Raw genomic sequence first — 72,089 nt, 5'->3', positions numbered from 1 at the left:
ATAGATCGTTTCAAGAGCCTTTTAACCAAGAGGTTCACATCAATTAGAAAGTAATGAAGCAAACAATCTTTGAGATTGAGATTTCCTATAGCAAGTATATGTCTACTCTTTACAGTTTCACCTAACGCTAGTTGCTTACACATTTCTATTTATCATTTAGAGAATCTACACATAGAGTAGTAGAACTCGTTTCTATCATAGTTATCAGATTCACATGCAAGACCAAAGTCTTTTATGCTACCTTGATAAGGCATATTACAGCCTATTGAACTGAAGGTTTTAACATCTAAAACAATTTCTTTTCCTTTCACATTTGATGTTAAACGATTCTTCCTAAAGTTCAATTTGCAGTAAAATACTTTAACAAGTTCAGGATAATAGGCATTTGATTCTTCACAGAAATAAAAATGATCTTGTTGCCTAAGTAAAATAGGGAAATGGAAATCTTCAAACTCAAAGTTACTTACATTGCCATACTTAGGAGAAAATATGGAGCATCCAAGGAAATGTTCTCACAAAACTTTGCTTTATTCATCATTGGTGAGAAGACGTGCCAAATGTAGAGGGTTAGCTTCAAAATATGAAGTACCTTGCTTATTTTGAGACACATTGGTACGTTGCTTCTTAGCCCTTGATGATGAGGCCATTGATTGAGGTTTTTGAAAAGTTAGGTTTATGAGGTTTGAGAGTTTTGGGGATTTTTTATTTAGGCCAATAAACACGAAATCTATGGCATAGAAGTGTTTAGAATTGGAAAAGTGATATGAAATGACTCAAAAATCACGTAAAACGGATCAAAAACGAAGATTTTAGAGGAAAGCTAGGGTGAAAACGAAAAGAGGGGTTTGAGGAAGAAGAAGAAGTTTGTGAAAAATGAGGAGAGAAAGTTAAATACTGGTAAGAGTAATTAGTTACTCAAAGTGAGTAATCAGTTACTCAACAAAAAAATTCCCAGATTTCAAACAACAGCCTTAGGTAATCGATTACATATATGGGTAATCGGTTACTGAGATTTCCTACTCAATACCGTAATCGGTTACTCTCTAGAGTAATCGGTTACTGACCCCAAAATTTTGAATTTTCAGTCATAATGATGTCTGATAATCGATTATTTACCCAAAGTAATCAATTATATACCCTAGAAATGAAAATTTTGAACAACAATAAGCACTTTTAAGTGCAAGTAGGCATAAGATTAACATAATGAAGTAAACATATAATTGTATATAAGCATATAATATAAGTAAGTTTCGTTAAGAATGTCTAATTCTCATCTAATTTTATAAAAATGTTCTTTTGTCAAGGGTTTAGTGCATATATCTGCTAATTGGTCATGAGTATCAACAAATTCTACAAACACATCCTTCTTTTGGACATGATCCCTAAGGAAGTGATATCTAATATCTATGTGTTTGGTTCTAGAATGCATTACTGGATTCTTTGTAAGATTTATAGCACTAGTATAGTAACATTTTAGGGGAATGCAACCTAAGTCTAAGCTATAATCTCGTAATTGTTGTTTAAGCCACAATACTTGGGCACAATAACTACCTGCAACTATGTACTCTGCTTCAACAGTACTTAGGATAACACAAGCTTGTTTCTTGCATGACAATGAGACCAGTGCATTTTCTAATATATGACAAGTACCACTTGTACTTTTTCACTCAGCTTTGCATCCAGCAAAATCTGAATCTGAATATCCAATCAAATCACATATACTTCCTTTTGGATACCATAATCCAACATCGGTTGTGCCTTTGAGATATTTCATGATTCCGTTGACAACAACTAAATGTGATTCTTTTGGTTTTGATTAATAACGAGCTACAAACAGACAATAAACATTATATCAGGTCTACTGGTAGTTAAATAAAGTAGGGAACCAATCATACCTCAATACTTTGATATGTTAATGCATTTTCCAGCTTCATTTGTATCGATGTATGTGCTAGAATCCATTGGAGTGGCTATTGGCTTGCACTCATCCATTTCAAATCTTTTCAGTAAATCTCTACAGTATTTGGATTGACTTACAAAAGTATGATCATTAAGTTGTTTGATTTGCAATCCAAGGAAGTAATTTAACTTCCCCAGCATAGACATTTCAAACTCCCCTTGCATCATTTTTCCAAAATCACTACACAAGATCTCATTAGTAGAACCAAAAATAATATCACCAACATATATTTGAATAAGAAGAGTATGATGATTTATTTATTTTATAAAAAGTGTAGTGTCGACCTTTCCTTTGGTAAAATCCTTTTTCAAGTAGAAAGTTTGTTTGACGATCGTACCAAACACGAGGAGCTTACTTTAAGCCATAGAGAACTTTCTTTAGTTTATATACATGAGAAGGATGTTTTTAGTCTTCAAAACATGGAGGTTGTTCTAAAAATAGTTCTTCTTATATATAACCATTAAGAAATGCACTATTTACATCCATTTGATATAACTGAAAATTCAAAGAGCAACACTATGCAAGTAATAATCGAATAGCTTCAAGCCTAGCAACAGGAGCGAAGGTTTCATCAAAATCTATTCCTTCTTCCTGATTGTATCCTTGTGCTACCAGTCTAGCTTTATTTCTAACGATAATTCCATTTTCATCTGATTTATTACGGAATACCCAATGTGTAACACGTCAAAAATTACTCCAAAAATATTGCTCAAAATGGATAATTTTTTTTTTAAATAATGTAATATAAAATTATTTTCTTATATTCGTTTCATTTTCAGAACATCACTTTAAGTAACATATAATGTGGAAAATAAAAAACTGTTACCTAATGGTAACCAAAAATAACTCAACATATCTTTGAATAATACTTCATTAAAAAGAATGGGACACATTGGTACAAAATACAAGGCGAAATGAAATCTGCGCCTAAGCTGAGACATTCAACACATCAAAAGTATCCTACCCAGATACCCTACTCAAAAAGCAAAATAGAAATGGAAATGGCTTCTAGCGGCTAGATCTTGTGTCCGCGGATGCGCTAGAACACTTGCTCGGATCCTCCTCCATCTCGGAGTGGAAGGAGAGGTTTACTACCTTTATGGATTCCTAGATGCAGATTAACTCCACACAGTCCTCCTCTTTAGCTTCTGGCTCCTCCTCAGCCTCCATCTCCTCCTCTGGGTCATAGGACGAAAGTAGCGACCTAATCACTACCCTTGCATCCACATGGGGTTCGGGCATGGTCCGTCGAGCGGCTCTCCTCCATGGTGGGGAACTGATCACATTGTCCCAACTTTGTCGCCTCCTAGATGGCCCTGCAACAGCTGGTCCGTGAGGAGTCACAAACCAAGTAGACGGCATGGTAGGTGTCGGCCTTCGATCATGCAAGGTGAAGGAAGCCTCCAGCTCCGCATGATGGGATGGGAAGCACATCGTAGAGCCATCGCATACCATCTCCAGCTCCGAGGCACAAGGCCCTGTGTAGGTGTATCGATCTCCCTCAATACTCCATGCCCCTCCAGGGACATCGAGAAGTGATAACTCTGAATCCTCATAGAACGGTCCATCTAAACAAGAACGAGAAACGAAGACCAACATAAAGAAAATGGAGTAAGGCATCTAATGAATATTATTCATTGACGGCATGGAATTATACAAAATATCACATTCAGACGGACACACATAAGATACACAATATATATGTATGAATGCTATGTTTATTTCACAGAATATCACATCCATGAGGACCAATATCCACGAGGTCAATGTATGAATGTTATGTTTATTTCATCCATCCTTACACCAATATCTTCCCAATAAACTATTCGGAAATAACCGAGAGTACAGGTCCTATAACAAGCTGATTTGAATGCACCAAACTATTCCACACAAGGATATATGATCGATCTACTCTGAAAGAACTGTCCATTTCAGGACGGTGTCGTATCAAACACTTTTTGGGCATACCTCATCCCTCATTCCATGATTGCAAAGAGGGGTCGTCAGAGATCATCTAGTTTGTGTTGTGAGAACTGTCGGATCCAACAGCATACCTCATCCAGGAATACAACAGACTCGTCTCACCTAGACTATCCCTCAAGACTTTGCTAACGAACCACCGCCATCATCGTCCCTCTCAACATCTCGGGGCTCGTTCATCTCCCATAAATTTCCTCTTCACTACTTCATTATCCATAATGAGTGTGCACACTTATCGATGTTAGCCAATTAAATCTTTTAATCATTCTTTTAAATGATTGGCCCATCCTAAGACATCTCCCAAAGGAATGCTCCTTGTGGGACCTCATCTTACATAATCACGTAATAGAGGTATAACATCCTTACCACTACGAACAATCGCTGAATTACCCTCGACGGCCATATGGCCAACCCTCTTACGGTCAGACGACCTTGCTGCATGGTATCATGTAATCCTTTTTTGCCATTTCCCTAATCAAAACATCACCATTAGAAACCTTGCCCTAAATAGGCACAAGAAGAAATATACTTATATAAGTTTGTCGAGTTGGACACGAGACTCAATCATCTGAACCACGATCTTTCCCAAGTTTTAAATACACTTCACACTCAAGCTAGGGCTATTGCCTAAGCAATCAAACAATCAGAAACAATCAAAATTACTGCTTATCTCTCGCTCAAGCTAAATATTGTCGCTCAAGCGACAAATTCATCAAAACACACTCAATTCTCTGTCTGACGCTCTCCCAAGCGAGGGACTGCCACTCAAGCGAAAAATCCACCAAAAACTAGCCAAAATCCTTGTTTGGTCGCTCGGGCGAGGCATGCTCGCTCTAGCGCCCACCATGCTCGCTCAATCGAGAGTGGCTTGCCCAGGTGAGGTGGTCCAGTGGCCAAGACCACTCCCTCGCCCTTTTGGTCACAAGATCAAATACCTCCGTTGTTTTCGATCCCTACGCGTTTCAATCGTTCGAGTGGTATTCCTTCGTGGTTAACTACTATATTACTTGATATTTTAATCTATCCTAAGCATAAAACTTAAGAAACTATTTGTACTTACTCCAGGCATGCAAATATTTGATTAAGTATGGGTTTTCTTGGTACACAAATATAAATCCAAACTTTTGAGATAGTTTACGAGATTTGGGTATCATATTCGGATACCACTATGTCACGATGTATTCTCCCCCACTTTAGATTGTCGTGTGCTTGATTTCCTTTATGTGTGAGTGGGTTTGTTGTCCGACTTCGAAAGCTTCGAAACTAAACACACGAAAACAATTTAATGATTTGTGAATTAAATTTTTACATGATAACCCTAAGGTAAATACATTGTTTAACTCATTTATGAACTCAATCACTTTCATCCATCCGGTCCAAGATTCATATTTTTGAACCATCCTTTATCCTCAAAAGTATTGTTCCTGATTTCCAACGTTTTCAAGGTAAGTTTTTAATAAAGTTTACACTTTTATCATCGCATAGATTTATATTTTCATGGAGACTTTTTAAGCCATATGTGACCATTTTAAGGTAAGTTTCTTAATTAAACTCCACACTATTTAAATCAATATCTCCCAAGTTGATCTTACCACTTTAAAGCAAGTCACCTTAAGCAGATTCCATACTTTTTACAATAGTTTCCCATGGCCATTTCAACACATTCATGGTAGTGTTGATCTCATACTTAAACAACCTTTTAAATCAAAGTTCTTAAGTTAAACTCACCACATTAAAATAAACTTATCTTAACAACATCTATAACTAACCAACCATCCAAGAATTCATAACACTTTAAGTTTATAAAGTCAAGACTTTTATAAGTCATCTTTTATCCCAAATCATTACTTAAACTTGGAAGTCAAAGAATATCATTTACTAATTAAACATTTAACTCATAATATTTTAAAACAACACTTTTTTCACAACAAATCATCCATAAATATTTTGGATTTCAAAGTTAGAAACTAAATTTTTCCTAAACACATAAAGGCCATGATTTAGACCTAATGCCAAGGAAAGTTTTTATTTTTCAACTTATCATTAAACACCTTAAAGGTTTCTTTGATGACAAAATCAGCACCTTTCAAACACAATCAAACATCAACATCAAAAATATACTATTCTAAACTTGTCCAAGGCCATGGTTTTTTAAGCCAAAAACAAGTGGAAATATCCAAACTTTACATAGTTAGAAAGCTCCTTAAAGGTTCCTTTAATATACAAACCATCACCTCTAACCATATTCAAATACCAACATTTGTTTCTAGCATTAAATCCGAAAAACAACTATTTTACACTTGTTCAAGACAATGGTTTCTCAAGTCAAAAAGAAGTGAAAAGTTTCAAACTTTACATGGTTCAAAATTTTTTAAAGGTTCCTTTGATTTCAAAGTCACCACCTTTAACGAAAATCAACAAAATGCAAACTTTTAAACACTAAAAGCATCCCCATCAACACAAAGAGTTCATGGTTTCAAAAACAACTTTCTAAGTTCAAGAAAGCGCATATTTAGAGTTTGGAACATAAAAAGAGTTAGGAAGATTATTAGAGCATTTCAACGGTTGAAAATGCTCATAACATACATATAAATATCATACTAAAATTTCATAAACATCTAATTGTTAGATCTTAAGAGATGAAGAAATCAAAATGAAGAAAAATGAAGAACTACCTTGAAGTTCTTAGAAATTCACAAGTGAAGAAAGAGTGTGGAAATGCCAAGGGTTACTTCTAAGATAGGGTTGGCTATTTTAAATAAAAGAAATCAGATTTTAGAATGGGTAAAGACCAAAGTTTTTTTCCAAAAATTGGATTGTGTAAGAGGTAGATGAGTGATTTAAGGGATCTCATGTAAGAGGTTAGTACTTTTGCTTGTTTAACAAGCAGCCTTCACACATGAAAGTGATGTGACCATTTCGGTGAAAATTTTGTGATTTAAACTATGCTCGAGTATTGTCAGCTAATACTCGGTTGGATATTAAAAATCTTCTGACTTTGGTGTACGGTTAGAACTTCGAAACACGGAATTCAAAGTGAAAAATATTTAGAAATGCGTTTTGAACGAACTTGATGTCTATCTTGATTCGAAATAATATTTTGAAGCCAATAGCATAATCAGAATTCGATTCCAAGTTACGAAACTAAAATCACGTTTCTGGACCGAATTCGGGCGAATTTAGGCCCGACAGTAGCTCAAAAAAAATTCTGTCACATAAAATTACGAAAATTTACCAAACTATAGGAAATCACAAAACAAGACTAACACTCAATTATGGTTTAGCCTAAATCAATACCGGTTAATTTCTAAAATTAATCGTTGGTAAAATAAATAATTAATAAAACATACACAGAAAATTCACGGTTTTACACAACGAGTTCCTATTACATGCCTACTTTCCGTTCTAGGAACAAGCTCTCAAACTTCATTTCTCTCAAACTGGTTTAACTCTTCCTGCATACCAAGAATCCAGTGTTCATCCTTGATTGCATCATCAATCTTGGAAGATTCTATTTGAGAAACGAAGACCATGTTTAAACAAGCATCATTTAGCTTTAAACGGGTAGTGACACCCTTACTTACGTCGCCAATAATGTTGTCAATAGGTTGATCTCGATGAGTTTTCCATTCTTTGGGTAAATCATAATGAATATACTATTCTTGAGAAGATGTAGTATCATTCATTTTCAAATGCTTAGTATTGGTTGTTACATTGGTAAAAGACTCTTCTATTAAAGGGGAACTTGACAAGTCCTCTTCATCAAGAGTTAACTCATCCTTTAATACAGGATTGGTTTCATCAACAGACACATGAACATATTCTTCCATAGCTAGAGTTCTTTTATTAAAAATTGTATAAGTTTTACTCGTAATAGAGTAGCCTAGGAATAGTCCTTCATCGATTTTTGCATCAAACTTGCCTAAGTTGTCTTTACCATTATTTAAAACAAAAAATTTACAACCAAATACATGCAAATGAGAAATGTTTGTTTTTCTACCTTTAAAGAGTTCATAGGGGGTTTTCTTGAGTATTAGTCTTATAAGAACTCTGTTCGAAACATAACATGTTGTACTAAATGCATCAACCCAAAAATATTTTGGAAGATTACTTTCATTCAACATTGTAAGAGCAAGTTCTTCTAAGGGCCAATTCTTTCTCTCTACAACACCATTTTTTGTGGTGTTCTAAGAGTAGAAAAATTGTGCTTGATACCAAGATCGTCACAAAATTCTTCAAAGGAAGTATTTTGAAATTTGCCTCCATGATCACTTCTTATAGCAACAATTTTAAGTGATTTTTCATTTTGAACTCTATTAGCATATATGTTAAAGGTGTTGAATGCCTCATTCTTATTAACTAATAATAGAGTCCAATTATATCTTGAATAATCATTTACTATAACAAGAGCATAGTAGTTACCACCATAACTTTTGGTCCTTGAGGGGCCAAATAAGTCCATGTGTAGTAACTGCAATGGTCTATCGGAAGAAACAATATGCTTAGGTTTGGAAGAAGTTTTTGTTTGTTTACCCATTTGACAAGCACTACGTAGTCTGTCTTTAACAAACTTCATTTTGGCTAAACCAACAACTAGATCTTTCTTAATCAGTTTATTAAAATGATCAATATGTATATGAGAAATTCTCCTATGCCAAAGTCATGCATCATGATTATTATTAGCAACTAAACATTTTGTTAGTAAAGAAAAATTTATGTCAATCATATATATATTATTTATCCTCTTACCAATTAGTTTAAAAGTTATTAGAATCCTTACTTTCGATGATGCACTTGTCAGGGTAGAATGCCACATAAAATCCTTTGTCGCATAGTTCACTTATGCTCAACAAGTTGTGTTTGAGTCCTTCGACATACAACACTCCTTCTACAGTTGTCGAAGGTGGCTTACCAATTTCTACCAACTCTAAGTTTTTTTTCCTTTGTTGTTATCACCATATGTGACATAGCCTTTGTCCCTTGGAGTAAGGACAAATAAATTATCTTTGTTGCATGTCATGTGTTTTAAGCAGCCGCTATCCAGGTACCATAGATTGTAGATGACTCGCAAATTAACCTACAAAACAGGTTAAGTAGTATTAGGTACCCAATTTTATTTGGGTTCTATATGGTTAGCACCTTTCTATATTGACCTAAGGGCACATCATGTCTTCTAATCATGCAAGTGTTTGATGTATGTCCATGGCTCTTACAATAAGTGCATATGGGATGATGATTATGTATCCTAGATTTTTGTTGTTACAATTAAAAGCATGGACTCTTGGTTTCTGAAAACTTACTTTTATTGAGACATTCTGTTTCTTAGAAACCTGGCTGTTAGAATAGCCAAGACTTAATGTTGAAACTTTCTTTTCAAGAGTAATGTAGTTTTGACATGAAGAAGATGATGGTTTATTTCTGAGTACTTCTAACTCGGTTTTTTGTTTTAAAAGCAATCTAGTGAGTTTGACATATTCATCATGTAAACAATTAAATGCAAATTGCAATTCAGAAGAAGAAAATAGGTTAGTTTCATTTACCTCTTCATCATCAGAATGATTGGAGGCCATTAGTGAGAGATGTACTTGTACTTCATTTTCTGGTTCAGAGACAGAACTAGTATCATTGTCTTCCCGAGCTGTGTAGGCTCTTCGTTCAGTCCTCATTTCAGTCTTGACTTTGAAGGCATTCTTTTTCAGGTTTCGACAGACCATCTTCATATGACCAGACTTACCACATTCAAAATATGTGAAGTTTTGGTTTGAAGTGGAGGCATCATTATCCTTGGTGAATTTCTTCATTTGTCCACTTTTAGTGTCTTTGTTCCCTTAAGGAACTTGCTGAATTTCTTTACAAAAAGACTCATGTCTTCCATCTCTTCCTTTTCTGATTCATCTCCTGACGAGTCATATCTATTTGTCTTTGCTTTTAGAGAGATATTTTTCTTCTTCTTCTTCTCTTGCTCTTCATGTTGGTTAAGTTGGATGAGTTCCAATTCGTGTTCCTGTAATTTACCAAATAAAGCAGCCAATGACATTTTTGATAAACTTTTCTTTTCAGAAATGACTGTAACATTTGATTGTCATGTTTTGGTGAGTGATCTTAGAACTTTTAAGTTCAAGTCACTATTTCATAAAGATTTTCCAAGTGCAATAAGATAATTTGTAGGGTGAGTAAATCTCTTCTGTAAATCTAGTATTTTCTCTCCAGGCTTCACACAGAACATTTCATATTCATGGAAGAGTGTGTTGAGTCTCGACCTTTTGACTTCCTCGGTTCCTTCGTGTGTAGTCTCTAGAGTATCCCACATTTCTTTAGCAGATTTGTAGTTTGATACTCTAAGGAATTCTGATTTTCTAGAAGTCATAGCCTTCTCCAACAAAGTTTGAAGGGCAATTGATGTTGGAACCTTCTCCTAGAAATGATCTAGCGGTCATCTTAGATACACGATCAGTTTTAAGAATAATTTACTCAAAACAAGCTCCAGTGCCAATTGTAAGACTGAGATGGCAACTAAGATGGGGTGAATTAGTTGGCTTAAATCTTGGACAAATTTTTCTGCAAATATCGGAGTTAGTAGCAGTGGAAAAAGTTATGCAGAAAAATATCAAACAAATTTAAAAAGATAAGGGAGAAGAGAATACTCAGGGATTTTTAACCTGGTTCACCTTCTTGTCTATCAAAGGTTACTTCTAGTACTCTTGTACCACAATAGATTTCTTCACTAGATATTAAGAGTAGCAATTACAATTTAGATAGATATTACACTCTTTTTTTGTAGATATCCTTCAGTATGATATTTCTAAATTATTGTGATAACTATCTTCTTAATGCAAGTTAACTCCCATTTTTTACCCTTATATATCAATTAATTCATTAACAAAATATTTATCCATTATTTAAATCCAGAGTGATGACAAGTGTTTGTCAACCCACTTTCCTATTGTTTGTAATGTGTAGTTTAAATGATATAAATTTTATGTATAATAATTATTGTTAAATATTGTAATCTGCAATTAAATATATCTGATTGGAGCAATTGTTCAATCTTGTTTTTTAAAAATGATACATTCAAATAATTGAATCACTCGCAATTACTCTTGTATGTGAATTATATAATTAGGGCATAATAATTGATATATGTTGAATGGTAATCATAATATCCACACATCCACATATTTTTTGGTATGTGTTGTTTGAGATTTATGTTCCTATTAGACTAAAAAATGAACCTTGTGAATATGTAAAAGGAAAAAGTATGAAAATATGGAACACAAACATAAGCATATAAGTTATATAATTTTGAATTATGCATTCATCAATTTTAAATTATGTATTAATCAATTCAAAAGGGATTCTTTGCAATTAACTAATAAAACAACTAAAAGACATAAAAACTAACTAATTTAAAACAAATATGGTGGTTAATGAATAAATGAAGAACATGAAATGGCTATGTAAAGAGAATGGTGTTCATTTCTTTATTGCATTCATTCATGGAATAAGTTGTATTGTCATGAAGTGTTATAGACTTATAAAAAGTAGTAATCATTATTATTATTATGTTTATTATGAAGATAAATTGGAGGGGTGTTACTATTAATCCATAATTTGATTAAAAAGTTTAAGTCTCATTAATACATCATTATAAAAGCAAGAGAAAAGTAGAAGAAATAAAAGAGAAATATAAAGTTGGAAGAGAAAGAGGAAGTAGAATAAAATGGGAAAGGAAAAATATATGTAATGTAAACTGAAAGTAATAGTGAGGTTACTTCCAATATGAAATAATTTTCAAATATAAATTACAATATTTAACATAAATTATTATATTTGAAATTTATAACATTTAGATTATACACTACGTCAGAGTTGTAGTTCAACAGGACGTATTTTAGATGTATAATAGTGTTTTCTGTTTGACCGCAATAGTATATTGTCATGATTAATAGCGCTTCTCAAACGTTGTTGTATTGAATATATACCACAATGCTGCCATATAGTGCATAAATACAACAACATATTGTCCACATGTGCTGTCATCTATGTCTTACATAAACAATGCATTTTATAGGTATTATTAACCGCACTTGTTGTTGTGCTGTTGTGTTGCATATATATAACAACGCATTATCAGAAAAGCATTGTTGTATTATTGATAAATATTCTCAAATAACACCTTAATACAACAACACAACACACACGTACCGTTGTTGTATTAAGCATGTACAATAGCGTTGTCTATAAAAAGTGTTGTTGTATTAATCCTTTAAAACACCGCATGTTAGGGCTTCCTCTAGAATACGCTATTGATTTGTAAAAATTAATATCTGCATATACATTTATTAGCAGCATAAACATTCTCAGCAGCACACACATTTATACATTCTCAACAACACAGACACATTAATACATGCCAGAAGTTTGTTCTACTAACATTAATACAATACAAACTACAAACAATGAATATTATGCCAATTATGTTTTCATAGAGTACATAATTACAAATAAAAAAATTATTCAAATTACAAAGAAACAAAATTATACAAATTACAAACAATCAAAATTAAGCTATAATTATACAAATACTATTTGCATCTACTTTTTCCTTTTCTTTGATTGTTTTTGGCTTGTAAGGTCATCCTTGTTTGGAGGACCATATTGATTCACCCAAAGCCCTTCATCGTGATCATCTCTTGTATATAAATCATCATTTGTAGTTGGTTCGCTCTCACACGACTGATATGTCCCAAAAAAGGATCATCTTCATCAATATATTCATATTCTTGATCATCAATATTATTGACGATTATTTTGTTAGTTAAAAGAACAATGGACCATTTTATATCTGGTGGACCACTAACATAGAATATTTGTTGAGCTTGTGATGCTAAAATAAATGGCTCAACTTTATATCCTGACCTATTAAGATCCACCTGCATGAACCCTAACTCATCAACTCGGAAGCCATTATAGTTATCAACCCACATACAATAAAAAACTGGCATCCAAAACATTGTGCAATCAAATTCACATATTTGTTCAATCATCCCAATGTATGACATGTTCACATATATTGAGTTTCTATCTTTTGCACTTGACATGTGTAAATTTTGTGCAGCAAGAGTCACACCACTATTTTGCATTTTACTTTGATTATCTTGTTTTTCGTATAAAATGTGAACCCATTAATTAGACAACCAGTATAGGATAAGACATGAATACTTGGACCATTGGCTAACCATTTCAATCTTTCAGAAATCGAATGTCCATTTATATTCAACTCCTCATCAATGTTTTTTTAGCCACTTTATGAAACACCGATTATGCTATTTGGAAATCCAATTTTCATTCTTACATCGATAAGACTTTCTTAGCATCTCCTTGTGTATTTCAACATATGGCTCAACCACGTTGGCATTATGTAAATCATATAAGTGCGTTTGCTCCAATTCGGTTCTTGTTATAGTCAATATTTCATTCCTAGTAATACATTCACCAAATGCTTTTTTGCATATCGAGGCTGTGGAAGGCCCATGGAATCACCATTGGTAAGGTATCGGGTACAAAAAACAAGAGCTTCTTCAACAACATATCGCTGGACAATACACCCCTCTCGTCTTGATCGGTTCTCCACATACTCTTTTAATATCTTTATATAACTCTCAAAAGGGTACATCCATCTCATAAGGAAGGGCCACATAGTTATGTCTCTCGAACAAGATGGATGCTTATATGAACCATTATGTCAAAAAAAAGAAGGTGGGAAATACATTTCAAACTCACATAAAGTCAAAATAATTTGTCTTTGCAATGTAGGTAATTTCACTGGGTCAATCACTTTGCTACAAATTACCTTGAAGAAGAAGCATAACTTAGTTATGGTTCCTCAAACCTTTTTAGGTTGAATTGACTGTATTCCAATAGGCAAGAAATGCTTCATAAGTACATGACAATCATGAGACTTAAGACCTTTTAACTTGAGTTATTTCATTGATATGAGGTTCTGAATGTTGGAAAAGTACCCCTCTGGAACCTTAACACCATGAAGAAACTTACAAAAATTCCATTTTCTCATTCCTCGACAAAGTATAAGCTGCTGGAGATACAAATATATGTTTTACCTTCATTATTGGCATCAATTCCTTTCTTATTCCCATACTAACCAAGTCCAACCTTGCATTCAAGCCATCTTTGGCCTTACCAGAGACATTGACTATGGTACCAAGCAGACTTTCAAACACATTTTTTTTAATATGCATAACATCAAGGAAATGTCTTACATATAATGAACTCCAATATAACAATTCAAAGAAGATTAACCTTTTCTTCCACCCATTTGTGACAATTTCTTTTGCAAAAGGTTTACCAAAGTTATTATTCAAACCCTTTAGTTTTTGAAATAATTGGTCAACTGTCAACGGTAAAGGAGCATGACCTTCTTCATTGTTTCCATCAAATGCTTTTCTCCACCATCGATAGTGATGATCTGAATGCAAAAATCTATGATGGCCAAGGAAGACATTCTTCTTATAGTGTTCCAACCTCATTGAATGAGTATTGTCTTCACATACAGGACATGCTAAATGTCGTTTTGTACTATATCTAGACAGATAACCGTAGACAGGGAAATCACTGATTGTGCCGAACAACAAAGCCCTCAATTTGAATCTTTCTTCCCTGTACGCATCATACACATTTATGCATGTCTCCCACATTTCCTTCAAGTCTTCAATTAATGGAGCAAAATATATGTCTATGTCATTTTTTGGTTGTTTAGGTCTAGAAATTAACATAGATAACATCACATATTTGTGCTTCATGCATAGAGAAGGGGGTAGGTTGTATATCACCAACATCATTGGCCATATATTTTGGGAGCAACTTTGAACACTATGTGGGTTAATTCCATATGTTGACAATGCAAGGTGTAGATTTCTTGATTCTTGACCAAAACTAGGATAGTCATGATCAAATTTTCTCCATTGAGGAGAATCTGCAGGATGTCGTCGCTTGACATCTTTAATTCTTTCTTCATCATGTCATGTCAACTTATTTGCATCTTTGGCATTGCTAAACATAAGCTTTAATCTTGCTTTGATGGGAAAATATCATACAACCTTTTTGGGAATTAAGTCTTCCTTCTTATATCGTGATGCATTACATTTAGGACAAAACTTTAATGAAGTATACTCATTAAAAAATAAGATGCAATCATTTTCACAAGCATGTATCCTAGTGTAGTCCATGCCAATGGAGCATAACATTTGTTTTGCATCATAGGTTCGATAAGGGATCAATTATCTTCCAGCAACATATCCTTCAGAAGTGCAAGCAAGTCGTGAAACTCTTATCAGTCTATCCATTAGCATATTTCAACTTATACAACTTTGATACCGCTGCCAATCTTGGGAATATAGTACAACCATCATATAATGGTTTCTCAACATCACTTATCAACCATTGAAACATCTCAGGACAATCCTGAAGATCTTCTTCGACAACGTTTGTCATTTCCTCGAAATGATTGTCTTCATATGCATTTGTGTAGTTGTCTTTCATATGCATCTCATTATCACGATCCATAACGTCTCTCTTCTCGCCATGTCTTGTCAAATATGTGTTACTTTGATCAATATTGTGACACACTAAATGAACTTTTAACTCATTTGGAGTAATTTGGTTTGACTAACAACAACTTAAGCAAGGACATACAAATCTATTAGGGTTTTCAGCATTCTCAATTGCAATCCCAACAAATGATTTCACTTCTTCCTCATACTCAATCGTCAATCGATTGGTACTCATCCATTTTTTATCCATTTTCTATTAACAAAAAAATATAATGAGCATAAATCCCTAAATCTTGGAGTTAAACTCACCAAGCAGAGCAAATACATTATTATGTAATTAAAGTGAAAGAGGTCGGAAACCCCAACTCAATACAAACTAAATGAGTGAAATCACTATCACTCATGTATAAGGAAAATATTTATAACTCAATACAAGCTAAATATAATGTAATTAAAAAGGCAAATAATTATAAGGAAAACTCACTTTCAAATCGGTGTTGAATGTGTGAATGATGATGTTAAGGTTAAACGAGTGAAGGATTTTTGAAATCAGTATTGAATGACTTTCATGTTGAATGAGTGAATGATTTTAGAGGTTCATTTTCGGTGTTGAATGATGATGAGGTTGAATGATTTTCGATGACGAAATTGAGAGTAAATGAGTTTCTCTGTTGAGTTAATGAGTGTTGGGATTGTTGAAAGTGTGACAATGCAGGAACATTTTAAATTTTTAGGGTATGATAGTATCTTCAACAGTGCATAATGAAGATAGCATTGTCAATGATACCTAATCAACAACGTGTGGGATATGAACGTCACCTTTTTCTTATTTACCGAAACAATTTTTCCATACAAGTACCTAAAATATATAACACAAATATTAGTTAAGTATAACACATCGGCATGCAAAAGCGAGAAGTTAAGAAAACATAATTTACCTTATATATACACATATAGCAATTGCACCTATCCATTCATGTTTGTTGGTGCAACGGAAGCTATCGTTGCACATCGTTAGCCATAAGCAATCAAATAAAGGGCATAGAATAAATAGAGTAGAAGAACAAGAGAATTTGTTAATGGGTTCGGCCAATTATGCCTACATTCCCGGGAGCGCTGAGCGACTACCAAGATATTATTAGAGAATAAGGATTACAAACCCTAGTACACCCATGGGCCCAACTGCCCATGGGGTGTTTCTATTTGGTGTTTATATCTGGTGCACATTATAACAAGGGACTTGAGTCCCATATATAACATTGGTTACTGTACTTTATTCCAATACGAGACAATGTGGGACTAACACAATAACATATTTCAAGCATCTTCAATAATCTCCATCTTGATTGAAATAGATGAATATCTCACTCCATAGGAAATCTACACAAGAATCTCCACCTTAGCGAATATATGACTCCACCTTGTTAAATGTGTAATTCTCTTTAACTACTCCCCTACAGCATAGACCTTCTGAGTATCCTTGATGATGTTACCAAGAGCCTAGCTCTCCAAACTTGTAGTGCTGCTTCTCGTACCGCCATCAAATGGAACATGCCGCCTAGCCACCTATTGCTAGGAAGTCTTTCGATATATTAGAACCTCTACACAAAAGTTCACCAACAGTCGTCCTCTTCAATACTCAGTTAAACTGAACCTTGGAGCTTCCTTGGAAATCCTCAACCGCTACCACCATTGTCGACCCCGACAATCCTAGTTCAAAAGAACTATCAAACTCTACCATAAGGAGTATAACCACAGCACACACATTGCGTCAATGCTAACTAATGTTTGTGTCACATCCTTGCATCCAAGCTAATGCCTATGTCACACTCTTGCATCTCTACCAATGCTCGTATTACAACTTGCATCAAAGCCAATGCCCATTGAACATCCTACATCAAAGTCAGTCAGCGCCTTTGTGCTTTTATGGATATTCTAACAATTAACATCCTTCACTATGACGTCCTAAACATCTAGAGAGATATTGTCAGCACCTGTCTCTGGGTCCAACTTAACACATGAGTCCCCATCTCCACCTTGCTCCTAATCCAGTACATGAATTTCTGGGATTCTGGATCAACATAAATTGCCCCCCACAATAGTTTCTCCATGTTTTCTTCTCCTTCAACTCATATCTTTGCACTATCTTTGCACTACCTTTGACACACCTTGTCAAAGTCATCACGCCTTCACCCTCTTTAGTTATCATCTGACGCCTGAGTTAAGAGCCATCTACTAGATGGCTCTGATACCAATTGTTGATGCAGTGAAAGTGATCGTTGCGTAACGTTGGCCATAAGTAATCAAATGGGTTCGGGCAATTATGCCTACGTCTTTGGGAGCGTTGAGCGACTATCAAGATATTATTAGAGAATAAGGATTACAAACCCTAGTACATCCATGAGCCCAACTGCCCATGGGGTGTTTCTATTTGGTGCTTATATCTGGAGCACATTATAACAAGGGACTTGAGTCCAATATATAACATTGGTTACTCTACTCTATTCTAATACTAGACAATGTGGGACTAACACAATAACATATTTCAAACATATCCAACAATGTTTATTTACATCCTCGACTTCATTGATGTTGACGTACTCTTCAGCATCAATCTCGAAGACTTCCTTCGGGATTGATATACTTATTATATCATCTTCCAACATATGTACATGCTCAAACAACTGAGTATAGTAGTTGGTAGTCTTCTTGGAGCTAACATCCCCCGTAGATGGCTTTGAGCTCACATCACCCTTAGATGGCTTCGAGCTCGCATCACCCTTAGATGACTTCGAGCTCACATCACCAGAAGATGGCTTAGTCTTTTGGTTGCTATTAGGGTGGAGTGTACATTTTCCTGAAATATTCAATAAAAAAACATATCAATATATATATATATATATATATATATATATATATATATATATATATATATATATATACAATTACTTGTACAAGGTCTACTAGCCAAGCCACAAAAGTGCCTACAGCCCCTCCAACTATGTAGATATCCTCATCGAGAGGAATTGACAGCAATGCATCATCATCGATTGCAACATCCATCGAGACCTTCACATAATGGCGTGGGATACGTGTATTATGCAGCATAGTATCGGCAGACTTGTGCACTTTCCCAACACCCACCACTCGGCTAGAAGGGGTATCCAAGAAAATTTTGCAAGAACTCATTTCCTGTACGTTAGTTAAAACATATAATTAGTTTACGACTATAAACTTGTTAGGTATTAGTGGACAAAACACACCTAGAAGGGGGGTTGAATAGGTGTCGCAGTTATCAATTATCGCTTTTCGCACTGAAACCCTATTCTGAAAAAAGCCCCAGTTGATCGATTAACACTCTGCTTTAATCGATTAACACACAGAAAAACAGCAAGATGCAGAATGGCTTATTGCATAGCCATTCACCAATGTTCATGAACAGATAAAGCATATATTTTTTTATAGAATTAAACTAGATACGACAACCTAAGAGTATACAAAATATCAGCTAATATCATGCAATAATAAGACTTGAAATGTAAAGAGATTAGGGATAGAAAAAGCCTGCAACAAGGAATTTTATCCTGGTTCGTTTGCGGGTCCACTTGCAAACTACATCCAGGTCTCCCCTTCTGAATATGTATGAGTTTAAGTAAATGTAGAAACACAGAATTTCTACCATAAAGTTCTCTTAAAGAAATGCAAGAAATATGCAAGATAAGATAGGAATGTTTAACATATAAACCACATGCAATATAATGACAATTAAAGTCTAAGATGATACTATCTCTCACTATCTCACAATGCATTTCACTATGCCTATATGACACAATTAAGAACAAAAAAATGCAACTAGCAAATTTTAAAAATGAATGATATGATGCATGGTACATGATCTGAAAACACAGTTTTTATAGAAAACCTTTCTGAGACCCAGTTAATTGATTAAGTGACCATTTAATCGATTAGCGGGTTGTTGGGAATAACTGTTTTCAGGTATCCAATTATCTGTTAAACCCGTAATCACGTTAATCGATTAAAACATCCCTTAAGCAATTAACTAGCACATTATCAGCTGAATGATTAAATGGTAAACAACATATATGTTATGCTTATAAACTACACATGTTTTACCAATATATTATGTCTAAGATGCACAAGTAACATGTATGATTAATGCATGAACACATAATGATCTAGATGGAATATCTCATGTAAATAAGATTATTATTTTTAAGGCTTGTGAGAATTGCATCTAGGTTTACCTAACCTAGACTCAATATCTAAGGCACACATCTTAGACTTCTAAAAGTAACTCTATTAAAGAACCTATTCTAGATATGAAACTCTTGAGTCCACGGCATGTTGATTTGTTGAGTCATCTTCAAGCTTTCACTAAATCATTGTCTTCAACAAAACATAGGCAATCCAATAGTGCTCTACTTGACACTTTGCAATTTCAAAACTAAATGGCAAATAAATTAAAATAAGTTAACTAAATTACCTCAGGAATGTGAATCGGAATGGGAATGTTATAAGGAGCAGGTGTGCAACTCTCATTGACGGTTGAAGGAATAGTGTCACCAGTACTAGCTAGAAGTTGTCATTCAGCTTCCTTCACCTTCATTGATTGCTCAAATTCGTTAAACCGTTGCATGAGGCCATCCAATTGATTTTGAACCTGACTCATTTGGGCTTTGGTTGCATGCTTTGGATGGGATACAAATGTTCGCTGACTAACCCCAAATCCTGCTCCCCGGATACAGCTAGGATAGATAAGTAGTCCTAGTGCCTTATCAAGTATTATGCAACTATCTAGTTGTGCATCCTTTTCTTTTAGGGCAACCTGGAAAATGAAGAAAATACATAATGTTAATTAATCACATTTTGATAAATAAAGTATGAAAATTAAGTATAATTAAAAAATGAGTACTTACAACACGTTTTGTCGCTTCTTGAACTTGCTCATTATCGATGACATCATCCTTGTTCTTACGGGCATCAACGCATAGAACATCGAGTTCTACTCTATGGGGAGTCAAAGGTGTATCGCTTTTGTTGTCCAGCTGCCAAAACATAACCAATAATAATGTAATTAGATATATATGCATACAAAATACAACCAAGAATGTACTTACAAAGTAACAATACTTACAATTTTTTCTTCAATTCCTCTATACCCCGCTCGAGAAGCTCGGTATGGATACAAAGGCTTAGATGTCATCTTGCGGTTTTCAATACTTACTTTCTGAAAAAGCAAACAACATTAACATAAACAATCGTATATATGTATATACAAAAACATATATAAGAATAAAGTCAATACAAAGAATATGATTTTAACATGAAATACTCGTCTAGTGTGCGTAGGGTGACAAAAGTCTTTCAATCCTCTTCTTCAATGACATTTTTATATTTCATTTTAGGTTTTAGGTTAACATTGCCATTAGTATCTTTGATACATTTTCTGACATCGGTTCTGAATTGTCAGAGATCTTTGCCAACCGATTTAAGGATATAACCCTTATGCTCCTCAGCAACATCAAAAGTTGACTTAAATTAAAACACATATACATTATATTGCATGCAAACACATGCATATACATACATTGCATGCAAACAAATATACGTACATTGCATGAAAACACAAAAACACACACACTTAAAAATAAATTTACGGTTATTTCATTCCAAATACATTTCTTCACGGTATTTAATCTAACATGAGTCCATTTGCTGAATGTTAGTGGCACATTCTACCTAACCATGATCCCAATGTAGCTTATCAATGAGTTGCCACCATTCGAGTTTACTGGTTGGCCTTTTCAATTCCATTGAAATTCTATCTTCACATCCTTACTTCTTGCCCGAATGACATTCTTCATGGAAGTCATTCCACGTGGAGTTCGTTTTTGAGTAACGATTTGCTTGTCTTGTAGATTCGATGTAGCTTTGTCACCACTGTGAGAACCATGATCACCACTTTGGGAAGCCATTGATGAAGTTTTTTTAGGATTAATGAGAATACGATGGTTTATAAGACTATGAGGGTTTTCTGAGAGTATGAGGTTTCTTTTCGATTAAGTTTGAGAGCATAGAGGGAATTGATTCATCTTTTAGGTATTTAAATTGTAGTAACAATTCAATAGCGCTTTCTGTAGATAGCATTGTTAATAAGACATCTTCAACAGTGTATATTAACGGTAGCATAGTTGTATTAACATCTTCAACACTGGTTCTTAAGGATTGTGTTGTTGGTGTGTATCCAGTTGTTTACTACTCATTTTCATGAACACATCAACAACACTTCTTGGATGATGTGTTGTTGAATAGAATCTAATCGACAATGCTATCTCAACTTTGCGTTGTTGAATAGAATCTAATTGACGGTGCAATCTTAATTATGTGCTATTAAACTGAACTCATTTTCCAAATTAACAGTGTATTACTAATTATGCGCTGTTAAATTAACATATTATATTACGGGTCAAAATACAACATGAAAATAAGTTAATTAACAGGAGGTTGTCATGAAGTAAATTAATATTTCAAGAGACGAAGAGACACATAACCACTCAACCATTAATATTTCAAGAAACGAAAAGGCACATAATCGGTCAACCATTAATATATCTGATACTTAAAAAATCGTATACAATCAATAGCGCATAATTAAGATAGCGTTGTTACTATGTCATCTTCAACAGTGCTTATTTAACGATGTGTTGTGGAATTGATGAACATTTCTATCACATACGATGTTAAACATAACTCATTCAAGTCAGCGTTTGTTTCAAGAATGTGTTGTTGAAAATACCCATATTGGTCGCGTTTGTTTTAGTATGCGTTGTTGATGTTCTTCCGCCTTGTTTTCAACAGCTTCATTCAAAATTGCAGTGTTGAATAGCTTTTGTTAATTACGAAGATAAATTGGAGAGGAGTTACTATTAATCCATAATTTGATTAAAAAGTTTAAGTCTCATTAATACATCATTATAGAAGAGAGAGAGAAATAGAAGAAAAAAGAAATAAAAAAAATATAAAGTTGGAAGAGAAAGAGAAAGTAGAATAAAATGTGAAAGGAAAAATATATGTAAAGTAAAATGAAAGTAATAGTGATGATGAAACTAAGCTTACAATGAGGTTGCTTTCAAATATAAATTACAATATTTAACACAATTACTATATTTAAAATTTATAACATTTAGATTATAAATTACAAACAATAAAAAAACAAGTTATCAAGAAAATTGACATATTACAATGTGGTGGTTATGCATTAACTTTAGACTACTGACCCACTATTAAAACTAATTTGCCAAATTAATAACCCATTATTAATGAATATGAAAGTTTTTACGTAATAAGATATAGTTTTTAAAAAACTAATGAACATGGTAGTACTAATATAATTTAGTTTTACTATTAATTTAATTCAATTGAGTTAGCCTCTTATGAGTTTAAGCAATTATAACCATGGAATTAAAAAACTTACAATAACTTAATTTCTTACCTCTATAAATGTTATGTATAACTTATCCAACCACCCATAAATATTTAAAAACCCAAAATAATATCATCGTATATAGTGCTATGAAATCAGTCACATTATTAATTGTTGTTACCATAACTTGCAATAATTTTAAATGACACAAAATAATACTTATTGACTGAGTCACGACCAGGTCACTCTCTTTAAGATGTTTCGTGGCACTGCCAAAATATACATGCAGACTATCAACCACGTTGTCCCTACGATAAAACAAATTAGATCTATGTTATAGAATTATTACTGTAATGTAGGAACTAATCTCGAATACACCAACCACAATATGGCTACTAGTGTCATTTCTCGAAATTCCCACAATATAGCTAAAAGTGTCAATTATCGAAATTCTCACAATATGGCTACACGTGCCAATTCTTTTCCTACAATCTGACTACCTATGTCAATTCTCGAAATGTCCACAATATGGCTAGATGTGTCACTTCTTTTTCCACAATCTGAATATCAGTGTTAGTTCTCGAAATGCTCACAATATGGCTACATGTGTCAATTCTTTCCCCTCAATATTGACTATCAGTGTCAGTTCTCAAAATTCCCATTTTTGCTGTTTGTGCTAATTTTCAAGTGCCACAAAAATAAATGGGGAAGTTTGCTGGAAATGCATCAGCGGAAAATATGTGGGAGAAAGAAAAAATTGAATGAAAGCGTATTCAACTTGGGGCAAATTATAATAAGGGGAGAATGCCTCTATTTATAACATGAGTTTTATCCAAGTTCTTCGTCTATCCAATGTGAGACTTGAGAATTGTTTTTTCAAAACTCTTCTATGTGGAACTTGCAAGTGTTTAGATTTCACGTCCAAAAGTTCTCACTAATATCTTCCAACAATCCCCCACCTGAAATTAAAAAATGATTTTCGAGAATTTTTGTGGTCTCAATAAGATTGTGTATAAACAAATGTGTCATGCGACTTGAACATTTGCATAATGAATATCCGGATTTTACTAGAGTGACTCGTAGTCTTGAACTCTATCTCCAGCGTCAAACCACACACAACATTTTCAAAGGTGTATTCTGTAAAGTTCGTGCATTGAAGGTCATCATGCAAGTTTATCTCAGTATAGCGAATGCTCTAGAAATTTATGTCCCTAAATTTCATAGAAAGCGGCTCTCACTTCTACATTCACATAGGTGAGTATAAATAGGAATAACTAACTTTAGTTTCATCTTAATCAAACCTTAAATTTTTCACATCCATAAAATAGGTCCTTTTATTAAAGTACTAGTAGATTAAAAAGTTAAATAGTTAGATTTCACCTTATGGTTTTTAATTTGTTCTTTGTGGCTTTGACTGGTTATTACACGTGGAGATAGGAATATTGGATCAACCATTCAACCCTTTCAAGAGAAGAAGCAAATAAGACACTGGGAAATGAAGAGGAGAATGCCAACCCCACAAACATCTTCTCTTCTGTGTGGGTTTCCTCCATAGCTCCATCACTTCATTTTCACTTTAACATCTTCTAGCATAGCAAATTAAAATTGAAAATTTCAAGTTTTAAATTTTCAGGCAAATTTCAAATGCTCTTTATGACCCAAAATTTATAAGAAATGGTGTTCCTGTTAACTCCTATCTTCAACTATTCAGAGAAAAACTCAAATTACACTTCGATAAAACAATAATCAATTGTGTACATTAAAAAATTGAAGGGTTAAATTTCACTATTAAATAAATTAACAAATATTTAATAGAAGGACCTATTTCATGAATGTCAGAAGTTTAAAACTTGATTGAGATAAAACTAAGTTGATAATTCTTATTTATAAAATGTGTAAAGTTTAAGGAAATTGTATACATTTTTCCATAATTCTATGATCGTATCTTAGATCAACGTAGCCTTGACACAACATTTCCTCATACAACCATTAGTCAACTCACTATAGAATGCATGCCTAGGATTGCCTACTGCCAAAAACAATAACAACACCATATTTCTTTGTAATGCTTGCTTTTATATTTTATTGCATGAGTTGTGGTAAAAATAGTTTCTATTTTCATTGACACACAATGTAAGAAAAATAGACCAATTATTCTTTATTGTGCCTGGTACTTTTAAAACCAAAATTGATGAAAAATTGATGAGTTCGGGCCAATTGCATTAGCCAATTTTCAATTTAAAATTATCACAAAAATCCTAGTTGATAGGCTAGTTGTCATTGCTCCCAAAATAATATTCCCTAAACAAAGAGGCTCTATGAAGGACAGACACATTCATGCCTACATTTGCTTAGTTTATGAGGTTATCAACCTTCTCGATCACAAAGTTTTTGGTGGCAATCTTGCTATTAAACTATATATCAAAAAGGCTTTTGACACAATAGATTGGTTTTTTCTATTGGACACTTTTAAGGCTTTTGGTTTCAATGAGAAATTCACCAATTGGATTAGTACTATTCTTCACTCTACTAAGATGTCAGACATAAATTGGTAGAATACCGGTTTTTTAGTTGTAGAAGGAGTGTCAGACGAGGAGATCATTTATCTCCCATTATTTTTTGCATAGGTGAAGATGTTTTCAATAGAGGAATTTTCAAGCTTATAATGGAGGGTAAGATTAATGCAATCACTGATCCAAGCAGATTGCAAACTCCAAGTCATGTTCTATATGTTGATGATGTCTTAATCTTCTAGAAGGGAATTAAGAGGGAGATATGGCCCTTAATTGTCTCATTTATAATTATGCTCACGCTTCATGTCATCATATTAATCTAAACAAGTACAAATTCTACACTTGTCAAGCTTCAGCTAGGAAAATTGCAAGTCTTGCTGCTACATTGGGATTATAAGCTGACAACTTGCCTTTCAATTACTTAGGGGTTCCCCTATTTAATGGAAAACCAAGAAGGGTTCATCTTTAGCCTATTGCTGATAAAATCATACTTAAGCTTGCTTCCTGGAAAAGATCTCTTCTTTCAATTATGAGCATAGTTGAGTTGGTGAAATCCATCATTCATAGTATGTTGATCTACAACTTTCACATTTACTATTGGCCATCCAATTTACTAAAATATGTGGATAACATCATCATAAATGTCATCTGGTCTGGTGACACAAAAGTCAAAAAGCTAGTCATTATGGTCTGGCAGCAAGTTTGCACTCCAACATTAGAAGGAGGGTTGGAGATTAGGTCCATAAAATTTATTAACCAAGCAGTCATGCTGAAGTTGGCTTATGAAATGTTTTCCTTTAAACAAGATTGGGTTGTATTCTATAGTTAGGCAAAGATTTGACAAAGCTAGATCCCCTACTACTAGATACTTCACATCTTCAATTTGACCTGACATCAGAAACAATTGGCATACAACTTTTACCAATTCCATATGGATGGTGGAGGATGGTCATATGATAAGCTTCTAGAGGGACAATTGGCTAGGTATTCCTATGATTGATTCCACGCAAATCCCTATTGAGATTCACTCTTCTCTCCTTCTAAATGGATAATTCCAAATATTTTGAAAGATTTGTACACTCAGATCTCAAAGGTTATAGCTGGAACAACCATTTCTTTTAGCCATGATCAATTAGCTTGACAATAAACAAATGATGGTGTTCTTACTCTTAAAGTTGCTCTTTCATTTGTCATGTCTCCTGGTAATCACTTGAATTGCATTAGTGCAAAGTCATCTAGTCTGTTGTCATTCCTCCATCCAAATCTTTCATCACTTGAAGATTACACAATAGGAATATGCTAATTGATGAGAATCTTCAAAAGAAGGGATGTTCGCTAGTGTCATTTTGCAATCGTTGCAAGAGTAATTCCGAAACATCAGAGCACCTTTTCTTGGTTTGCCCTTTTGCTATTGATCTTTGGCAATGATTGAGTACCATTTTCTTTACAAACTTGGACACCTTTTCTATTTCTTCTATCCTGCTAGCCTGAAATAATCAATGGAGTCCGCTGGTCAAAGATGTCTTAGCTCCTACAATCATTCGTACAGTTAGCATAAATGGGTATTGCAGAAATCAAAGTAGGTTTGAGGAAAGGAGAATCACATTGTCCCAAGCCATTTCCAAAATTAAAATGGATACTACACTTTTGAGGAACAACTCCAAGCATTTTGCAAAACTCTTAAACTCTATAAATTTCATACTCCAGATAACATGTCTATGCACAAAAGGTGATAAATAATTATAATTCAATTCTCACGAAAAGGACACAAGAAATTAGAGATTAAGTCCAAACTCTAGTTTTGGAAATGATGGAGCATTACCTTATCTTAGCTAAATCTCAATGCAAGTACTAAATGATTTGGGATTCATGTGAAAATGTATAAATACCTCATATCTAACGTTGGGTTTTAGTGAAAACATAATTTAGTAATAAGTTATTAAAGGTGTAAGAATATTTTACTGGCACTATTATAAATTCATCCCTCCTCAATTTACACATCATAATTTTAATAGATGAATAAAATAATTTATTTACTTATATAAGGATATAACTTATTCTATTTTCATTACCTTTTTTTGTATTATTTGAGTAACTTAATTTTAAGAATTATAAAAACAATAGGAAATCCTATTGATGTGATTGGTGTAATAAGTTCCCATTTTTTGTAATTTAGTCGAGCAATCTCTAACCTGAAACATAAAAATCAAAGGAGTGTATTTTTTTTATAGAATATAGGCATGCATTGCATTATGACATCTTATTAATGATTGTGGTGAAAGAATTCCATTCAAAATTGATTTGTTGTAAATTTATATTATGAATGTAGAAATTGAAATTGAATAACTTAATAAAGAAGACCTTGAAATTTAGAAGGGAACTTATGTTTGTTTGATTGTTTTGTGTTATCTCCGAAACAGTGAGTGAAACATTTTATCAAACAGGTTTGGTGTACAAAATCCTTCATACATTCTTCCTTTTCATGTTGCATGAACGCAGAAGAGATGATTGTTAAAAATTGGGGAAATAAAAAGGTATCATATTTTGATTGATACTTATATGTGTGGATGAAATCATGGTACACACCTGCATTTTAAAAAGAAGCGGCCATAACGTGTAACAAAATTATGATACTTATCTAGTTGCTCTATCTCTCAAATGTCCATTAACAATAGAACAAATACTAATATGCAAGAGAACAGAACATTAAAACAAAAGATGTTGTTAGTTGATGAAGAGAGAAAATAAGAAAAAGGTGAATGAAAGAACAATTATTATTTTTATTTTTGAATGATAATGTATGGGGAGAAACTACTCCTCAGGTCTCATGATTTTTTTTTAGTAGTTATCAGGTCCAATTAAACCCATATTTTCTTAATAAGTTGAAAAAAAAAAGTATAATGTTAGTTTTAACTAAAAGTAAATTTGGAAACTCAAAATTACTCCTTGGGCAGTTACCAAGGGTTTTAGCTTTATAAGTTAGCATAGATTATTATATCATTAAAATTCAAAATTATATTTATTACTAAAAATGTAATTCATTATAATTCAATATGGATATATACCTGTGTATTTGCATGGCATTTAAAGTAGTTACTTCCATCATTTACTTGTAACACTGATCCAGGATACTTCAATAACTAATTCTCATATGGTAATGATTTAGATCCAAAATCCTATAGATACAGAGACCCCAATGAAAGAGATCCACCAATATATCAGACCCTAAGTACACTAGCACAAAACACATCGACCCAGGTCAAGTTTGAAACCCCAGATATACACGTTTCAATGCAAGTTGGGACACATTTAGTTATGCCCACTTTCTCTGCTACAACACTACGAAAATGAGCTTCATCTTCAAAGCTTTTTACAAGGCAATTATTCTAACAACTGAAACAACTTTTGTACTCAACTCAGACCTTACTGCACACTAAAGTACTCAAGCTTAGAATGCAAAGCAATTGATATTATATTATAAACTACACGACATTTTTGCGATGATTTTGTTTTGCATCATTATGAACTACTTATGTGCAAGCATGTGTTAAGAACACCGAAGAAAAAATCAGTGATATTATTTATGAATTGTTTGCCAGATATCTTGGATTCAATGGTAATTCTCTGATTGCATCCAATAACCCAAAACAAAAATATTTATGGTGCATACATTGCATACAAAAACTCATGTATCAACTTCCTATGCTCATTCCCCATACTTCATTTTTTTGCCAAAAGAAACAGCAGAAGCACCAGAGAAGGAGCTTAATAGGCATAGAAAAGGAGGCAAATAAACCCCTAACATTGAATAATAACCCCCACCCCGTCCTAAAATAAGAAAAAGAAAACTAACATTGAAATTCTATTACCGCTGCGAAGAATCAACTGATACGATGACTTTCGAATGATATATGCTAGCTGTAAAGTGCTTCGGTGACAAGAGTGATGAGAACCAAAGATACAAGAGAAGTTACTTAGATTTCTTTGGTTGTGTTTCAGAAACCCTTTGGCCCATAATTTTACAAACTGGTTCCTCTCTTGACTGAATAAGTTTTAACGCAGGATGAACAATGAGATCTCCCATAACCAACTTCTGGCCCACGTCCAACTCACTTAAATCCACCTCAATATATGGAGGGATAATGTCAGCAGGGCATAGGTACTTAACAGTCCTTTTGATTGTATTCAAAGAAGCACCTGCCAAATTTGTAAAGTGATCAATCATATTCAACCATATAAATATGTCAAACATAAAACATCATAACATGTTCATATTTGAAGATATTAATATCATAGCATGAATGTTATCAGTAAGAGGAGTATGTGCCACACAGAAATGTTCAATAATGACCATTGACCATTCAGTATGCACCGTCAATTCTTAATCATATAATACAACAGAGTAACTCAACAACAACATAAAAATACAGACTAACTTAAATGTATCATAATAAACTCCAATTACTTTCCATAGAACTAATCTTCTATCCTTGTAACAACAACTAGCACATCAGACAATTTAATGAGAGAACACACCAAGTTTCACCTTTTTGATCTACAGGTTAACATGTATCTTGTGACAGGTCATATTCTCAACCATAGTAATTTGAATGCAGAATGGCCTTCTCAAATGTATACAAAAGTAATATTCCTAAATCAAGTGGGTAGAATTGCCCAGAGCCACAGGATTGAAATTGTTCTTAAGCCATATTATTAAACATTTATACAAGTATTTAGCAGTTGGACTACTGGTAATATCAGATGATCAACTTTGCTTCACTGCATAGGTAACTTATAAGTCTGGCGTAAGAAAACAAGTTATTCACATTATCACCATTAAAATGAAGGAGAGTTGGAACAAAAAAAAACCTTTACTGGAGGTGTATAATGGTGTAACTAAAAACAAACTTTTTATTTTGGATAGAAAAGTAACAAAAAATGAATCACTGCAACCAACCTGAAACCAACCTAGGAAGCCCCCACCATAAAACACACAAAAAAGAAGAGAAAAACTGATACAATTATACAAAAATAAACTCAAACCAGCATTCCCTTTTGCCTTCGACAAAGGCAACTTCAAAAGAAGCTGTTTTATTTTCAGTACAAGGGGTACTCAACCAATTTACAACCAAATAGATAATTACATCCAAAATAGTATCAGTACATTATATGACATCATAATACTCTATTAAAGCCTGCCTTCAGAAGCTAATTAATCCTTTTAATCATTTAGGCCCTCTATAATCTAATGTTAATCTCTGAAGTTCATTATCTAGCTTATTGTTTTTTATACTACATGTATTTGACAAGAATACCAATTTTATCCACGTTGTGTCAAAAAGTTATGGGGGGTAGATAAGACAGATCACTTGCAATGCCTATAGCCATAACAAATAACCTCCTTAGCTAGTGCCCCCTACCTTTGGCCAAAAGCTTTCAACAAATGGACAAAGGAGGACTACCTTTTCATAAAGAAATCCATGTACTGGTGATTGAAGTAAAAACAAAATGTGGTCTAGTGCACGAGGCTCCCACCTACTGGATCTAAGGAAGGTAGATGTATGCAACCTTACCCCAGGAAGCGAATAAATTGTTTCCAGAATTTGAACTTGTAACCTCTTGGCCACTAAACAACAACTTTACTTTTGCGCCACGGCTCACCCTTTTGGTGATTAAAGTCAAATTGTAACTAAATACAAAATGGTACAATTATAGCAAGCACCTTGAAGTTAGACTGCTAGAAATAAAGAGAGTAGCATGACTCATATAAAATACAGAGCACATCATAGATGTCAACAAAGTGCATCCAATTTTAATAGACATTGCATATTTAACTGATTGATTAGTAGTGAGGGTCATTCTTTTCAAAGCATCCATTGGCTGAATACACTAGATTCATTTATGTACCTAATACCAAATACCAGAACAAAGAAATCATGAAAAACAATTTGTTACGTATAGTCGGCTTGCTTGATCATACAATGCACTAGATTCACTTATGTCAAACCATTGGCTTGTTGAAGCATATGCTAATTGAATCATTTCCTGTACAAGATCACATAACCTGAGTTCTCATGTTAAAGCTACATACAATGCTTCAACCATAATAAGCAGAAACCAAAACATCCAATTTTCACATAAAACCCATTGCATTTACTAACTAGCAATAGAATGAACTGCACGGGTATCAAAACTAACCTACACAGACCTTTAGACTAACCCAGTTAAGTGTTTAGGGCTTTAGGCTGGGTTGAAAGAATTTGGTAACTACTAATGGCCATCTGGGTTACAAATAAATTATTAAACATTGAGATTGAGATTCTCTCCTTCTTAACACAGATGAAATATGAATTAAATAGAATATTCACAATAACATCGGTACACCAAAAGCCTCATAGAAATGAAGACAAGGTGGGGACATGCAAGACCGTAATATCATAAATTTACTCTACATAGAAAACTACAGCATGACTGCAATAGGCATTCCAAGTGTGCTAACCTTTCTTCAGTCCAGGGGATACATCTTCTCCTATGAATACAAGAGGAACGTCGACTTTCAACAAAGCATTTGATGGAGCCCTTATAAAAGTGACATTCAATGGTATGTCTGTGCTTGCTTTAATATGAAGCTGGGAAATTTTCAAAAGGAAAATTCAAACCACATCATAAATTTTAATGTGCATACACATATAATATTTATAAAACAGCATAAGGAACCTATGACTAGTCAATATTAAATAACAAACACAGGCTTATATATCAAATCAAAAGGACATAACGAAGTTTTTAAAAAATCATAACAGCTTAAACTCTAACAGAAGCTTCTTATTGTTTAACCAAGCCCAAACCAAAGCATGAAAACTTGTAGCATTTTTCAAGCATCATCCAAGAAAACCAGGAACTTTGAAAAGGAAATTTTTAATTAGAAAAGGGTGATTTTGCATTTGCATACAATGTTTAAAAAGTATATCATTTATTTTAATATTTCAGAAGCTAAGGATAGTCAGCTTCTAGATACATTCTAAATACAAACACTAATTTTAAAGAACATAGTGAAAACCTTTTTCAAAAGCAAATATAATACATTACCACCTATAATAATCTTTTGTAGATACAACTGAACGAACACAATAAAATTCCAACAATAAGATGAACAAATTTATTTCATTTAACAATAATTAGACAAATGAAAGTGCTGAATGATTTCCTAATAATTACATCTTCAAAACAATATAAATAAATTTGAAATTTACACAAAGAAATACATCATCAGTTTCTCTTCTGACCACCAACCCTTAACTAATTATGGTCAAATGAAAAGTTGAAGAAAATTGTTTAATAATAGTAATGAAATGAAAAAACCTATCATTTCACTCACTGAATTCGTTAGTACCTGATATATTAGGAATTGACTTTAGCAAATTATCATTATAGTCCCTAAAACTATAAGCATCAGTCATGTTAGTCCCTAAACTTAAGACCTGTATAACTGATTGTTATAATCTAAAGAACTAACTAATACATGACTTTACAAATCCATGTATAATTTCACAAAGTCCGAGAAATAATAAGATAAAATGGTTTTAAGTTTCATAGGCTCCAAACCATTAGAACGTGGAGCATTTATTGCCGCAATTACAGTTGCAGAAACTCAGAAAACCTTCCACATTGCGGCCTCATAAGTGTATAATAAGATAAGTTGTTACAAATTCAGGGACAAAACAGTAATTCAGTCTAAACACAACAACCACAAAATGTTGACAATATTTAGTTACCTTCCTTGGCAAAACCCGAACCTTCTCAACGATCTCTTCGGACTCGAAGTCATTGCGAACTTCGAGTTCGAAGAGTCGTGAGAGGAAGAACGATTCGCCGAGGTGTTTAACGAGCTTCTTGATCTGATTAGTACGGACGGAAATGAGTCGTTTGTTTCCGCCGTGCTGTCCATCTTCTTGCTCGAAGACGATGCTCGGCACGCGCCCAACCTTCCTCTCCTTCTCCGAAATGTTTTTTCCAGAGATGGCGCGTGGGATCGCGAGTATCGTCTCGTCGTGTTTAGGGTTGGGGTGAGGGAAGCCTGGGAGGTACGTTAGAGGTGGAAGGTCTGGGAGTTCGTGGTGGTGGAGGACGGCGGCGGCGGAGTTGGAGAGGTGGCGGAGGAGGAGGAAGGAGGAGGGTTTGGTGAGTACGTGGCGGTGAAGAAACATTGGATTGGTTTTGATTAATGAATGAGGTTGAAGTGTTTGTTATTAAGGGTTTTTGGCTATGAAAGGAATTAAGAGAAGAGGGTTATAGTTCAGTCAAAGGTGCCTCATTATCTCAGCTATGCACCAAATGAGTTTTTCACGTGATATGCACGTGCTCACAAAAATGATATTCACTGTGTAGTTGAACATTTAACCTTTTGATGAGGATCTAATAGTACATTGCTACACTAACCAGTGACAACAAATCTCGCACACTAAATAAAGGAAATTCCTTATTGCATTGAGACATTCATTTGGAGCAAAAAGCTATGGACTAGGTATCATTCACTTTCTTCCGGGTAACAAGCCATGAACAAACTTTGTGGTCTCTATGGTTAGACTACCCATAAAAACCAACCAATTCTTGAAACCAAACTCGTCCGTCAAAAAGAGAAGGAATGAAAAGTAGAGCTAGCAAAACAAAAAAAGAGGAAGTAAAATAAAAGAGAATAAAGAATCTACTCACACCAGATAACTTATCTCGAAGTTTTCATTTTAAAATATATTATAAAAAAAATAAGATACATATTAAATAATAAATAATTTTAAGGAGATAAATTATTTCATAATATGAAAAGATACTTTATTCCTAAAAGAAATTATATGAAATATAAATGATGCGATCTATAAATTAAGTGTTTTTTTTAAAGAAAAATACATATCCACATATAACATCAAAGTTTTATATATTATGAGTTGATAATTTACCATTTATTTTTAATTATTCTTGATTTTTCAATAAAAAGTAACATAAATCAATAACTAATTATATATAATTTTTACTCTGGCAATATACAGATATTACAATAACTTTTTAATTGGTTGGTAAGTATAAACAATTATAAAATTGTGTATGTACCAATGTTATTAAACCCAAATCGGATATCAAACTGAAAGATGTTTCGTATTATGTTTAATTTATTTAAACAATTCAACCGTCTAATCAGACTGATAATTTTATATATAATTAATAATTATCTATAATTATATATAAATATTAATTTTTATATAACTAATGATTATGTATAATTATAGTATTATACTATAGTAATATATCTTCATCTTTTTTAAACCTTGAGTAAAACAAGACATTAGACTAGTATTTCATTTTCTAATTTTAAGTGAATTGTTCAGTTCACTTTCCCGATTATTTCAGTTTAACCAGGTTTAACACAGTCAGACTGAAATTTCCCCTATTCAAAATGGTCTAATCCCTCATTCAATTAAGACTACAAAAGAGTCATTTTCAAGTCTGATTCGGGATCAAACCAATTAGACCACCCGGTCCCATCCTCACAACAACCACTTAAGGGCAAAATCCTTCTCCATGAGTATGGATGCTCTAAAGATTTTCACACTTTTGACCAACCTTTTTGACAATTAAGACCGAAAAATTACTCCACCCAAGTGAAAAAGAAAATAAGGAAATTGCGGGTACCTTAGGTAATCAAAGATATAATCATAGCAAATGCGAGAGTTAAGAGTTACAAAAACAATTACCAACAAAACACCCAAGTAACTTTCAGACATATGGAGGGAAAACTAATGAATGACTAAGAAACTCAAAATTTGTTAATATTGTCCAATCTTACAATATAGAAAATTCAGACAAATGATCAAAACTATCTACATTCATGTTAGTTAGAATTTAGCAATCATGAATTCCTGACTCATTACATACTTGTCAGTACTCTCCCCTACTCCTAAAAAACAATGTGTGCTGGTTTGGTTAGTACATAATTTTGCTCATACTCAAAATCACCACCTCCACAAATTGAAAGGCCAAAGTCCATTTTCACTTCCTACATCTGTGGAATCAGACTCACTTCCCATTGTCTCATCTGAACTTTCGACAGGAAGGAGTTCTATCCGCTCTGCATTTTCAATGATCCAGTCACTAAATTCCGGAGACGCAGCCCATTCTGCTAAAGCTTGCTTAGTGGATTCTCTTGTGAAGTCATCCCATTCTTTCTTTGTGAACTTCTTTCTGTTGCGGGTCTTATGGAAGGTTGAATAATAGTCCTGCCCACTTTGGGTCCCGGAAGATGGTCGCATCACTGGTGTGAACCCAGACCCAGAAGATGGTTGCATCACTGGTGTGAATCCAGAAGATGGTCGCGTCACTGGTGTGAACCCAAAAGATGGTGACACAACACCTGAAACAAAGTAAACATATAATAACATCAAAATCATTATCGTTACAGGCATTGAAGTGTACATTACAGGTTTTGAATCAAAGTATACATCACTGAATGAAACAAACTTCACAAGACTTCCCCTAAGTTTAATAAAAATAAGCAAAGCAAAGCATGTGCGCCTGTTAGGAAAGTTTAAAAATTCAATTCAATGTTGAGAGCGGAACCGTTTGGCACTGAGTTCATTAAAAAAAGATAATCACAGCAAAGCATGTGCTATATGTAAAAACTGTTTGAAAACTCAATTCAGTGCTGAAAGTGAAAGAATAAACACTGAACTTAATTTAGTACTTTTTGCCTTAACCTCATAATAGAAGTTTATAATAAAATACCAACCCATGGACTCAAAATGCTATTTTATGGAGTATACATATAAGCAACTTAACAGTTGAGAAAGTTATTTTTTAGAGCAAGTCTTCATGTCAGTTGAACAAAAGCTTCCTGTCTATTTTATCCAAATATTCTGGTTGCTAATGTTTTGATTTACTTACTAAAAAAATTCTTTAAGCAAATTCCACATAATCCAGATACCACTTCAAACCAGTATAAGCCGGTTATTCTCAGCTAAAAGTCCAATTTCTTTGATCTACTCACAAGAAATGTAGTAATCATAAAGACTGGAACATAAACCAATACCTCTCACGGGAGACTCAGACCATGCAGATTGCTTAGGGCTATTCCACATTTTTCCTTTAGGGGTTGACTTCCCAAGGAATTCAGCACGGCCATGTGTTCTTCTCACCAGCTGCAATGAATAATCATCATGCCCTGAAGTTTCATACCTGCGTGATATCATGACATGTTTAGAAGTGGAAAACTTGGAACCTCAAAGACATTATCTTTGACAGTCATAACCCCAATATAAAAGGATCATTTTTAGGACAGTCATACATACATTTTAGTAGTCAAAATCTAACGTGTGAGTGGATCCTACTCTCTCTAAGTTCCTTTACTATCTAAAATGGACAAACTGGTAACTGGTTACAAATTGCAATGTTCAAACATCTAGCCCATGACCATTTCCGATGATAAAGTTGCATGCTTCATATTATAAAAAAGCAAGATATAACAATTCATGAAAATATCCCGAACCCAGTATTGACAAGTTGTCAGCAATCATGACAACCATATCATCTAATGTTTTTTGATGAAACTACCATGACGATTTAAATGCAGAGCAATACCATTTAAAGTGAAGGAACACTTGGGTATGCTGGTAGAATACATTACATAAAACTATGAAGTGATGGAAACCAACTGTGTCCAATAAAAATGATTTTACATGAACAAATAAAACAAAACACAAAGAGAAGTCAACTTACCATCCATGAAGCCACTTTACCAACGAAATAACAGCTCCACAAGAGACCAAGGCACCAATTGCTAGAAGAGGATCAAGAGTGCTCTGATAGAGAAATGAAAATCAGAGTATAAATAGGTAATGAACCACATTATAGAAATAAGAGACCATAATGGTCAGCAAACACTAGAGAAAGGTAAGATTTTAATTAACAAAATTAAATAAATCCCAATGAAATATTATGATCCATCTCAAAACCAACTCAAATATCAATGATTCAAAAGACAATTTCATCAAGAAAATAAATTAAATAAAATAACCAAGTCTTGCCATGCCAAAACATGAAAATTTACCCATGTATGCCATTATTTATTTCTTAGATTTTATTGATGCATAATTTTTAATTAACCATTTTTTATTATTTTTCCATATTTAGATTTTATATTTCGTTGATGCTCTTTATTTTAAATTACAACATAATACGAAAACTAATAAAACGTATATTTTAAAAAATGAAGAGTAAAATAGTGAAATGTAATATTTATATAAATAAAAACACTAAATTTACAAAAATAAGGTGGTAAGAAACACTTCAAAAATGGTATACATTATTAAATGTCTCAAAAAGTGTCAGCTTGGTAATATTTAATAGGTGAGTTTGGATAAATATTTCACAAGAAGCAGACTAGAAATAAGCAGTGGTTTGATGATTCTTGAAATTTTCAAGCAACAGTAAAAATTTAAGCAAATGGTCAATAGTAACCTAGCAAAATATGCCATTACAAACAGGGTGAGTTTTAATAACAGCCATAGTCTGTCGCACATATTCCATGTTTAGAAAAATCCAAACCTGCAATATAAAGGTGGCTCCAACAATGCGCATTGCCCATTTCACAAACTGAGCAACTCCCGTATCAACACTGCCATCTTCTTCCGAAATAACAAACTTCCTAACAATCCAGTAGCCTAAAGCAGCTCCGGCCAAGATAATACCCACGAGAACAAAAATAGCAACCTGTAAACCATTGAGCAAATATATTTAATGGAAGTGATGATTGTCTGAGATACAAGCAAAGATGGTCACAATCAGCAGGAGATGAATGGACAACAGATATACTTACTGGGTTGTGCATCTCTTCACTCAATCCAAAACTCTGAAGAATTGAATTTACGAATGCAGAGAATTGGTGCAAAATGACTGATCCAACTCCAAGCTGAAAAAGCACATAATAATCATATTAAGAGTGTTGACATTAACAACAAGCAAGTAAAAAAGTAGAAACATGAAGAGCTGCAGGTAAAAAAGGGCCAAAACTAAATCAAACTCACCACTGATCCATATATGGTAATGTAAAAGATACTTTTTCTTCCAGTTGGCAATAATTTCATGCCCTGTACCATAATTAAGAAACAATAATTAGAAAAATATGTTCAAGTAACCAAGGAAAACATAGAAGAAATGGAACAAAATAAATACACATATAATATAATGTTAATTAATATACCTGGAAGAGAAGGATTATAATGACAAGAAAGATCCCTATAGCCATTGAACTGCTATAATAAAACGGAACCCAGCTGCTAATAATTGGAGCCAACAACAGAAATACTGATCCCATTGCAAGACAAATGAGGCGCCATTTCTGAAAATCTGCAAAATTTTGTGTATAACAAAATATTAATAAGTGCCAAACAATTTTTTTAAGAAGATTGCAAGGAGAAACATAACAAAACAATAAATAGTTTCCCCTTTTATGAGATGGAAGAAACCAACCTTCTTCAAGAGCAATTGTAACAGAGTTTGATATGTCACCATTGATCTTCACATCAACATATCTATTTTCATAAGGTGACATAACAGCACTCCACACCCCCTTCTGTAGACTCCTCCATTCATCCTTTTCACATCGACACCATCCAAGTGAATTATTCCTGCACATACAATGAAAATAAGAAATGGCAATCTTGAAAGACATTTGAAGTTTGAATCTAGAGAGTCTGTATGTGCAATAAACATACACCTTAGAGAAGAGGGTGCAGAGACAAAAAATGAATATAGAATATCATGCACAGTATATCCAGATTATGCACTTTACCTGTGGAAACAGACTTGAATTTTGTTATGTAACCTCTCTGGGATAGCAGCAGATGGAGCTAAAGTAATGTGAAATGAACTAGAATAGCTCCCGAGTTTTAATCTGGAAATACCAGAAACTTGAACACGCTCACATCGTGAAGTGTCTTTAACACCATGAGTAGCAGAATGCCCAGAAAGTAGGGAAGGGGAGACATCAAGAACCGGCCTTTCAATATCGATACCTGTAGTTAAAACATGATGAGATTCTTCTCAAGTGAAATTTGTAGGAAAAGAACAATACAAGTAAGCATAACTAATATACTGCGTCTGGTCCTTATTACAAGTCATTTCATGGTCCCTTTTATAAGGCATTTTACATTTCTATACAACATCTATTATTTTTTTCACATTTGTCACTATTGAAAGCTTTGAGCATATACTATAATCTTATAATACTTCAAATCCTGGAAAAATGTCTCTCCGCTTATGGGGTAAGGCTACATAATCTGTCATGTCCAGATCTCACTAAGTGAGAGCTTGCCGCCCTTTTTTTAATTAATAAATTAATAATTAATAAAAGTGACTACTTTATTGGAATATATAGTTTAGTTAAAAGTGTCTTGCAAATAAAACAAGAGGGTGTACCAAAACACACATTTGTAAAATTAAGTGAAAATTTCAGTATAACATACAGCTAGCTAACAAAAAAAGACAAGCGATTCTTATAATTCCCCATATAACAACCACTTTTGAAGGAAACTTATCACAACTACCAGATTTGCATTACAGGTCAGTAACAGTTCCCTGTTTTCGGGTATGTACCACCTACCAAATTACGGAGTTCAGAGCAGTCTTATAATAATAATAATAATAATAATATAAAAATGGGAACACGTCTGTTGTACCAAAAAGTGTTTGTCCATGTGTCACTTAAGTTAAAAGTGTAATAATTAAGTGTTTTTCTGATAAATCACTTTAAGTGGCACATGACATTTACACTTTTTGGGACAGAAAATAAAAACTGACAACATAAAACTGGGCACCACACCCTGGAACCAGTTCCACATACCATGTAACTATGATCCGTAAAACAACATACATAGCAATAATTTCCCATACCCATATGAACCTCAATATACAACAGTTGTAACAAATTTTATTTACCAAGAAAAGGGAATCAAATACATGTAAGTTCAATTTTATTGGTTTAAAAGAGAAACCCTAAGTGAAACAAAATTGAAGTGAGAGAAAGGGAGAAGGAGATTAAAACCTTTGAGAAGGAGTGGGGTATCGTTATTATCGGCGTTGGAGGAAGAGAAGAAGAGTTGAAGAAGAAGAAGCACAGTGATGGTGGTGCGAGAGAAGAAGAAGAAGAATGGTTTCATGACTCAGATGGGAACAAAAAATAGTAGAGCATAGTATATAGGGTACGCTTTGTTTTATAATTTGGGTAGCGTTAGTTTTAAGGCGAGGTTAACGCGGCCACGGGATTTTATTGGAATTTTCAGTTTACTATCTGTCTACTACTTCGTAAGTAGAGTGTAGAGACGGCGTAGCGTAACTTTACCGTCAACATGGTATTCAAAATTGAAAATTAACTTCAAAAAATAAAGGGTTAATTGTGCTTTTAATCTCTCTTTTTTATTTTATTGGGAAAATTCTATAAAAAGTTGAAAACACTTCAAACTTTGTCATGTTTACACGTAGTTACCATGTTTTTTCTTTTTAATTGCCGCTTTAACAATTAGTAAAATTTGGTTTCTACGTTTATATTTATACTTCTACATTATATATTTATATCTATCTATACTATATATAAAGGATGGTGTAACTACCATGGTGTAATTTTATTTTCCCATTTTGCCTAAACTTTTTAATTTATATAAAAAAAACTATATAATTATATGTAATCACCACCAACATATTAATCATATCTCTAACATCTATACTTCAATACTTGCAGTTTAATTCTCTTCGGGTTTGATATTCGGACATAAGTCAGATAACCTCAAGTTCTCAAATAAGACAAGTTTTGTTGTCTATTCTTATTAATTTTCATATAAGGAAATTTTGTTTTTAGCCTTGGGGACTCTATTTAGCACAAATAATGCAGTTAATAAAATTTCACCCACCATGAAGGTGCTGCACTGGAACTTAACATAATAGCTACAACTTAATTCAGTTAAAGTTCTATTTTATTCTTTCTTTCAGCTTTACCATTCATTTCATGTGAACATGGGTAGTTGTTTCATGAATAATGTCATTTGATTTATAAAATTCATTAAACAGGTTAGAACTATACTTAGTACCTCAATCGCTTCTGAGTTGTTTAGTTGATTTTCAATTTCAGTTACATATAACTTAAACATCTTCACTTTTATTTTTCAAAGTAAAATCAGAACAATCATTAATAAAAGTGATAAAATAACATTTACCACTTCTAGTTAACGTTTCATCTAATTCACACATATATATATATGTATTAAATCTAAAGGCTCAAATTGTCGCATTACTAGTTTATGAGGTTTTTTTTAATTTTCTCTTGAGTGCATGATTCACAAATTTTAAAATCATTTTAAGTTTGCACGTTTATTAATATGACAAAGTCTAGAATATCCAATATTAAAATCACACAACATGTAAACAAAATTAGAAATTTTATTAATAGAAACATCAACACTTAATTTAAACGCGCCATCAATGACGTACTTTTTCCCAACAAATACTCCATTTTTAGTAAGAGTATACAAGTCTGCTCTTATGGTTTGGGTAAAACTAGTCTTATTAAGAAGACAGCCAGAAACCAGATTCTTCCTCATCTCTAGAGTGTGCATCACATCTTTGGGAATCAGAGTCTTCCCATATGTAAATTTTAGCTCCACATCACCAGTTCCATCAACAACAGTGGTGTGGGAGTCACCCCACAACACCTTCTTGTCATCAGCATCCGTGTATGTTTTGAACATAACACGGTCATAGCAGACATGGTGAGATGTGCTAGTATCTATCCATCACCCATCAGTTCCTCCAACCATAGTGGCTTCAGATAATACTACCACAAATAGCTCATCAACCATGTTGGCACGTGGAGGACGATCTATAGGTTTATTTCTGCACTTGTGTGCCATATGACCTGGCTTCCCACACTTGAAGCAGGTGAACAGGTTTGCAGAGTCATTCTTAGTAGGTGGCTTAGCATATTAGACCTTTTGAGGGTTCCAATTCTTGTTGTCACTGGTGTTCTTAGCCTTATCCTCATTGCGGTCCTGATTCTTGAAGTTAGTGCTACTAGGCTTCAGAACTGCACCTGAGAATTTCTTCTTAGTGCTATTGTTGGAGACAATCAACGCATCTTCACTCTGATCTTGCTTACGAGCCTCTTCTTCAATATGAAGACGAGTGATCAAAGATTTCAAAGAGATTTCTTTGGTCTTATGTCTCATAAGGTTTTCAGAATATGGGCAACATTTCTCATAGTGAGGAAAATTTTCATCTTATGTTGCCAATGTTTAAAATTTGTCCTATCAATCTGAAATGACTTGTTCAAGTCATAGTTGTTCGATCTAGTAATATTATCTATGAATGCTATTACAATATAAACATCTTAAAATTGTTGTTACCGTAGCTCACAACAATTATGAATAGCACGAAATAATCCTTACTAATCGAGTCATGACCAGATCGCTCTCTTTAAGACGTTTCGTGGTACTGCTAAAATTGTGCAAGCAGACTATCAACCACGTTGTCCCCGGGACAAAACGATGTCTTACTACACTATAAGAATCGATCTCAAATACACTCACAATATGACTATTGGTGTCAATTCTCGAATTCCTATAGTATGACTATTCGTGCCAATTCTTTTCCACAATACTGACTACCAATGTCAGTTCTCGAAATTCCCACTTTAGCTGCATGTGTCAATTCTCAAGTGTCACCGACGGAAAGGGGGAGAAAGTTGTCGGAAATGCGTCGGCAAAATTTTATGGGGGAGAAAGAAGAAAATCAAGGAAATATTGCTCGACTGATGTGAGTTACAATAAGGAGAGGATGCCTCTATTTATAGCCCGAGGCTTCTAAATCTCCCTCGTTTGACGATCACAGTGGGTGGAAAATCCCACGATCCGACGGTGAATTTTACCACCCAACGACTCTTTCATTATGGTTGAGATCTCCTCCTGACATTAAAAAACCAATTCAAAAGTCACCATAAATGATCACCTTAATATGTATTAAAAAACCACTTCAAAAATCATTCTTTCAACAAATTCCATCATGATCTTTAATGATTGATCCTTTAACCCACATCAAGTTCACTATTTTGCAAATATGGTGGGAGCAGAATATGCACAAAGTGACAACCTTAGAAGGTTACCTCCTTCACACATTATTCCCGTGTGTAGACAAATTTTGGTGGGTTGGGATCCTTCTTCATCGGATTGGTTTAAATGTAATGTGGATAAATCTACTAGGGGAAGAAACATGACTAGTTGTAGTGGTTTTTATAGAGATGACTAAAAATGATTAATCATTGGCTTTTGCAAAAACTTGAGCTTTAAATATCTCTCGATAGAATTCTGTGCAATCTTCTTAGCTATTAGTTTAGCGTGGAGGGAAGGTTTACCTAGAGTAATGATTGAAAATGATTCTCAACTTAGTTGTGAACTTGTTTAATAATGGATGTGACCATTTCTATCCATCTTACTCTTTGGTTAACCTTATTAGAATTTATTAGAACTTGGTTGAAAATGGATTGCATAATTAGTTGTATCAACATACACACAAAAGCAAATTAAGTGGCAAATTGGTTATAACTAATATGTCCCATTTGGAGTTGGGCAATCACATGGATCTTCCTCTAATTAGATATAGAGACATGTTTTAAAGACAATAAACCTAATTCCCGAAGTTGAGTGGTGTGATTTTCTTTTTTTGTAAACAAATGTATTGCTTTAGCCTCTAAGTCTTTTATGTGTAATTGTCTCTCCGAATAAATATCGTTTACAAGAATTAAAATTTTGACTTGAAAATGACATTTTCACTACTAGACCAACAAATTGTTGACAGTTATGTGATTAAATTTCACTTGAAAAGGGAAAATATATAATATAAGAGTATAAAAAATAATATCGATTCTTTAAAAAAAAAAGTAATAAAATAAATAATAAATAATTGTAGAAATCTTCCTATATATATTAAACTCATTTAATATATAAAAGAATTAGTTCCTTACCTACAAGAATGAAAGAATACATTTACAATACATTAAAAAAAACTCATTTAATATATGTTGAAGAAGTAAGTATATATTTAATATATGTTTCCCATTTACAAAAAATATATATTTAATATTAATAATTTTATCCTTAGCCTATAATGAACCAACCACATCCAAAAACCAATTGCAACATCTCCTACACTCTTCTCACTTTCCCTTCTTCCCAACTTCAAATGCTCCACCATTGAAACGCAACGCAACGCTTCCTTCACCTGTCGTTTCATTCCCAACCATTGTTGTAGCAGTATTGAGTAGCGGAATGGGAACGCTAACGAGTTACAGTTTGATGCCTGTGAACTCCGAATTCCGGTCCAACCCGGCACGTCACGCCTTCAGAGAGAGGATTCAATTCCCAAATTTCTCTTCTTCTTCTTCTTCTTGTTTGTTCTCCACACAGAAATTGAAGTTGGGGAAGCGTGTTAATTTCTATAGGTTTAGGTGTTTTAATGGTAATGGTAAAAACGACGACGTTGATGGTATTGAAGGGGAAAATGGTGCCAATGTTTCAAAGCCAAATGAGTCTTCTAATACTGCAACTACTACTACTACTACGCTACCTGAGGCTGAACAGAAACGCGAAAGTGGGTTCAATTCAGAAAAATCAACTCCCACATCGACTTCTACCAGGGTATTATTTTATTCCCTTAAGTTATGACTACCAAAATTATTCGACTAGTTTATTTGACAAATTAGTCAAGATGCTTACTTCAAAATGCTAAGTTCATTTTTTATAAACTAAATGTGACTTATAAGCTAGGAGGCTATTTGATTTTGAGGTTAGTGCGATTGTGGCTGTTGCGAGGTGAATTGTGGCTATTGTGTGATTAAAAAAAAATTATCGAATTCAATACAGTCCGATGGGGCTTGGTACAACCCAAATATGGTTGTGATTGGGTATCGCACTGCAATTGTGGTGTGATGCTGTTGCAGTGGCCGCATCAGATGATGCCGTCTGCCATTTTAAAACAACGATATCTTCTAATCTTATCATATAGTTTTAATTCAATCAGCTACCTTATCGGATCTCAACTTTTAGCTCATTCCTTATAAGTATTTAGCTAGCTTATCCTCTAGTTATGCCAAACAAAACCTTAGTTACTGAATTGCAATCCATAAGAAAAAAATGACCTGCACTATCAAATTGTATGGACTAAACTATCAAATTTTTATGGACTATAATGATAATGCATTTGTTCCTAAGTGATATGATTTCGTCTAGTGATATGATGTTAGCATCATCATCAAATGCACATTTATATTGATATACCATCAATATAAATGTGCTAGCATAATCATCAAATGCACATTATTAAAAAGTTGACTTCTTAGTGATTGTCAAATTTAATTAATAATCTAACAATACACAATTGGTGATAGTATAAAGAAGTTTTTAGTACTAGTTATCAGGAAATCTTTCTAGCTTTTTGATAAGGTTATGTTGCATTGGCAGATGAATCACGAACATAGTTTAGGATACCATATTAAGAGCTATTATAATGTGACTTCAATTACCTCCATTTTCGAATTATGGAGTAAGAAAGAATCACTTATTATTTATGTTAGTTACTAAAAATGATAGTTTCATAGTACATAAGGGAACAAGCTATCACATTGTCACTCACTTATTCTGTCTTGTTGAACTTTTTTCATGCACACAGTTGAGGACATCTTTCACTTGCTTACTCATTCACTCTCTTTTACCATCAATCTTTCCCCCTTGACAATGTTTGTTCATCATAAAAGTACTTTCCTGGACTTTTATTTTATTTTATTGGAGTTCTTTAATAGAGAAACTTAAGTATTATCTTCCTTTTCATTCCTGATTAACCATTGTATTGGTAAATTATATTGTACTTTTTTAGATATACTTAAAAGGGTAACCCAATGCACGAGGCTCCCACCTAGTAGGGTTTGAGGATGGTGGATGTACGTAACCTTATCATCGTAAGTAAATAGATTGTTTCTATGATTTGAACCCATGACCTCCTGATTAGAAGGCAAGCAACCTTACCCTTGTGCCGAGGCTTATCCTTTTTTTTATATATACTTCTTTAAACTAAAATCTTTACATCAACACCATAAGTTAAGAGACTTGACAACAGAACAAAAGATGGGGCGAAAAAGTAACCAAATTAAGTCTGTCTTTGTCGTGTTTTGTTGCAAATCCTTACACACAACTGGTCCCAAGCCTGGATAATAGAGGAGGGTTATGTTGGGTAATAGATACTCAAAGTAAAACTTTGTCGAATCCTTATAACATGGACAACAAGTTACCAAACTACCACTTTTTACATTACATCATACTCACACAGACACAAAACTAAAGATGTTGTACCTCATGAGTTGTTTCTAATTCTTCTACTGAGTTTGAATTATACTGCTCTTTATCTGCATTTCTTATGCAATTTTATTTCTTGCAAGAAAAGTTTTCATAATGCATGTTTTCAGAAAATCCTCCTTCAAATGTGCTCTGTTACATTTTAGAAATGTGACTTGTCTGTTGTGATTCCTGATTCTTATGTTTCTCTCATTTTACTTCTTCAGTCATCTTTGTCTTCACTTGGGCCTGCATACAACAATTTTCAAGTTGATTCTTTCAAACTTATGGAACTCCTTGGACCTGAGAAGATTGATCCTGCTGATGTAAAGCTAATTAAGGATAAGCTTTTTGGCTATTCGACCTTTTGGGTTACCAAAGAGGAGCCCTTTGGAGACCTGGGAGAAGGCATTCTTTTCCTCGGAAATTTAAGGGGAAAGCGAGAGGATGTTTTTTCAAGACTTCAAAATCTGCTAGTTGAGATCTCTGGTGACAAGTACAACCTTTTTATGGTGGAGGAACCCAATTCAGACAGTCCCGATCCTCGTGGTGGGCCACGCATTAGCTTTGGTTTGTTGCGGAAGGAGGTTTCTGAGCCAGGGCCAACAACACTTTGGCAATATGTCATTTCATTGTTGTTGTTTCTGCTGACAATTGGTTCCTCGGTGGAGCTAGGAATTGCATCTCAGGTAGACTGGTTATTCATACTCAGAACATCTGGTGTTGATTGCCCAATGTTTGTGGACATCACTGTTTCTAAAGTATTTCTAAATGTCATTAATTGCATCGTTATCTTGCTATTTTCTTCTCTCACATCTAGATATTTTGTTGGTGCCTTGGTTTTGTTTAATCAGATAAACAGGCTTCCTCCAGAAGTTGTGAAATACTTCACAGATCCTGACAGTGTTGATGCCCCAGATATGGAGCTTCTATTTCCATTTGTTGAGTCGGCTTTACCTTTAGCATATGGTGTCTTGGGGGTTCTTCTGTTTCATGTAAGCTTTCATTATTAATGTTCTTTTGCCATTTGTTTATGTAATTGCAATTCACCGAAATATATTCAAAATAAAAATATTTTCATTCTGAAATAAAAAAGATCATTTATTTTTTCAGTATTACAATGAATTGGAGATGGAGAGTGTTTTAGTCAGACCATAGTCCAACCTTTAGGTTTTATTAGACTTACTTTCTTCATTAATAGATTTGTGGATTCTGAACTAAACTTGCTATTTTGTTTTTGGCTTCTACTAGTAAACTTTTCGCTGGATCAAATAATTTTTGTAGAGGTGCTGTGATTAAGATGATGTCAATGTTGATTAAATATAAACAACTTGTTTCATGTTATTGGGGGATAGTTAATAACTGATAGTAGAAAATTGTCTGCATATTATTATGATGAGACTCAGACTATTACTTTACCTTATTAAGCTAGATATTAATTAAGAACTAGTATCTTTTCATATTTGACACTATTATGCAATCTGTCCTAAGGATCTACCAATCAACTCTGTATTCTTGTCAATTTGTTGATTGACTCACAATTGGCTACACATGATAGTAGGTAGAAGGTTCACTTAGTTTGTGGATTCAGATAATCCACTTTTATTATACCTAGTTTTTACTCTGTACAAGTAGAAATACCGCCTGGATCACAGGCCTGTTATTTGTTTTTCTCCACATAATATCGCAAAATTTTGTCAATTGCCCTTTTTTGCTTCTAGTTTCTTTGTATATATTCTACCTGATGCATATGGCTATGTGCAGGAGGTGGGACACTTTCTAGCAGCTTTTCCTAAACAAGTAAAGTTAAGCATTCCTTTCTTCATTCCAAACATCACCCTTGGAAGCTTTGGTGCTATTACTCAGGTGTGATTATCTAATTTGTCAAGCCAAATACATTCATATTGATAGGGTCTCAGAAGATTTCCCTCTTGCTATAGGACTACACCAAGGGTCAACATTGAGTCCCTACCTGTTTACATTGGTCATGGAAGTGCTTACTGAGCATATCCAAGAATCAGTGCCACAATGAATGTTTTTTATAGATGATATTGTCCTAGTTGGAGAATCGATAAAGGAACTAAATGGAAAGTTAGAAATGTGGAGACAAACTTTAGAAACACATGACTTTCGTATAAGTCAAAGTAAGACATAGTATATACTAATAGAATGTAAATCAAACCCTACTGTAGAGATAAAGATTAGAGATCATACCATACGACAAGCCACTAGATTTAAGTATCCCTGGTCAATCATACAAATGATGGAGAATTGAGGGAGATGTAAATCATAGTACTCAAGTGATGTGGATGAAATAGTGGAGTACATCAGGTGGTTTCATATGTGATAGAAGGTGTCGCTTAAACTTAAGAGGAAATTTTACCGCACAACTATAAGACCCACAATGTTATATGAGACTAAATGTTGATCGATAAAATTTCAACAAGAGAATAAACTGAATGTAGCAAAGTGAAAATGTCGTGTTGGATGAGTGAACACATAAGACAAGATAGGATTGAGAATGAATACATCAGTGAGAAATTTGGGGGTACCTTCTGTTGTAGAAAAGATGGTAGAATCGCGCCTTAGATGGATTGGACATGTGTGGATGAGATCATTAGAAACCCCAGTGAGAAGAATAGTTCAAATGAAGGTTTGTCCAATTTCTAGAGGCGGAGAATGGCCAAGAAAACCATAGGCGAAATGATTAGGAAAGATCTAAAGATCAATGATTTATCAATGGACATAATTTATGATAGAGCATTATGAGCTATGACTACGTTCAATATTTATACCTGACCCCACCTATTGAGACTAAAGCTTGGTTGTTGTAGTTACATTTACATTGAATTTGCAACTACTGTCTGAAGGGCTATCACACTGAGGGATTTATCCTCCCAATCTTTGGTAGAGATTTGCAAGTATGTTTGTTGTGTATGATGGATGAAAGTACAATGTATCCATTTACTTTCCAAATAGACCAACAACAGGATCTTTTAACTGTATTTGTTGCTACTAAATGTCAGAAATGTATAACATATCAGATTGACTGAAGTGAAGTTCTTAAGTTTAGCATACATCCAAGTGCTGATTCATAGTTGTTTATTGTAGTTTAAATCTATCCTTCCTGATAGAAGTACAAAAGTGGACATATCACTTGCGGGACCCTTTGCTGGTGCTGTGTTATCATTTTCAATGTTTGCTGTTGGTCTTCTGCTCTCATCAAATCCAGATGCGGCAGGAGATTTGGTTCAAGTTCCCAGCTTGTTGTTTCAAGGTTCCTTACTTCTTGGATTGATCAGTAGAGCCACTCTTGGTTATGCGTAAGTCTCCTTGGTTTTTTTTTTTTTATGGTTTAAGAATATAATTAGCTAAATATAGGTCTAGTGCTTGTGATTTCCCCCCTTAATTTAGTTAGTATGCGCTAATGGATAATCATGCTTGGGAAATTTTCTAAACCATCCTGTTTCTAAGTGCTATTAATCCATTGCAGTACAATGTTTGTGGAGGTAAATTAGAATTGATGCTTCATATTCTGGCCATGTTAACTTTGATACAATGCTGTTATCAATGTGCAGAGCATTGCATGCTGCAACAGTTTCAATTCACCCTCTTGTGATTGCAGGCTGGTAAACTTCTCTTCTGGTAACTTATTGCACTTCAATTTATAAATCAAATTCGTTCCCCAATTGTGGTTCCAAGCACATTATTATTATTATATTATTATTGTTGTTGTTGTTGTTATTGTTCCGCACTTCTGCCTACCTTATTATTTGTCATGATTTTGCAGGTGTGGGTTAACAATACAAGCTTTTAACATGCTTCCAGTGGGGTGCCTTGATGGCGGAAGAGCAGTGCAGGTATCTTGCTTCACCCTGTGAGCTTTATGTGGTCAAAATTACATTGCTTTTAATAGGTTACGAATTACTTTTAAATCAATTCTAATTCATGTTCCCTCTGTAACTTTTATGAACTATGATAGAAATAACATGTTAAAGGTGTTCATTGAGCTTAGTTAAATTTACAACCTAAGACATAACGATACTCAGATATTTAGTTTTTATTTGAAGATGCAAATTTATTATTTGTCTTAGTATTTAGTAATTAGTGTATGTAGAGTTCATAGGGGCAAATAATTGCTCTAGAAATGAGTGGCACTGCCGGTGGGGAGAGCAGGGAGTATATATCACTATGATGTTGTCTTATTTGCCTGTAAAATAGGTAGAATTCATTGATATGTTCTCTTTACATAAATACTCTCATTTGTTGGAGTAGGGTACCCTTCTGTGTATTTCTCACATGTAGAGAACATCATCTGTTTCTCATTGTTGTTTGAAACTATCCTGAATGATAGAGTGAGCGTTATAATGATATAATCTAACTAGTTAGGTCCTTAATATGAAAAAAACATGCTAATTTTGCTACATTTTTTGCAGGGTGCTTTTGGAAAAAATGCACTAGTTGGTTTTGGTTTGACCACATATACAATGCTTGGATTAGGAGTGGTACGTCTGATCTTTTACTTAGGTTTAGCAAGTCATTATTCAATACATTGAAGTTGAACATATTGAAGTTGAAAGAAAATGGTGAAACTATTACTTAGTTGCATAGAGTTGTCATGACTGGGGTGGTGGTGCCGGAATATCTTAAGCTCCTTTTATTTTACCTGGCTTTTGTTAGTTTTCCAGTTTATCTTTTTACCGAAAAAAAGGGCCAGGCAGGTGGCACTCTAAATTGACAGGCTGGATATATTTCTGCTCATTGAAAGCATCATGATTCATGAACACGTGATTATATCGCAATCCTCATACACCATTTAAATTTATTATTTCCCATTGCACTATTCTGTGTTGTCATCCTCCCTTTCATTTAGTCATTTTCATGATTTAATATTATATCATAAGGCTACTTGTTTTCGATTTTTATTAAAAAATAAGTTGCATTTCTCTCCTCTGTCAACAGCTCGGTGGACCTCTTTCACTTCCTTGGGGACTTTATGTTATATTATGTCAGGTATGCAAGTACACATCTTGAAGTTGAAAGGAAAAGATGAAACTAAAGTTTTTTTGTAATTATTCTTATGAACTAATGTTTTTTTCAGAGGACGCCGGAGAAACCATGCTTAAATGATGTGTCAGAGGTTGGAACATGGAGAAAGACATTTGTGGTGATTGCTACTTTTCTTGTTGTCTTGACTCTTCTTCCTGTTTGGGACGAGCTTGCAGAGGAACTGGGTATAGGTCTTGTAAATGCATTTTGATGGTTGATGTGTAGAATAAATCCATTTTTAAATCTGACAAGTTAAATTATATAGGTAAAATCATTACTACAGAAAAAGCCTAATCATTTCTATATAATCCCTCGTGATGGCACGGTTGTAATTAAAGAGTGAAAATGTTTAATATGCAATTTGACCAGTTGCTTCCAAGAAAAATAATAATATTATGGTCCATTGTGTTAGGAATTTTGTAGTCTGCACACCATGCTCTCTATACTAATTACTATTCCTCTTCCACCTTCAAAGTTATAGTTTTTATTATGTTAAACTGATATTTTCAATCTATCATGATTCGAGGTATGAAAATAATGTAAATGAAGTGATTAATTTCCCATGCTTTGTTATGATGCCTTGTTAGGACTTAGGAGGCTTGTTAATGTTCAATTATAGCAGGTTCACTTCAGGATTCAGAAATAGGACATTTCATTAACACACTAAATAAAGTATAATAAAAATTTATTCACCTACAGGCTTCAATTCTTTATCCTTCACAAAGATATCAGGGAAGCAAATGTTTCAATTGATATTGCATAACACAATGAGAAAACAGGTGAAGCAATCATATGACATTTGTGGAAGTTAGAGGCAGTAGTTATAAACTAGATTATGAGCAGAAGATACTATAAATGGATACAGCAAAATGAACAAAAGTGGCAACTCAATGACAGTGAAGTACAATTTCAATGGTTAGAAACTTGGTGTAACCTACTTTCTTCCCTTGTTTACTTCCTCATCGGTGGGAGAACGAAGAAAACCGAGAAAGATGAAGAGGCGCTGTGCCATAAGCGTGCTGTCTCCATTGCAAGGTCAAAACCAAGATTGAAGTTGCTCATGTTCACAAGGTTGGTGGAAACAGATTAATTGTTGGAGTAACCTGGCTGCAAAGCTACATTGAGGCTTTGTTGCTGCTTTGTGCTGTGAAATGCAGTTGCACATGCAAATCCATTATTCATCAGATCACTTTGCACCATACTGAGCAAAGATGCCACCTGAACTGGTTAAAAATGAGCTCTTCAATAAAACACTAAAACAATATATTTTTCATTATCCTTTTAGCTAGAAACGAATAAAAGGTATGTTAGAGTAATGCTAGGTACATACATACTCACAAAGTTTACATGCCAAAATCCTAAATAATTAAAATAATGATAAGATTCTGTAAAAAATAATGATAACTATAACATATAACATATAATGACAACTATTTTGTTAATCACTGTCGAGTTCCCCTTTAATAAAAGAATGTTATAAAAACCGGTTTGTGTCAGCCGGTTCAACCAGTAAACCGGTGAACCAGTCCCAATACTGGTACGGTACAATAATTATACTAGTCATGCAATCATAAGGATCATATTGGTCACACCGGCCGATTTTCAATTCAACCGTACTGGTCATACCGGCCGGTTTTTATTTAAAAATAATTTTTAATGAGTTTTTTATTGATTTTTCAACATTAATGTTAATATATTATATATGTATATCTAACTTTACCGATATACACGGTGTAATTAGTAAACTACTGGTTGAACCACTATACTCTACTCGTACCTTAACCAGTTTAATAAAAAACACTAATGCCTAAGACATAACGATACTCAGATATTTAGTTTTTATTTGAAGATGCAAATTTATTATTTGTCTTAGTATTTAGTAATTAGTGTATGTAGAGTTCATAGGGGCAAATAATTGCTCTAGAAATGAGTGGCACTGCCGGTGGGGAGAGCAGGGAGTATATATCACTATGATGTTGTCTTATTTGCCTGTAAAATAGGTAGAATTCATTGATATGTTCTCTTTACATAAATACTCTCATTTGTTGGAGTAGGGTACCCTTCTGTGTATTTCTCACATGTAGAGAACATCATCTGTTTCTCATTGTTGTTTGAAACTATCCTGAATGATAGAGTGAGCGTTATAATGATATAATCTAACTAGTTAGGTCCTTAATATGAAAAAAACATGCTAATTTTGCTACATTTTTTGCAGGGTGCTTTTGGAAAAAATGCACTAGTTGGTTTTGGTTTGACCACATATACAATGCTTGGATTAGGAGTGGTACGTCTGATCTTTTACTTAGGTTTAGCAAGTCATTATTCAATACATTGAAGTTGAACATATTGAAGTTGAAAGAAAATGGTGAAACTATTACTTAGTTGCATAGAGTTGTCATGACTGGGGTGGTGGTGCCGGAATATCTTAAGCTCCTTTTATTTTACCTGGCTTTTGTTAGTTTTCCAGTTTATCTTTTTACCGAAAAAAAGGGCCAGGCAGGTGGCACTCTAAATTGACAGGCTGGATATATTTCTGCTCATTGAAAGCATCATGATTCATGAACACGTGATTATATCGCAATCCTCATACACCATTTAAATTTATTATTTCCCATTGCACTATTCTGTGTTGTCATCCTCCCTTTCATTTAGTCATTTTCATGATTTAATATTATATCATAAGGCTACTTGTTTTCGATTTTTATTAAAAAATAAGTTGCATTTCTCTCCTCTGTCAACAGCTCGGTGGACCTCTTTCACTTCCTTGGGGACTTTATGTTATATTATGTCAGGTATGCAAGTACACATCTTGAAGTTGAAAGGAAAAGATGAAACTAAAGTTTTTTTGTAATTATTCTTATGAACTAATGTTTTTTTCAGAGGACGCCGGAGAAACCATGCTTAAATGATGTGTCAGAGGTTGGAACATGGAGAAAGACATTTGTGGTGATTGCTACTTTTCTTGTTGTCTTGACTCTTCTTCCTGTTTGGGACGAGCTTGCAGAGGAACTGGGTATAGGTCTTGTAAATGCATTTTGATGGTTGATGTGTAGAATAAATCCATTTTTAAATCTGACAAGTTAAATTATATAGGTAAAATCATTACTACAGAAAAAGCCTAATCATTTCTATATAATCCCTCGTGATGGCACGGTTGTAATTAAAGAGTGAAAATGTTTAATATGCAATTTGACCAGTTGCTTCCAAGAAAAATAATAATATTATGGTCCATTGTGTTAGGAATTTTGTAGTCTGCACACCATGCTCTCTATACTAATTACTATTCCTCTTCCACCTTCAAAGTTATAGTTTTTATTATGTTAAACTGATATTTTCAATCTATCATGATTCGAGGTATGAAAATAATGTAAATGAAGTGATTAATTTCCCATGCTTTGTTATGATGCCTTGTTAGGACTTAGGAGGCTTGTTAATGTTCAATTATAGCAGGTTCACTTCAGGATTCAGAAATAGGACATTTCATTAACACACTAAATAAAGTATAATAAAAATTTATTCACCTACAGGCTTCAATTCTTTATCCTTCACAAAGATATCAGGGAAGCAAATGTTTCAATTGATATTGCATAACACAATGAGAAAACAGGTGAAGCAATCATATGACATTTGTGGAAGTTAGAGGCAGTAGTTATAAACTAGATTATGAGCAGAAGATACTATAAATGGATACAGCAAAATGAACAAAAGTGGCAACTCAATGACAGTGAAGTACAATTTCAATGGTTAGAAACTTGGTGTAACCTACTTTCTTCCCTTGTTTACTTCCTCATCGGTGGGAGAACGAAGAAAACCGAGAAAGATGAAGAGGCGCTGTGCCATAAGCGTGCTGTCTCCATTGCAAGGTCAAAACCAAGATTGAAGTTGCTCATGTTCACAAGGTTGGTGGAAACAGATTAATTGTTGGAGTAACCTGGCTGCAAAGCTACATTGAGGCTTTGTTGCTGCTTTGTGCTGTGAAATGCAGTTGCACATGCAAATCCATTATTCATCAGATCACTTTGCACCATACTGAGCAAAGATGCCACCTGAACTGGTTAAAAATGAGCTCTTCAATAAAACACTAAAACAATATATTTTTCATTATCCTTTTAGCTAGAAACGAATAAAAGGTATGTTAGAGTAATGCTAGGTACATACATACTCACAAAGTTTACATGCCAAAATCCTAAATAATTAAAATAATGATAAGATTCTGTAAAAAATAATGATAACTATAACATATAACATATAATGACAACTATTTTGTTAATCACTGTCGAGTTCCCCTTTAATAAAAGAATGTTATAAAAACCGGTTTGTGTCAGCCGGTTCAACCAGTAAACCGGTGAACCAGTCCCAATACTGGTACGGTACAATAATTATACTAGTCATGCAATCATAAGGATCATATTGGTCACACCGGCCGATTTTCAATTCAACCGTACTGGTCATACCGGCCGGTTTTTATTTAAAAATAATTTTTAATGAGTTTTTTATTGATTTTTCAACATTAATGTTAATATATTATATATGTATATCTAACTTTACCGATATACACGGTGTAATTAGTAAACTACTGGTTGAACCACTATACTATACTAGTATCTTAACCAGTTTAATAAAAAACATTAATGATAGTATTAATAATACTCATAAAAGTTAATCTCATTGAATAAAAAAGAAGCTATTTGAAAGTTCCATAAATGTCAACAATGCTGGAATATGTTCCACCAATATTTGGCACAATTAAACTTAAACTTCACTTGAAAGAGAATGATATTTAACATATAAATGTTGACCAAAATGAGAAGCAAAAATATGCTGATAAAAACGTTCCTTGGTAATATCATCATGACTCTTTTATACTGACCGGTGCACAATCTTCTTTTCTCGAGACTAATTATTTATAGTTTGTCTTTCCCCTCCAATGCAGCAAAATATTGATATGATGGTTTTTTCTTTGTTGGGTATAAGTATCATGCTGCTTTCCTAAGATGTTTTGCTGTGCTGATATGATACTAGCAAGTATCATGATGTTTTCTTAAAGATATTTTGTACTGTTATGATACGGGCATTCTCATATCAATATCTTGAAATATGAGCCTGTTAGGAGTCTTACATTGAGTAAAATAACATATTTAATATTATATCATATTCTCCCACCTAATAGAGTAGTCTTTTTGGGTTAAGCTCAATGTGGGACTCCTAACAGAGCTCTTGTGGTATCCATATACTGAATGGTTTATACTTTATACCAAAAGAAGACAGTGTAAGCCCTGACAAGTGACAATATAGTTGTTATTAGAAAGTAAGCAGTTTGTGCAGAAGAGTTACAACATGAAGAACGTATACTATACTGATGCTGTAACCATTAATTAATATCTAAGGGTCTGTTTGCGAGTTGGTGTTTAGAGGGGGAATAGAAGGAAATGAAAGGTTAGAGAGTCAGCTCACAAGTGTATTTCATGGCTTTGAAGTCTTTCCCGTCCCTCCATTGCTGAGCAATAACCAACTCGCAAACAGGCCCCAAGGCTTACAGGAAAATATACAAAGAAAGTGAAAAGCTGTGGATTGACACTAATCAAAGGTCAATGTTGGAGGCTGTAAAGGTGAGCCAGGTGACCCATCACTACTTTGAGAATCCCCTCTCCAAGCATCTTGTACTTGAGCAGCAAACAGCAAATTCCACAAGACATCTTCTATAGAAGGCCTATCTGCAGGCTCTTTAACCAAACATCTCACACAAATCTCCATCATTGTCTTCAATGATTGATCCAAACACGCCTTACGAATTGCTTGATCAACAATGCTCCTCCGAGCTTCATCATCAGCTGCTATGCTTGCTTGCAACTACCACATGATGCAATTAACAGAAGCAGGGTCACAGAATTGCAAATGATTTATGTTGAAATGATATAGTAATGAAAACTATCATTTTCTTGCAATATGATCCCTTAGTTTGATACCATGTGAGCATGTGAATGTGTTTGGAGATTTAGAGAAAGCATTGGAAAAATAAAATGTCACACATGAAATGAATCAGAGTCCATGTTCTAACCAGATCCTTAAAGGCATCAACATCTTTCCTTGACTTTATTGTCTTTCCTAGAATGAGTTCCTGAAGCATTACTCCGAAGTCATGTATATCAGACTTATCTTCATGTTTCACACTGCAAAAGCAGAATTCGCTTAAAAGAGGTTGCATGCAAATCTAATCGTAAGTATCCTAAATAAATCCAATAGTCAAGATTCATTGATCTCATTTCTCACGATAGCAGTGTTGTAATCTAAGTTGCTCCCTATGTGTGTCTATAAGTATCCGAAGTATTTTATACATGAGACCTTTATACTCATATCACATGACAGGTAAAGTTACAGTATGATGAGTTCTATTTTTAACTACTAGAGGTTACAACCATGTTACTAGACCTGATTAAATTTCTATCACAACACACCTTTTATTAATGCTAGAATTTTTGAATCCACTGGAAGAGCTTCCATTCCGAACCTGCAAGGATAAGATAAGGTGAAGCAATAGGAACTGAAGACATTTAATGAAGAAAAAAAATAAAAGAAGAAACTTATGATTACTGTTTCCACATAAAAACATTGAAGGCATAATTATTTTCTGCATACCTTTCCCATGTTAGATAACAAAGGAAGGTTATAGCTGCCGATTTTTGCAACAAGGTTCTGATCCAATACGACATCTTCTATCTTGAGATTAATGGAATATACACCAGGAACAATCCCTGTATGCAAAAATTGGATTCCCTTTGCTACTCCAATTGCAGCTCCTATGCGTTGGGTCCAACTCAGCGACTTTCTGGCATCCCCTCCTGCCAAATGGCATCGATATGCGAGGCATTAATAGTCATATACCATAATTGTATAAAAATGGTAATCTAGTACACGAGACTCCTACTTAGTGGGGTCTAGTGAGGGTATATGCAACCTTCCCGTTGTTCCTGGAGTCACTTTCTATTTGTAAAAGGCAGAGAATAACTAGTCAAAGTGGACGTTATCAGATTTTTTATTATCACAATCTTCCATTCAACTTCATGATACTGAAATGACCAGCTTTACAGAAAATATTAATGGTAATGCCTCCTTAAATAAAACTTTATAAATTGATGCAAGTATTCATAGTGATCACTAAAGGTAGAAGAAGAGAAATGAACTCGTGACTACTACTAACGGAATGCCCTCTAGAGAATTTTCCCTATGCTTTCTTTGAAATTCTTGTTAGAATAATACCATTTTACACCCTCCCACCCGAGAAAGTAGTTAGTGTGTTCATGAATTACCAGAGATCCAGCTCTTGAGTGTTCCATTTGGTATGTATTCGAAGACAAGAAATATTCTTCTGACACTTGAATCATCTAAAGAACATTCGAAGCAGTGTCCAAGAGCGCTGACTAAATGATGATGCCTAAGTTTTGATATCAGCTCTATGTGGTGCATATAGTTTTGAGTGCTGTAGCTCTTTTTCATTTCTACACATCTAATAGCAACAAGCAAACCATTCTTCAGCTGACCTCTGTACATCTGGGACATACAAAATCACATTATTTTACAAAGAAATGTAGTAGCAGTCAAAAGTCAAAACCCGGAAGACTGATAAAGTCCTTCCTTCATTTAGGCTTAATTTATCAAAACACGATCACTAGTTCATGCTTCAAAGACAATATCTATCTGATTTAATTTAAGGAATGAGGCATACCTGGCCATAAGAATCTTCACCTATGAAAGAAGAGTTGTCAAAGTTGTTTGTAGCTGCATCAATCTCTTCCAATGAGAAACTTCGGTACGTTGGCAGCCCAACGGCTCCGAACTTCTTTGTTTGAGATATGTACCCTTTAAGTACAAGAAGAAGAAATCTTTGTTATCTATCTTTAAAGTCAGAAGGGTTCATAGAAATGTATTTTAATGAATTATGATTTTTCCATATCATCTTCGCCGAGAAACTATTACCAACCAGTTTTTAGGCTTCACTATTAAAGAAAGGCTCTTATAACTCATTCAACTGCTGATATACAATAATAAAGTTCTAGTGCCTGCAGTTTTCATGTGAGAGACAGTTTCTATTCAGCTATATCTAAGGATTTATGTGTTTCCTATATCCAGCTGAGGTATATATTTCAGCAATAAAGAAATTAATTTATATTTCTTAGGTTAAAATAAGTTTCTCCTCACCATCTCTATTTTGCAAAATATGTCCATAGTGTATTGCTAATAAATAAAACCAACTTTTGTTGATCAAAGGCACTATGCAGCTATTGCAACAAAGAGACTGTGCAAATTTATAGTTCCATGAAGGCAAGAACCTAGTAAACTAAGTAATCTATATAAATTCCCGAATTCCGTCCAAATAACATAGTTCAAACATGTAAAAATGTAACTCCATTATTTTTCTTTAGTGATAAGTAATTTGGGCATTTAATTTTTCTTTGGCAAGTAACAACACAAAAGTCTTATTCTTAAAGGTGATGGTGATGCTAATGGCTAGACAATAGACTTGTGCATGTCTCAGAGTTTTCCAAATACTCTGCATGTGGATGGAGAAATGCATGTGTACAAAGTAGATAGATCATGCACATGCCATTTTTGCGCAAACATGTCAACAAGAGAGAGAGAGAGAAAGAGAGTTACTTGCATCAGAAAGCAACTTAGAGGTGTATCCAGAAGCTGCATTCTCTGAAATCAATCTTGTTTGAGGGTTCTTTATTTTGCTTTTGGCATTTCCTCTTCTAATAAGAAAGAAAATCAGCAAAAAAAGTGCAACACCTCCAATAGTCCCACCTATTATGCCGATTGAAAGAAATACGTTCGACACTTGTGTATGATTCTTTCTGTCAGGCAATATTCCCACAGCTACGGCTTCAGTGTGGCAAAAGGGCTGTGGCTGCTGATCTTGATTTGGTTTCTCAAGACAATTTCTAGCATATAAAACAGTCCCGGGGTTTGACACTAAACATCTAGGTAAGCTCCCAGTCAAAAGATTTGAAGATAAATCAACTACATCGAGTTCGGAATTGCAAGATAGGTTCTCAAAAAGCAACCCGGTTAATTTATTCCCAGAAATGTTCAGATAAGTAATAGAAGGAAGTGATAACAATGCTGGTGGGAATGGCCCCACAAATGTATTCGATGAGATATCCAATTTCTGAAGCATATCGTATGAGCTCGCTTCAGCAGGGATACTGGATCTGAACCTATTGTTTCTTAGCACTAGAGCAACCAACTTGTTACCAAGCCCAGGAAACTGAGGTCCAAAAGCATTATCATCCAGTTCCAGCACTTGCAGATTTTTCAAACTACTCAAATCAGGTACTGTCCCATTGAACTGGTTATGTGAAAGTGAAAGAATTCTCAAATTCACCAACCTACCGACCGAATTCGGTAGAGATCCATTGAACAAATTATTTTTAAAACTTAACACATTTAAGGCTGGAATTAAACCAAACCAATTAGGAAGCTGGCCGGAAAACATATTGTTGTCAAGAATGAGTGTTTGGAGATTTGAAAGCGTCGAAATCTCGTAAGGGATGGAACCATGTATAAAATTCGAACTCATATTAACAATTTCCAGTGATGACAGATTGGCAATCTTACCAGGCAATGGACCCCATATACCAAGAGAAACAAGTGTAAGGACTTTCAAACTTTGAAGCCTTACCATTGTTGCGACGAAGGAATTTATAGAGAAATTTCGAAGTGGAGTTCTTCTTTCACCTATTATGTTCAGTTGGGTTATGTTCCCTTCATAGCATACTATAGTGACAGAAAAGCTTGAATCTATGCCGCAAAAGTCTGTGTTCTTATTCCAGTTGCTTAGAGCAGAAGGAAAGTTCAATAGCCTTTGAATTCTTAGAAGATTCTGAGATTGTGAAGATTGAAGTTCCTCTGAATGATGGATATATAGTAAAATAGTAACAAAAAATAGAAGCAATGAAGAATGGTTTCTCTTTGACATTGTCATGATATGAAGAACCAAAAGCTGAATGAGTAAGAGAATATCGGTTATAATCTCACAAAGTTCTTGAGAAAGATTAAAATTTTCTAAAAAATTTAAGCTTGGGAGCATAGATAGAATCCCTGAAATTACAAGAAGGCATGTTAATTTATACAGACATAAAAGTGGAAAATAAAAAATCCATAGAGTGAATGAACTCAAAATTTGGAATTAAGCCTAAAAGATATTCATTATTTCAAGGAAAATCAATATAAAAAGTACAATCAGTTAGAAAAGTTCTGCTATAACTCAACTTCATGAAAAGAATCCACAAAAAGTTGAATAAACAAACCATTAGTACCATAAATGTAGCAGTGTTAAATGATTTTCAACCAAAACCAAGCAAATCTGATATTTTTAGTTACAGATATTCATCATTTGCTCCTAAAATCATCAAAAAGTTCCCATTGAATCCTCCAAAAACCAGACAAACACAACCCCATATTGTAAAAACTAAATTTTTCATCACATCTAGTTCTTGCTCCAAATAAAAATCTGAAGGACAAAAACTTAAAACATAATTTTTTTTGAAAAGAAGGGTAGAAAACAAAACTTAAATATAAAAAATGGGAAGAAAACAAAAACTTATACCTTCAGAAATTGCTAAGCCACCCAGTTGAACAAAAGTCCAATTTTTTCCAACTACACATTCAGAAACTTACCAATACTAAGTCTCCAAATCCCACTGAAGCATAGAAACCATTTATTCCTAGTATCAGCTTTTTTTTGTACAATGCCATAAGAGTACAAAACTCACAAACTTCCAATTCCATCATTCTCAGTCATAAATGAATTCACACATTTTTTCATTAATTTGTTTTTCTTCTTTTTCTGAGAAGATATTTTTTCTTTCTCTACAAGGCCTAAACTCTAAAGGAGGCCATAGATAGCTTGAAAGGAAAAGAAAAAAAGAAAGATTCTTGTAGAGAAGGTAACCCTTTATTCGTTCATTCCCATACTATGAAATGATTATTTAATATAAGAATGTGGAGTCCATAAGATTTGGTTTAGGGAACAATTATTGTACTTTTTTTCTTGGCTTAGAGTTCAGTAACATAAGCTTTCACTTTTTGGGATTGGTAAGCTTTTGCTTTCTTTCACTTCAGCTTTTTTGGCATGGTCCCTCATGTTACATACAACATTAGAATCACAACCATGTTATCTCTATACTTACAACTTACAAATGACACAACTGTTAAATATATTTTAGTTATTAGTAAAGGGTAGTCTTGTCTTTTTGTATTTTCCTAACTTCCTATGTATTGGCCCTTTGGCCCTATCTCTATCATTAATTCCACATTGCATTTCTCCTCTCCCTTCTCTCTTCTTCTTCTCCTCTCCCTTCTCTCTTCCTATGCAGCTGATTAACATGGTATCAAAAGCAAGGTTTGCTAAGGCCACAGTTTTCGCGGATCCACTTGTTTGGGGTTCGGGGCGGAGCCCCGATTCGAAATTTTTCGCAGATCCTGTTCATGCTTCTGGGTTCCATCAACTTTTCTTCTTCTTTGTAGTGGTAGATCAGCCTCCGCATTTCGCAGATCGGAGATCTCAGTTTCAGATTCGCAGTTTTCGTTGAGCGAATTTTTCAGGTTTTCTGTTTCTCTTTCCCTTTGCATTTCGATTTCCCTGCTGTTGTGCTTGTTAGTTATGGCAACTGAAAGACACGATTCTTTGCAATCCATTAGTGTGTAACTAAATAGATCTTCTAATTATGCATTTTGGAGTTATGTGATGAGAAATTTTCTAATTGGTAAACGAATGTGGGATATGTTTCTGGAACTTTTGTTAAACCTACAAACAAATAGTGCTACTGAAAATTATGCAAAGGAGTTAGAAACTTGGGAAGAACAACTCAAAAATTATTACTTGGATTAATAATTCTGTTTCGCAATCTATTGGTTTTCAACTTGCAAAATATGATTCAGCATCTCAGGTTTGGGAGCACCTTAAACGATTGTATGTGCAGTCCAATTTTGCAAAACAATATCAGTTAGAGATTGATATTCGAGCTCTCCAACAACATAGCATGAGCATCCAAGAGTTTTATTCTGCTATGACTAATCTTTGGGACCAATTGGCACTCACTGAATCTGCAGAATTGCAAGCATTCACACCGTACACTGATCGCCGGGAACAACAGCGTTTAGTACAGTTTTTGATGGCTCTTCGGAATGATTTTGAAGGCCTACGTGGTTCCATTTTGCATCGCACTCCTCTGCCATCTGTTGACTCTGTTGTTAATGAACTTTTAGCTGAAGAAGTTCGTTTGAAGTCCCACTCTGAAAAGGGAATTGTTGACAAAGGGATTCTGCCAAGCCCCTCTGTGTTTGCTGCTCCTGTTGTGAAAGGAAAATCTCAAGGCAGAGTCAATTATGATGAATGTAGCTTCTGTAAGGAAAAGGGTCATTGGAAGGCTCAATGTCCAAAATTATTGAAGAAGGAGCAACCTTATCAACCACCTCAGTGGCGTCCGCCTCAATCGAAATACAGGAACTTTCAGCACACATCTCAATCTTCCAATGTTGCTGCTGCTACTGTTGTTTCTCCATCTGCCACCCTTGGGATGGTTCACTTTGGGTTTAACATGTCTGACCTGGTAGAACAATTTTAGAAGTTTCTTGCATCTCAGCCCAATGCTATGTCAGTCTCTCCTAATGCAGGTCTGTCTTCTGCTGGTTCATCAGGTATATCATCCTCCATATGGATCCTTGACTCTGGAGCGTCCCATCATATGTCATCTGACTTTAAATCTTTTACATATGTACATAAGTCGTCCTGTGTATCTGTTATGACTGCTGATGGAACTCCTATGTTATTGGAAGGAGTTGGTTCTGTTTCTACACCTAAACTATCTCTCTCTGATGTTTATTATATACCTAACCTCACTTTAAGTCTTGCTTCTGTTAGTCAACTGTGTGATTCTGGTTTCTCAATCTTATTTTCCTCAACTCATTGTTATGTGCAGGATCCTCAATCGAAGAGGCTGATTGGGACAGGCCATAGACAGGGGGGGCTTTATATTTTGGATGAACTGAAGCTTCCACATGTTGCAGCTCCTACTGTTGATTTATCATCTTTTCGTTTGAATTTGTCTTCTTCTAAGTTTTATTTATGGCATTCTCGTCTGGGTCATGTATCTTCTCCTCGTTTGAAATACTTAACATCAACGGGAGTCTTAGGATCATTACAACCAAATGACATTTCTGACTGTTGTGGTTGTAAACTTGCCAAGTTTTCTGCTTTACCTTTTCCTAAAAGTGTTTCAATTTCTAAGGCACCTTTTGATTTGGTTCATTCTGATGTATGGGGTCCATCCCCAATTGCTACTAAAAGTGGATCAAAATATTATGTCTCTTTCATTGATGATTACACCCGTTATTGTTGGATTTTTCTTATGAAACATCGTTCTGAATTCTTTGGTATTTATTGTCATTTTCGTGCTTTGGTTAATACTCAATATAACTCTGTTATTAAGTGATTCCGCTGTGATTTAGGTGGTGAATACACCTCTAACAAATTCTCTGACTTGCTTTCCTCTGATGGAACAGTTCACCAAGCCTCTTGTACTGACACCCCTGAACAAAATGGAGTTGCTGAAAGAAAGCATCGTCACATTCTTGAAACAGCCCGTTCTATGCTTCTGTCAGCATCGGCTCCTTCTGAGTTCTGGGGTGAGGCTGTCAAAACTGCGGTTCATGTCATTAACAGAATTCCTTCTTCTGTTACTTCAGGTTTGTCTCCTTTTGAAAGGTTGTATGGTCATCCTCCTGATTATTCATCATTGAGGGTTTTTGGTTCCACTTGTTTTGTTCTTCTTCCTCATGTTGAACGGAGTAAATTGACTCCTCGATCTGCCATATGTGTCTTTCTTGGTTATGGGGATGGTCAGAAAGGTTATCGTTGTTATAATCCTTCTACTCGTAAATTGTATATTTCTCGTCATGTTGTTTTTCTTGAGCATTTGCCTTTTTATTCTATTCCATCTGACTCTCAAAACATTACCAGGTCTGATCTCATTCATATTGATCCATTTGTTGCGGATATTGATGGTCCAAATGACTTTAATTTTGAGAATTTCAGGGATGAAGCTCCTCATACCCCCCCGCCTGCCCATGACCCTCTGCAGATTGGTGATCCTCATCCTCAACCACCTCATCTTCCTCGTCGTTATCCTCAACGTATCCATAAGTCCACTCAGCTCCCTGACTTTGTTTACAACATTTATTCTACTTCTTTTGCTTCTGCTTTGACCTCTCTCCACAGGTTATCTGAGCCATCCTCCTATCAAGAGGCTGTTCTTGATCCTCTTTAGCAGCAGGCTATGAACGATGAACTTTCTGTTTTGCACAAAACTGGTACTTGGACTATGGTGTCTCTACCACCAGACAAACGTGCTCTAGGTTCTCGTTGGGTCTTTAAGATCAAGATCAAGTCTAATGGTTCTATCGAGCGTTACAAAGCTCGTCTTGTTGCCAAGGGATATGCTCAACAATATGGCATGGATTATGAAGAAACTTTTGCTCCTGTTGCCAAGATGACAACCATTCGCACTCTTATTGCTTGTGCATATGTTCGTCAATGGCATATCTCTCATATGGATGTCAAAAATGTTTTTCTAAATGGTGATCTTCATGAAGAAATATATATGGTTCCTCATCCTGGAGTTTCTCATAATCCGGGGGAAGTATGCAAGCTGCAAAAATCTCTCTATGGGCTCAAACAAGCTCCTCGCGCTTGGTTTGAGAAATTCTCTATTGTGATAACTTCTCTTGGCTTCTCTTCAAGTCCACATGATTATGCTTTATTTGTCAGAAATACTCCTCATGGTTGCATTATCATCTCTTTATATGTCGATGATATGATCATTACTGGTGATGATGTTGATGGGATTACAAAGTTGAAGACGCAACTAGCAGAACAATTTGAGATGAAGGATTTAGGTACCCTTAGATATTTCTTGGGAATTGAAGTAGCCTCATCTCCTAGGGGTTATCTTCTTTCCCAATCTCCCAATCGAAATATATTGCAGATATTCTTCACATGGTTAGTCTCTCTAACATTAAAGTTGTTGACAGTCCTCTTGAGACTAATGCTAGATATACATCTTCCGATGGTGTTCCTCTCTCTGAACCTACTCTATATCGCACTCTTGTTGGTAGTTTGGTGTATCTGACCATTACCAGACCCGATATTGCTTATGCAGTGCACATTGTTAGCCAGTTTGTGAGTTCTCCTACTACTGTTCATTGGGCAGCTGTTCTTCGGATCCTTCGTTATCTTCGAGGCACTCAGTTTCAGAGTCTTCTTTTCTCTTCAACTTCTTCCTTGACATTATCTGCTTATTCAGATGCTGATTGGGCTGGGGATCCTACTGATCGCAAGTCTACTACAGGTTTCTGTATCTTTCTAGGAGATTCTCTCATATCTTGGAAGAGTAAGAAGCAGGATGTTATTTCTCGCTCTTCTACAGAGGCTGAGTATCGTGCTATGGCAACCACCACTGCTGAAATAGTTTGGTTGCGTTGGTTACTTGCTTCTTTGGGTGTTGATCAACCTGAACCCACTCCCATGTACTGTGACAATAAGAGTGCTATTCAAATCGCTCATAACTCTGTCTTTCATGAGCGTACTAAACACATTGAGATTGATTGTCACTTCACACGTCACCACTTCCAACATGGCACCATCACCTTACCCTTCATTTCTTCTTCGTTGCAGATTGCTGATTTGTTTACCAAACCTCATTCTACTCAACGTTTTCGTTTCTTGACTAACAAACTCTCGATGCTTTCGATTAACGCATCTTGAGTTTGAGGGGGAATGTTAAATGTATTTTAGTTATTAGTAAAGGGTAGTCTTGTCTTTCACATTATAGATATAATTTTTTAAATCATTTCAACTATTAAATTTTCTTTAAGTTTTTTAACTACTCCTAAATTCTCATCAATTTAAATCTACTAACTAATTCAAATAAAATATAAAATAATTTTGTATACTTGTATACCTCGTTTCTTTTTTTAATATAGAGTGAGAGGAGTTTGTATTTCTATATAATTTTTACTATGATATCTATATATTTTTTAATATAAGATTTATATACAGTTAAGATATAATTTATCATTTATTTGTATTGTTTAAGTAACAGTAGAATGATAATGTAAAAACGTGTTGCATTGCTCTTTTCCTTTATTTTTTATATTTTAATGTATTTTATCCTATAAATGAAAAACAGATTAAAGTATCATGTATATATTATTGTTGGGTTACCTCCATTAATCCACAGGAGGCAGAGATAATCCAAAATTCCTCATTTTCATAAGAAGAGATTAGAGCTCAAGTTTACTTACTTTGAAGCAAATCCACTTACTTGAAAAACAAACCAATTACATGGAACAAGGATCCTCAAACAAATATTTGTTTATCTTTATGTTTTATTGTGAAAAAAATAATTTCATAATAAATAAAAAGATATTAGTGTATAGTATTTGTATAACAAATATGTATATTAATATATGATATTTGTTTCTCCATTAACGGAGAGGATCTTTACTCAATTATTACTTGATACCAAAACCTCAAGGGGAGAGATGCATTTTTTAACAAAGTGTGAGATGAGAGAAATGCTAATGAGATATTATAAATAGCCTAGTGATATATTAGAAAAATTTATATTTCATTCTAGAGAGAAAATCATAATAAGATATTAGAAAGATTTTGTATTAGAGAGATATATTTCATTCTAGAGAGAAAATCATAATAAGATATTAGAAAGATTTTGTATTAGAGAGATTTTGTATTCCACCTTTAACAAATGAAATGATTAATCCTCTTGGAGAAAGATCTACTTTTCAAAATGGATATTTTTTTAAAGTATGTGTCATAGTTATTTTACTTATTAAATTTGCTTCCACAAATACCCATTTTGAATTCACAAGAATTGAAGGAGGAAACTTAATCATATTTTTCCAAAACACTTAAACAAATAATATAACTCATATATTTACCTAGTTGCTGTTTCATTTTCATTTCAACATAAATGGTTGTATCAACCAACATTAATGAAGAAGAGTTCTCATAAAATATTGCTTTATTTGTGTTCAGTCTCATTTGGAAAGATGAGAAATCTACATCAGAAAACAAAGTAAGTTCTTAAAGGAAACCCATTGAAATTATTTTATATTAGATGTTCTAAACAAATGGTAGCTAAAATTAAAATATGTTATCTATGGAAGCTTATGTAACTTACCTAACGAAGGATTACATTTTATATGTTTGCAAGATAAACAATGTTGGCCCTGCGATAGTCTCCGATTATTGAGAAATCAAGTTGTTATTAAGTCATTAGAAGATTGAAGATTAACCAAAATATTACATTAATAATGATTATTTTCTAGTTGTAGATTATTTTCTACTTATAAATTCTTTTACTCATTCATCATATGAAATATCGGTTTCACATTTGAATATATAACTCAATAAATAACAGTTTAATATTTATGTATGTATTGTCGGCGTTACATTACCTATTATTTATATGAATTATTTTTATTTAAGAATCGATAATAATTAATACATGAATGATGAATAATGCATTATTCATATAATAAAAACTCTCATACTACACAAAAAGTATAAATATATAATAAAAAAGCATAGTCAATAATTAATAATCAATAATACTCCAATTAACAAGGATGGTGGTAGCTCGTAGGCCTTGCTGGTCCATCTTTGTTCAAGTAGATTTGGAATATAATTAATTTACGGTGATTGCTATTCTACTTAAGCAAAAGAAAATATGTGTCTCGGCAACGACAAATATATAGCTTTGGATTGAAGGAGTGCATTATTTAATGGTTAAAATGTAGAAATTCTAACCAAATATGTTCAGTTATCTTAGGTTTGAATTCTGTATTTATATGTAGGTAAAAAAACAAATAGGGTGTTGATTTGATGTAAATCTCCACTACATTTAGAAAGTTAAAAAATTAATATTTGATTCATGTGAACGATATTTGTTGGGAAGGGTAACCACACACATCTGAAAAGAGATTAGTTTCTTAAACCTTTCAGCATCACCATCAGAATACATTTTGTACTACCAAAAAAAATGTAGTTAAAAATTATATACTATGGAGAGCAGGTCTCACTCAACTATTTTAATATTTTAAAAATCTTAAAGTTGTAATTTCTTATAAAAAAAATTTATTTCTGGATTCCTTTAATGATTTTATAGCACTTGTTAAACATAATCCATCGTATGATTTTCAATATATATATAATGTGACTTCCAAAATAAATAATTTTTGAATAAAAAAATTCAATAATATGTAAATTCAAAATTTACTCTCAATTCATAGTGATAGAAAGGCTTTTACAGTCCATAATAGTCCTACCACATTATTATTTTGGTTCCAATGTGTCTGATATATTCCTTTTGTGTTTGAATATATGCAATTACATTGACTCTCTCATAACTGCATATTGCATCCATATCACAAAACACAATAATTATGTAGCTTGCTCTCTAAGAACATGTTAGGTTGGTAATTGGTGGATGAATTTGTAATTGTAAGCAATGTATGGATTATAGATAAAAATGTTAGGTTGGTCATGTGAGGAGTATTAGAAATTATTTATTAATCATGATATTGTATGATAAAAATTAGAAAAGAAGTATATCCCCTTATTTATATAGTAATTATATTCTTATTCTCACCCTTGATTTTCTACAACTATTACATGGGGTTCTTTTTTGGCTATGAATCCAGTAAGACCATACTTTGCAACAAGATGAATATTAATGAGTGAATTGTTGAAAAATTTGGTGTAGATTCTTTTATAGATTATTTTTTATGACATGCATGAAAGATCTTTTTATGACATGAAAGATTCTTTTAGTGATGCAATTAACATTTTTGAACTTATTGTTATCAATATCTGATATGAAATTTAATGCGCATATATTTGATAAATTTTAGTTTTTATAGTTAGTCTCCAATACTTCAAGTTTGGGTAGTGTCGCTGTATGAGGTGGAAAAATCAATTCCAACTTGGCTAAAATAAGAATATGTTATCACATTGTATCCTAAATCATATTTCGGACCAATAAAAATATATCATGTCAATTAAAAATTTATTATTTTTCTACTTTTGCTACAATATTATTAATCGGAAACATAATTTATGACACAATTTGAGACATCATATCATTGTAAGCCCGATTTCTTCCTATGTCCTAACTAAATGCTTATATAGATCTCGATACACTTTTTTACTTGGTTGATGAGCTCCTTAAGACTTAATAATTACTTCCCTTTTTGGTCTTTTATGGTAACATTACAGTCTTTTGTATGAGATTCTAATCTGTGTATTATTGTGGTTGCCCCCAATATAGTGCGTTTCCCTAGATTTAACCCTTAACATGGCATACACCAGTCAACTAACTCCACTCAAGTTTCCTTACCAATTAAGCAATAATTTGTAGATTATTTCCTAATAAAAAAAAAAAAAAAAACTTGTGAAACTTTGGGTCTGTTGATTAGATATATTGAATGCGAATAAACAATCCAAAGTTTTTTTATACCACTAAGAATTTAAATCTATATTGATAATATAAGGATTTACATTATTAATATATTATTCATCATTCATGTATATTACTTCTATTTAAGAATAATGATTACCACATAAATGATAAAATATACACTCACTATATGCAAATATATATTAAATTAATAGTAGTGAATCCCCTATTGTTTTCTGTTGTTGCTTATCATGTGCCTATATTGTAACATTTGGATGTAAGAATGGAGTAAGATTTTTCTTAAATAATATCTCAAATCATCACATATTAATAAAAAATATATTATATCTATTAAAAAAATTAAATATTTATTATTTTTAAATTTTTGTTTTAATATTATTGATTTTTGGGAGACCAATATACAAAACAACTGGTATGAAAGATAGTTTGAAGGTCCACTCTTACAAAGTCCACCTCACAAAAACCAACAGATGACAAAACCAAAACCGTGATAACAAAGAAGAGACATTAACCATAACACTCCAAACTTTGGATTAAATTAGAATTTCATTTGAAACAAGATATATTTGCAGACTTATGTCTTCCTCTAATCCAAATTTAG

At 33.9% G+C, this 72,089-nt stretch overlaps 5 protein-coding genes across 10 annotated transcripts; 2 read left to right on the top strand and 3 right to left on the bottom strand.

The window, feature by feature from the left end:
- LOC109357754 (50S ribosomal protein L25-like) lies at positions 29,037-33,763 on the bottom strand. Of its 2 annotated transcripts, XR_002108887.1 has the most exons (4): positions 33,243-33,763; positions 31,967-32,096; positions 29,221-29,664; positions 29,053-29,172 (listed from the first exon to the last, which is right to left on the bottom strand). XR_002108887.1 is itself a non-coding variant. In XM_019601795.1 (3 exons), the coding sequence occupies exons 1-3, from the start codon at positions 33,672-33,674 to the stop codon at positions 29,438-29,440; spliced, it is 789 nt and encodes a 262-aa protein (XP_019457340.1). In that variant the 5' UTR covers positions 33,675-33,763; the 3' UTR covers positions 29,037-29,437. The 2 variants fall into 2 exon arrangements, 1 of the variants encoding a protein (XP_019457340.1); XM_019601795.1 differs by having other exon boundaries at positions 29,037-29,664.
- LOC109358471 lies at positions 35,245-40,720 on the bottom strand. 3 transcript variants are annotated; one of them, XR_002108969.1, is made up of 11 exons: positions 40,556-40,717; positions 39,305-39,527; positions 38,983-39,140; positions 38,714-38,859; positions 38,538-38,600; positions 38,330-38,422; positions 38,059-38,223; positions 37,231-37,313; positions 36,545-36,690; positions 35,388-35,869; positions 35,245-35,354 (listed from the first exon to the last, which is right to left on the bottom strand). XR_002108969.1 is itself a non-coding variant. In XM_019602712.1 (11 exons), exons 1-11 carry the CDS (start codon positions 40,668-40,670, stop codon positions 35,472-35,474), a joined length of 1,560 nt encoding a protein of 519 aa, XP_019458257.1. In that variant the 5' UTR covers positions 40,671-40,720; the 3' UTR covers positions 35,245-35,471. The 3 variants fall into 3 exon arrangements, 2 of the variants coding, with proteins under 2 accessions (XP_019458257.1, XP_019458256.1); XM_019602712.1 differs by having other exon boundaries at positions 35,245-35,829; positions 35,860-35,869; positions 40,556-40,720; XM_019602711.1 differs by having other exon boundaries at positions 35,245-35,869; positions 40,556-40,718.
- Positions 44,664-52,282, top strand: LOC109358470 (probable zinc metalloprotease EGY1, chloroplastic). 2 transcript variants are annotated; one of them, XM_019602710.1, is made up of 11 exons: positions 44,666-44,791; positions 44,822-45,191; positions 47,108-47,569; positions 47,735-47,875; positions 48,645-48,746; positions 49,992-50,203; positions 50,459-50,509; positions 50,671-50,740; positions 51,317-51,385; positions 51,843-51,893; positions 51,982-52,282. In XM_019602710.1, exons 2-11 carry the CDS (start codon positions 44,823-44,825, stop codon positions 52,138-52,140), a joined length of 1,686 nt encoding a protein of 561 aa, XP_019458255.1. In that variant the 5' UTR covers positions 44,666-44,791; position 44,822; the 3' UTR covers positions 52,141-52,282. The 2 variants fall into 2 exon arrangements, with proteins under 2 accessions (XP_019458254.1, XP_019458255.1); XM_019602709.1 differs by having other exon boundaries at positions 44,664-45,191.
- Positions 54,082-55,110, top strand: LOC109357797 (probable zinc metalloprotease EGY1, chloroplastic). The gene is made up of 3 exons (XM_019601848.1): positions 54,082-54,213; positions 54,671-54,721; positions 54,810-55,110. The coding sequence occupies exons 1-3, from the start codon at positions 54,118-54,120 to the stop codon at positions 54,966-54,968; spliced, it is 306 nt and encodes a 101-aa protein (XP_019457393.1). The 5' UTR covers positions 54,082-54,117; the 3' UTR covers positions 54,969-55,110.
- LOC109358707 (probable inactive leucine-rich repeat receptor-like protein kinase At3g03770) lies at positions 57,200-63,012 on the bottom strand. 2 transcript variants are annotated; one of them, XM_019603109.1, is made up of 8 exons: positions 62,536-63,012; positions 60,582-61,929; positions 59,653-59,786; positions 59,237-59,477; positions 58,566-58,768; positions 58,385-58,437; positions 57,988-58,099; positions 57,200-57,779 (listed from the first exon to the last, which is right to left on the bottom strand). In XM_019603109.1, exons 2-8 carry the CDS (start codon positions 61,909-61,911, stop codon positions 57,507-57,509), a joined length of 2,346 nt encoding a protein of 781 aa, XP_019458654.1. In that variant the 5' UTR covers positions 61,912-61,929; positions 62,536-63,012; the 3' UTR covers positions 57,200-57,506. The 2 variants fall into 2 exon arrangements, with proteins under 2 accessions (XP_019458654.1, XP_019458653.1); XM_019603108.1 differs by having other exon boundaries at positions 60,582-62,027; positions 62,536-63,011.

Source organism: Lupinus angustifolius, chromosome LG10 (genome assembly GCF_001865875.1).
Source record: "Lupinus angustifolius cultivar Tanjil chromosome LG10, LupAngTanjil_v1.0, whole genome shotgun sequence".
Classification (NCBI taxonomy): Eukaryota; Viridiplantae; Streptophyta; class Magnoliopsida; order Fabales; family Fabaceae; genus Lupinus; species Lupinus angustifolius.
The sequence above is the reverse complement of the archived record's forward strand: the minus strand, read 5'-3'. Positions and strand labels throughout refer to the sequence as shown.

Excerpts from the sequence above, each read along its gene's own strand:
- LOC109357754 (XM_019601795.1), bottom strand. The coding sequence starts at position 33,674 with ATGTTTCTTCACCGCCACGTACTCACCAAACCCTCCTCCTTCCTCCTC. Across the intron at positions 32,097-33,242 it reads TTCGGGTTTTGCCAAGGAAG|CTTCATATTAAAGCAAGCAC; the intron begins GTAACTAAATAT and ends AAAATTTCCCAG. Across the intron at positions 29,665-31,966 it reads ATCCCCTGGACTGAAGAAAG|GTGCTTCTTTGAATACAATC; the intron begins GTTAGCACACTT and ends CAAATTTGGCAG.
- LOC109358471 (XM_019602711.1), bottom strand. The coding sequence starts at position 40,670 with ATGAAACCATTCTTCTTCTTCTTCTCTCGCACCACCATCACTGTGCTT. Across the intron at positions 38,423-38,537 it reads TTACCATATATGGATCAGTG|CTTGGAGTTGGATCAGTCAT; the intron begins GTGAGTTTGATT and ends GTGCTTTTTCAG. Across the intron at positions 38,224-38,329 it reads GTGAAGAGATGCACAACCCA|GTTGCTATTTTTGTTCTCGT; the intron begins GTAAGTATATCT and ends AATGGTTTACAG.
- LOC109358470 (XM_019602709.1), top strand. The coding sequence starts at position 44,823 with ATGGGAACGCTAACGAGTTACAGTTTGATGCCTGTGAACTCCGAATTC. Across the intron at positions 50,204-50,458 it reads AGAGCCACTCTTGGTTATGC|AGCATTGCATGCTGCAACAG; the intron begins GTAAGTCTCCTT and ends ATCAATGTGCAG. Across the intron at positions 51,386-51,842 it reads CAATGCTTGGATTAGGAGTG|CTCGGTGGACCTCTTTCACT; the intron begins GTACGTCTGATC and ends CTCTGTCAACAG.
- LOC109357797 (XM_019601848.1), top strand. The coding sequence starts at position 54,118 with ATGCTAATTTTGCTACATTTTTTGCAGGGTGCTTTTGGAAAAAATGCA. Across the intron at positions 54,214-54,670 it reads CAATGCTTGGATTAGGAGTG|CTCGGTGGACCTCTTTCACT; the intron begins GTACGTCTGATC and ends CTCTGTCAACAG. Across the intron at positions 54,722-54,809 it reads TTTATGTTATATTATGTCAG|AGGACGCCGGAGAAACCATG; the intron begins GTATGCAAGTAC and ends TGTTTTTTTCAG.
- LOC109358707 (XM_019603108.1), bottom strand. The coding sequence starts at position 62,016 with ATGCTCCCAAGCTTAAATTTTTTAGAAAATTTTAATCTTTCTCAAGAA. Across the intron at positions 59,478-59,652 it reads GTGAAGATTCTTATGGCCAG|ATGTACAGAGGTCAGCTGAA; the intron begins GTATGCCTCATT and ends TGTATGTCCCAG. Across the intron at positions 58,438-58,565 it reads TGTTATCTAACATGGGAAAG|GTTCGGAATGGAAGCTCTTC; the intron begins GTATGCAGAAAA and ends TTATCCTTGCAG.